At 43.8% G+C, this 72,089-nt stretch overlaps 2 long non-coding RNA genes across 2 annotated transcripts; one reads left to right on the plus strand and one right to left on the minus strand.

Annotated features, from left to right (window-relative positions):
• Positions 1–1,585: 1,585 nt before the first annotated feature.
• On the minus strand, positions 1,586–6,513 carry LOC139598933 (uncharacterized). The gene is made up of 4 exons (XR_011682083.1): positions 6,315–6,513; positions 5,941–6,019; positions 4,950–5,786; positions 1,586–1,711 (listed from the first exon to the last, which is right to left on the minus strand). It is a non-coding gene; the product is annotated as an uncharacterized lncRNA (long non-coding RNA).
• On the plus strand, positions 3,674–34,066 carry LOC139598934 (uncharacterized). The gene is made up of 3 exons (XR_011682084.1): positions 3,674–4,188; positions 30,266–30,394; positions 33,403–34,066. It is a non-coding gene; the product is annotated as an uncharacterized lncRNA (long non-coding RNA).
• Positions 34,067–72,089: the final 38,023 nt, after the last annotated feature.

Below are 72,089 nucleotides of genomic sequence, written 5' to 3' on the forward strand. Positions count from 1 at the left end.
CTCACCCCTTGTCAGGTTCCCTGGGAATTCGATATATATGTATGTGTAAATGTGTGTGCTTGTAGAGTTAGAATATATATTAGTTTTGGAAGTAAGGTGACAATATGGGGATAAGGTATGGAATATCCTAGAGCAACTTTATGGTTCTTGTATCCCCAGTCATCTGTTCTGTTTATGCTGGATATTAAGATCTGCACCTTTAAGACTGGTTTGGAGAGTGAAGGAGGGGAGAGAAGAAGCATGCATTTTGTTTTCAGAAACTGCACTTGCTCCCCTGCACCCTTCTCCTGGACAGTGTTGTCTGCAGCACAGACAGTGGGAGAGAGCTCTCCTTTGCTTTTTAGTTAGTTTTTTTAGCTAGCTGAGGCAGAGAAGTTCCCTGGACCCTGTCTTTTCTTTTTCTGGGAACTGATCAGCCCTGCTCTGGAATGAAAACCCAGAAAAACACTGGGAGCTCACACCTGTTGCCCACCAGGGCCCGGGACGTGACATTTTCCAGTGTAGGAGGGACTGATGAGAGACTGAGTGAGCCAAACTACACCCCATGAAAAGGACTTTCTGAATTTGCCATCTCTTCAGAACAGCAAGAGGTTTTATTGTTTAATATTATTCATTTTTAATGCTTGTGAATACTTTGCTTGTTAAATAAACCTGTTTTTTCTACTTTTCTCTAAGGAAATCTTTTCCCAAATCAGTTGGGGGAGGGGCCGCTTGAATCTGCTTTCTAGAGGGACCCCTTTGAAGTTTCCTCCCAAATTTGCCCTAAACCAGGACAGTTATCCTGGCAGCATTGGAAGTTACCTGAAGTGTCTGGAAGAGATGAAGTCCCTGTAATTCACAGAAAAACTAATTTCATTTGTAGACCCCCTCTTTTTTGATCAGATAATAGGCTACTTTGGTTGAATTAAATGTGCAGTGGAAGTACACTGGTTCTGTTCTTTAATTACTTACTTGTTTTTATCAGCCAAGGGTGTTTTAAGTGCTTGATCCAGGGAGAAGGTATAAAATGTCTAATTGCTTCAGTGAGGCAGTCCATCCTGCCGGTTTCATAATGTTTCTAGAAACCTGATCTACACTGTGACTTACTGATAAATTCAGCTATGATAGAAAAGATACAGGAACCTACTTGTGGTGGGTTGATCACAGTCAGCACCTAAATATCCATCATCTTCTTTCTCACTGTCCCCACAAAAATATGGGGGAAAGAATCAAAAAACATAAATGAGAAAAACTCATGGGTTGAGATAAAGGCAGGTTAATAAGTGAAGAAAAAAAAAAAGTTATACAAAGGCAGTCAGTTACCACCTCCCACAGGCAGACTAATGCCCAGCCAGTCTTGGAGCAACAGCTACCCTGGAAAAACTTCCCCCCTCCCTCCTTCAGTTGCATTGCAGAGCATGACATTATATGCCATGGAATATCTCTTTTTATCTCAATTGAGGTCAGCTCTCTCAGCTGTGTCCCCTCTCAACCTCCTGTTGACCCCTAGTTTACTCATTAACAGTGGCAGAGTGAGAAAGAGCAAAGGTCTTGACACTATGCAAGCACTGTTCAGCAATAACTAAAACATTCATGTGTTATCAATATTGGTTTAGTTAAATCCAAACCAGTTACCATATGGGATGCTATGAAGAAAGGTGACTCCATCCCAGCCAGATCCAGTACACTACTTGTTCCAGTGAGTGGGAAGTTCTGCATATTTATGGCATCTCTGAAAAAAAAAAGGCAGAAGATTTTAACATTCTAGAGCACTCTACGAGATCAGTGATTAGATAAATCATTGCACTGGAGGGAAAAATACTTTATTTACAGTTTTAAAGTGCTTGTTTTTCTTTGATGGATTGTTTTTTCCACTCCCTTGAAAAATGCAAGTTACAATCTTTGCTTTGTGTTTTGCCATTCTAATAAAATGGGTATAGGTATGTATTAATTTGTGTAGGTAACACTGAAAGTAGTTAAAGATATGTTGTGATCCAGTTTAAACCCAGTGGAGCAAAGAAACTGAGTCTTTGTGTATAAAATGGAAAGAAATTTGAAAGTTCAAAATATACCCAAAAATGAGATTAAAACCAAACGAGGTTAGATGTGGGTGCCAAAAAATTGATAATTTTTATTTAACAGTAAAAGAGGCAAAGAGAAAGAAAGAGAAGTGTTATAGATGAGCAATGTGATAGTTGGCTCTCACAATTAAGAGATAGATATTATGTGTATGTGAAGAGAAGAGTTGTGGATATATAGGGATGTTATTGTAATATGGCCTCCCATAGTCCTTATTCCCTTCCCCCTTGTAATAGCCTTGGTAGTCAGGGCATTTGGGGAGGGCTGGCTTACTACTAGGACGTGCAACATGATGACACCTGACTTCAAATCAAGATGTGTCTTGGGTTGATAAGGAAGTGTGTTTTTTGGGAAGTTGTGGTCTAAACCTATCAGTGGTCAGATTTGAATATTGGCACCTGGTGTGGCCACTGAAGACATGGATCGCCTCTGAGAACACAGGGGGTTAAAAAGCAGAGAGCTCCCAGGGGAACTTTCTCTTTGTTCTGGTTGGTGAAAGAAGTCAGACCTTCCCCTGCCCAGCCGCGGGCTGGGCGGGGGAGGGGAAGTCATGTGGCCTGGGGTGAGGTAGGCAGGACGGAGGGGTGGAGGAACACTGAGAGGCATCGGGCAGCCCCGCCCCCCCCCCCTCCAGTCCCGGGAGAGAGAGCCTGTGCCACCTTGAAACTTGATATCGTGTGCCGGCAGCACTGCTGAAGGAGTGAAGGAGAAGGAAGGGGGGGGGGAGGGGGGGGGGTGCGGCGAGAAGGTGCCCAGCCATGGGAGTTCTGGGCGGGCAGAGCCTGAGATTTTAACCCTTTTCTTGGACAATGAAAACTTTGCAGAACATTAAACCCTCCTAGAAGAGAGACAGACATGAAATAGAAGGAAATGGGCAAGTGTGGTGAAGGTCTGAGCAAGTGAAAGATGTCAGAAGAAGTTGAGAAGAATCCTAGGTGGGAGGATATGATGGAGTGGCCTTTGGCTGGACTCTTTTCGTGTATAGCCATGGACGGAACCATTTTTTCCTCTAACAACACAGAGACTGCATTTAAGGGGAGGCAATGGCTTGGAGCCAAGAGAGTGCGGTGATGTTATGTGACAGAGTGGCGTGAACAGAGGCAGGTGGGGAGGGTGTGGTGGTGCCCTCTGTCTTCAGTGAACATCTCTGTTCTCGAGACTCCTCGGCCTCAGGGGGTGAATTTGAGGAGGACAGGTGTCCCAAAAGTGAGAGACTGTTGCTTTTTTGGAACTGGGCAAAGCATCCTTAAAAGGGGAACCCTAGAAGCAGTTCTGGTCGATGTGCAGTGGTGAGAGCACTGGACATGGAAGGAAGAGGTCATGAGAGCAAATTTTCTCCAGGTGGTGCCACGTGTGACATGGAAACACAAGAGGTTTCAACTGTGTTTCCTGAGGAAGTCTATGGTACAAGAGGGACTCTCTCCTTGATGAACTGAGAGTTGATTATCTGAGGAGTGGTAACTGGATTGAGAATCTAAGGTTTTATCTCATTGTGCTGTGGTGGAAATTGGCGGGAGGAGGGAGGAGGAGGAATGTTTTGGAAGGTTTTTATTCTGAGTTCTGTGAGTGTTTCTTTTTACATATTGTAAGTTAATAAGGTTTTTCCTTTATTCCTAAGCTGGAGCCTGCTTTGCTCTATTTCTGATCACATCTCACAGCAGCCACTGGGGAGAATATATTTTCATGGGGGCACTGGCATTGTACCAGCATCAAACCATGACAAGATATAAGAAAGTAATCTCCACCAATGGATGGCAAAGAAGGAGTTGACTGACAAAACTTTGGGAGTGGCTAAGGGTATAAAAGGCAGAGCATCCATTTTGTAGATGAGCACGTGGCTGCTGGTCACAGAGGCTCCCAGTGCTGTAATTTTTCCTTATTCAGTCCTTTGTTGTATTTTTATTAAGGTTTAATAAACCTTTGAAATTTTAAAAGTGAGCATCGTTTCTCACAAATGGGAACTCGTCCAGGATAAAAACCTTGTCTCTCTGACCCTGGAATATTTCAAGAGGGAGGCACACCCCGCCAAGTTCGGCCACTTGATTGACTTCTTTTCGGGTCACCAGGGATTAGCAGGTTAACACCCTGAAGACAGCAAAAGACTGAATAACGAAAAAGAAGAGGGGGAAGGTAAGTACCATCCTCATGATTGTTTTGGCCAGATTGATCGTCCATAATCTGGGTGTACAAACATCAGCTTCAGGAAAGTAGTACATGGGACCCATCATGGTCTGTTGGAGCTTCTGGATATTGGACGGTCGGACATATAAGGTGGGATGCATGGAAGAGGAAAGCGGGGACCCTGTGGCTGGCAGGACGCGTGTGATAGAGGGATATTAGATTTAAGGGGACCCAAGAGCACCTGGAAACGCCAGATTAAGGGTCACCAGATTTAGAGGGTGTTGGAATGATGGCGAGAATCGCTGATTGGTGGGGACTGCATTCATATCAGGGCGAGGAGTTGTGGCAGCTTTCCCAACCCACCAGCACAAAAGAAGCTAGGGAACCACTCCACGTGGTGTGGCTGTGCGCACAGCTCTCAGCACAGTGGGCTTCTGGTGCACACTCGGCATGATAATTTCCAGAGCTTGCCAACCCCAAGCTAAGAGGGGATGCTGCTGCTGGTAGTGGAGACTGAAAGATGCCGAGTGCAGAAGCATCCAGTGCTGGCCTAGTGGTGTGGGATTTCCCAGGCAGGGGGGGCCGTGAACAAAGGGCTGTACGGGGTCTCCTGGGCGAGGGAGGTGGGAGACCCGTGGCCAGCAGGACATGAATGAAAGAGGGGTAGGAAAATACTGTGGGTGGGGTCGTTGACAGCGGGAACCACAAGTGGAGGCAGATTTATGTAAACAGTGTTCAGTAGCGCTAAGTGCAGTAAAGCTCGGACTCACCTGCCTGCGATGATTCAGGGATGCCGAGCAGTAGAGCCCAGCGGGGCTGACCTGGTGGCGGGAAAGCCATTGCTCAGAGGGTGCCGCAGTTATGGTGTTTCCTGAGCGGAGAAATGCCAGCGGGACCTGGTCTGTTTGAGTGGCGGCCAGTGGGGATCCAGCACAGTAACTTTCAGTTTTCGCCGACCCAGTCTGAGGGTCGGGAACTTCTGGTTGTGCGAGGGTCTTATAAACCGCAGGGTTCACTACCTCAGTGGCGGCAGCACGGCTGCTGGGCTTGGGAGCTGACTTGGTTGTACCGGGGTCTTGGAGTCTTGGAAACCGTGGAAGTTGCTAGTCCGGCGGTGGTGTGAGATGCAGTCTGTGTAAAAAGCTGCTGAAGGTCAGGAACTCCTGGTTGTGCGGGGGCTTGTCTGCGACCCACCAGCATAAAGCCGAGTGGATGCGGCAAGGGGGGGGGGGGGGGGGGCACCGGGCCATACCGGCTTCCTTGTGGCATATCGCAGCATAAAGCACCAGGGCTCCACGTGGCCCCACACTAGCAAGCCAAAAGGCACCGGGAAGAGGGGGTGTTGGAACCCAGGGCACGGGGAATATTTCTCTGCCTGTCCTAAGATGTCCTGATCCTCAAGAGAACACTGTTTTTAACCTTCGTCCATGGAGAACGCTTCCAAGACTTTGGGATGAATTGGAATCTACGAGTATGTGAATTAGATAGTAGTATAGTTTATCACAGGGTGAAAAACTTAAAGTTTTGGGGTTTTAGTATGGAGGTGGATAGGAGACAAGATGGAGGATTTTGGGTGTGATCTTCTTGTTCTTCATCTACTCCATTTTCTGCAGTGTTGGGAGCACAGGGTGATTGGTTAGAAAGAACCACAATGCAGATGTTGCGTGGACAGAAAAATAATTAGTTCTTGGTAGAAAGGTAGAAATAAAGTATGTTCTAAGAGTTAATTGGACAAAACAGCTTAAAACAGCTTTAAAATACCTTGAATCTGTATGTCTTGTGACTGTTGGTGCCTTCTCTTTGTTTGCTAAGTCTGGCATGAAGACGGCGTGCAGAACTTCTGATAAGAGAAAAATAAACAATAACCTTAAGACCCAAAAACCAAGAGTCCCGTCCATCTCTCATTCCTGGCACAGAACTTTTTAGGGGTCTACCCATCAGGGGGACCCACGAAGGAGGGTTTGGGGGGGGGGGGGGGGGGGGCACACGAAAACGCGGCACCTCCCCTGTAACACCTGCCGGCATAAAGCCGTGGGATCAGGGCGCCAAAGCCCGGCGCTGTTGTCCCCAGTGCCTCCAGTTCGGCAGGGACGGGGTGGCGGCTTGGGGGCACAGGGCACGGTTGCAATCGGTACCTCTTAGCGGTGGTTCCTGGCGCCGTAGGCTCGCCTATACAGGGCTGCCCACGGCGACTTGGGGGTGCCAGGAGCAGTGGCACCCAGCAGGGCTGGCCTGGGAGTGCCGGGCTGTGGAGACTTCTCTGCAGTGTCCGCTGGCGTGGAGCCGTGCGAACACGGGGGACCACATGGCAGCTCAGCAGTTGCTTGAGCTAGTATGCCGGGAAGGGGGGGCCCAAAACGCTGAGGCACGGAAGCTTCCTCGCATTCTCATTAGCATAAAGCCGCATGAGCGTGGGACCACGTGAGTGGCTCGGCGGCTGCTTGCGCAGGCGTGCCGAGGGTGCCGGGGCACCAAGCCAAGGCAGGAGAGGAGTGGCAGAAAGGACCCAGTGGTACAGGGGTCCCCGGACCATAAGCAGGTTGTTTCTTTGCTTTTGTTTTCCAAGAAGGTAAAGCTCCTTCCTTCCTTCCTTCCTTCCGTCCTTCCTTCCTTCCGTGAAAAACGCCAATCACTTGTTTTTAAAACGTTAAAAGTTTAATAGTAATAAAATGGTTATAAAAATAGTAATACAATTAGAGTAATAATAATTTGGACAAACTGAATTAGGACAATATGAGACAATAAAGACAAAGAGTTACGGACGTCCGGGTACCTTTTTCTGGGCAGCACGAGCCCGAAAAAGGACACCCGTTAACAGAGGATTAACCCTTAAAAGCAATAGCCTGTTGCATAGTCATACACTTCATACATGATGCATAAATTCTATTCAAACACAGGATTCTGTCTGGTCATCGTCAACTTCTTCCTCCATATCCTAACAGTGCCTTCGAGGCGGGAAGAAGTTCGTTTCTTCTGATAAGAGGGCTGTCGCAGACATCTTTCATGAAAAATCCTTTCTTAGGATTTTTCCTTGTGAGAAGCTGCAGTTTCAGCAACCAAAGTAAACAATGGTTATCTGCTGCTGTGGAATGCAACAGGTAGACCCATGATTGGTCTCCTGTGGGTGTTTGGATTTCTTGACCGCTCATGGCAGAGCTGGTTCTTGCTCTGAGACACAGATCTTTGTTATTCATTCTTTTCTATTCTTAGCTTAGCTAGCTGCTGAAGAAACCTTTTCCTTGCTATTGCTTTTTAGTATAGTCCTAATGTAACATATATCATAAAATAATAAATCAAGCCTTCTGATCATGGAGTCAACATTCTCGTCTCTTCTTCATCCTGAAAACCCTTGTGACCGCAGTCACAGAGGGCCATAAATTCTTCTCGTCTGAAAGATTTAGGTGTCCTTGTGGCTGCTATCTCGCTGCGAGTCCTTTCTTTTAAAAAAAGTATCTTACATAGCATCGTTTCTAATTTAACAATTTTTATAACCTAAAACTATATTTAACATAGTACTTAAGAGAATTAATACTTTCGCATTACTTTCAAACACAACACATATAATATTCATTTTAATATTTGCAAAAAGCCAATCATAAAATACATGCGTTTTTCACAATCCCCACTCTTATTCTTTGTAAATCATTTGGCTTGAGCAATATTTCTTATCTACTTGCATCTTCTGGACTATGCTGGCAAAATAAAACGGGATTACACAAGGAGGAAATATAAAAACAGTTGTAACACTTAAAATGAAAGATCTTAATTTCTTCTAATACATTACCCCACCAGCTAGATTTTAACATTGTTTTCTAATTTTTGGACTGGTACTTGGGTTATTGTATGCACATATATATTTTTCTTCTTGGATTTCTTTTGCTTTTGCTAGAATGACTTTTCTATGGTCATCAATCTTCGACAATCTGATATATTAAACTTTCCACAAACACCCCCTTCTTTTGCCAATAAATAGTCTAAAGCCAACCTATTCTGATACACTACAGGTTTTGTTTGGCTTAGCTGAATTGATATTAACTCTAATGCCTGGGCGGCTTTATTTGCTATCATTTCTATAACTGCTTGGAGTCTTGTAATACGACTCAATAGATAATTTGTGGTCAATACAGAGTTAAATTGCTGTGCTGGTTTTACCTTTTCATTTACTAGTTGTTTTTTTACTAAATCTTGAACCGTATCTTCAAGATTAAATGTAAAAAAAATCCATCTCTCTCCTTTTGGACATTCAATTCCAAATCTATTACCACTTTTTCCTAAGTTTCTTGTAATCCATTAATTTTCTTCCTTTTGCCTACAGGTTCTTAATTTGGATGGGTTATAACAGTGGCTGTTGACATAGGTGTGTGTAATAAAAGAGGAACTTTGGTTTCTTTCCATATGGTGCTTTCTGTAGCATTTGTGACACAATCTTGCTGGTATCCCGAAAGGGAAAAGACAACGAGTGCCAGAAACAGGAATAACGGAGGTCCAGTATGGCTTATACTCCTATCTCCCATGCCTGTGAGGTTGCAACCCACAGCAGGTATATTTGATCTTCTTGGTGGCAAAATACAGAGGCCAATCTGGTCTTGCCCTCTATTTCCTTGTCACTTTCTCTTAACTAATTTCCAGGCAAATTGGTTTTGACACCCTTTAACTGTGGTCTCTTACCATTCCTCAGGTATCTCTCATTCAACAGGCACTAATAATTCCCATCCACAAAACAAAGTTATTACTTTAACACTTTTTGCAATAAGAGCATAAATTTTGTGAACCACAATACTAATTATTCTCACAATTCAAGCATTTACTTATAACCCAGCTAGCATGTCCAGTATTGGAATGAATCAAATAAAGTTTACTGATGGAAATGGTAATTCCCCTTCTCCCCTGTACAATTCACAGGCTAAGGTCAGAATACAAAAACAGTCTTGATCTTTGTATCTGAAGTATTCCTCCCCAAAGGAGATGTTTTATTCAGGCAGTGCTTGAAACCAGTGATATAAGCGTTGTCTTACTTCTTAATTCAGTGTTATTCTTTGTACATTTTTTGGATCATTTGGGTTTTTCCAAACTATTACCACTCAGTCCCCATTGGAAAGTCAGTTTGCTATCACCCGGTTTAAATGTGATAGTCTATTCTTCAGGTTTCTTCACAAGTCCTTTGATTCTGCTGGCATTAATTCACCCTCTTTCCGTGATTCTGATTGTTGCTTCAGTAGTACCTGGAAAGGACTTCTTAATTGCATAGTAATAAAAGAAAGATAATACTGCATTAACTTCTATCATTCACTTTTCTTCCAAACTTTCTGGGTTTAGCTAAAAGCTTTCTCCACAGCAGCCTCTTCTTCTTCTATCCAGCTGTGCTAATAGCTGCAGAGGCAAATTCTTCTTTCTGTGAGTTGCAAGTTAGTTAAATAAGAAAAGCTAGACCAATTTCAACACGAGATGTATCACATCTATTGCTTTTTACTTTTTTTTGGGCAGCATTTAATTGTTTTAGCCTTACAAACCCATTCTTCAGTAAAAAAAAACTTTTTTTTAACAGCAAACAAAACACACAAAAGAAAAAACCAAAAAAAAACTTAAGAAAAACAAACCACTTTGTGAGTTTTGGAGAGTCATCAATCTCTGCTTTGATTTTATCTTTTAGTGCTAGCCCCCTCCCCCTCTCTTCACAGCCTTGCTGTCAATGCCGTTCTTCACCCTTCCCTCGGTGCTGCTACTTCTGCTACTTCGCTGCAGGGCCGGAGCAGGGGAGAACAGCCATGGGCATGGGGACCCTGGGGGCATGCCTTGAGTCTCTTTTGGCCCCTCTCTGTCTTCTTCTCTCTCTTTCTCTTTCCTTCTCTCTCTCGGCCCACTTGCCGGGGCCGACGCTGCCATCCTGGACTCAGGACCCTGACAGTCTGGGAGCCACCCCGGCAGTTCTGCCACGGAGCCAGCCCGCTCCTGCCCAGCAAACCTGTGTCCTCTGCTGCCAGCACTGCCGCCAGGTCACCTACATGGATCGGTCCCTGCCACAGCCCCCAAAACCCTGCCGTTTGTAGGGAGCTGTCAGACACCTCCCAACCTTGACAACCCCAAACTTGGCGTCCCCAGGTGCTCCTGACATTCTTTTTCTTTCTCTAGTCAACTTATCCTCTTTTCAAGGAGGGCCCGTTCTGCTAAACCCTTTCTGGACCCCAGTTTGGCATTGAATAACCTCCTAACAACCACGTGTTAAGACACTTCCCTGACTTTCATGCCAAAAAACCCGCATTCACACTTCTGCTCTCTTCTAGCACCAAGACTCCACATTCTAACATCTCAGAGTTTGCTAACCACCCCCCTACTTCAACTTCTCTCTTTCTTTTCTTCTTACCTTTTTTTTTTTTTTTTTTTTGATTCAACACACCTCAGACGGTATGAGGCGAACCTAACTAATTTACTTCCAAAAGTAAGCTTACAACTTTCTTTTACTAGGATTGCAGTAGCTGTTATAACTTAAATACATACTGGCTAGCTGTGGCTTACTGGGTCTAACATCTTTGATATATAAGCTACTAGATATTTTTTTACTCTTCCTTACTCCTGAATTAAAATTTTATGAGCCACTCCATTTTCTGTATTTATGTATAAATGATAAAGGATTTTTCAAACAAGGGTAAGCTTAAAGCTAGTACTTAGGCTAGTTTTAACTCTTTTAATTTACCAATATCTTCCTTGGTCTGTTTTATATCATCTCCTTCTGTCAATTTTTTTCATACACAAATTTTGCTACCTGTGTCTACCCCTCAATCTATAATCTATAATATTTCAATAATCTACGTAATTTTCTGATCTCCCTCTTTGAAGAGGGAGGGAGAAGGAATAAAATTCTTGCAATTTTCTCATGGTTGGGTTTCTAGCTACTTTTATTTATTAAGTGTCTAAGATATTTTACCACTGGGTAGTGAGTCTGAGTTCTTTTATTAACCTCCCTTAAATCTTTTACTATTCTATAACTCCTATCAGACTTTACTGAGGGAATAGGGATATTATGAGGAGACATACAAGGTTCTAATGCCCCATCCTTTATTAGTCCTTCTATTACTGGCTTCAAACCTTCCTGTCCTTCTAAAGATACAGGATACTGATGTACACGTATGGGACAATCTTCTCTCTCACTTGTAACTCTTATGGGGTTGATATTTAATCTTCCCCTATTTCCTTCTCCAGCCCAAACTTCTTTGTTGATTTTTTTTTCCTTCATCTTCTTGGCCCCATTTTAAAACTCTAGCTGTCATTTCCCCATTTTCTGATATAACTCCTAGTCTTAATTGCACTTGTAAGACTCTTCCCAATTAATTGCTACCTGCCTCTGGGACCAATAAGTCATCTCCCATCCAAATTCTAGTTTCTTCTCTCAATTACCACATCTTTAATGACCAGAAATGTAAAACTTTCTCTTTTTGCCTCTGTTACTTTCACTATATGTTTGCTCACACTATAACGTTTTGGAACATATAACAGGCAGGTTCTCTCTGCCCCTGTGTCTATTACAAATTCTAATTCTTCTTCTTGGGGACCCACTTTTAAAGTTATCACAGGTTCCAGATGGTATTTGTCCCCCCCAAAAAAATTAGAGCTTATGACGTCCCTATTCCTCCTATGTGCCCATCTCTTTAAAGATTTTCAGATCTTCCACTTACTGAGGACCATTTTCTTATTTCTCTTAAGTTTGTTTATCTATTTAGTTGGAGTTTCTTCTTTCTCCTCTAAAAGCTGTCCCTCAAAAACCTTTTGTTTTTGCATTTCACCTTTGATATGCTCATTTATTCCCTTGGTTATGTAATTACAAGAATTATTCATGTGTTTACTCCCCTCCTCGTTATTTTAACCCCACTCAGGAGGTACAGTTGGCATTTTGTCTTCTCTGGGGGTCCCCGTGGATTATCTTTTTCCTAAGCTTTTATTTCAGTTGCTCTGATTAATTACCTTTCTTCCTGAGAAAAATATTATTTTCATTACAGACCACATCTCTTCTCAAGTATAAATGTTTGGACTTAAAAATTGGTCTAATTGTTCAGCTATGCCTGTGGAATCCTCCAAATATCCCTTTTATTTATTTCTTAAAATTTCAGACTTCAGACGAAGTCAAAGGAGCATTTACAAACTCTGGTCCGTCCCCTCCTATGAAAACCTCTCTTAATGGAAATAGACCAATCTCTTTATCTCATTCTTTTTGGATTTTTATCTTCTATAGTCTTTCTCCCGTATTTTTAGGAAGAATCAGGAGAGGGCTTTGTTTTAACTGAACTTTTAGTGTTTCGATAAGGTGATTCCTTTAGAGAGTTCCCCTGACCAGCCGGAGCTGTGGTTACCAAGGGAACGGAGCTCAGGACAGGACAGGGGACTCGGCACAGCTCAGGGTCTCGGTCCTCCAAAGGCGGGGTCTGCAGCCGGGATCGCCCGAGGGGGTGTTTCGGTGCAGACCGAGCTGGAGCGTGGATAGCCCCCACATGGCTGATCCGGCAGAGACAAAGCAGGCGACTGACCCCGGCTGCAGCGGCGGGAGCCGACCAGAGTCAGGGCAGCCGGGGATGGGACACACGGGACCCCCCCTCGGTGCGGTCAGCGCGGTAACCACGGTCCACACGGCAGGACAGACCCCCACCCCCCCGGCACGGCCAGCGGAGCGGTCGCAGGCCAGGCGGCCGGACTGGGACAGACGGACTGGAACAGACGGACTGTGCCGGAGTCGGCACAGGGGCTGGGGGGGTGGTGCAGCTGCGAACGAGTGGGGGAACAGACGGGAATGGATGAGGTAATATTTTGTTCCCAGCTTTATACTTTCCCTGTTTTTCTTTTACTGCTTTTCAAAAATGTTACTTTCTTACAACCTCCCCCCTCCCCAGCATGTGGTATACTCTTTTTCTTCTGGATTAAACGGTTTTTACAAATAAATCCAGAGTTTAACAAATTCAAACTTCTGCTTGGTTACTTTGAAATGATCGACGAGCTAACTCACGACCTTCTCATGTTGTTTTTCTCATCACCCTTTTATTTATCCTTTGGCAAATTATACATCTTTCAGTTACTTGTTTTTCTACTCCAAAAATCCCAATGCATCCATAGTTCCTTAAAAAAATGATCACACAAAGCCTGAGTATCCCACTGGGCTTTTTGATATATGTCCTCTGCTATTCCCTAGTAAGCATTTTATTATCTAATTGTCTTCCATCAAGATGTTTCTATTTCCCCAATTTATATCTTGTTCGCCACCTATCTTGTTTTAATTCTCCTTTTTTTTGCTTCCCTAAACTTTGGAATTTCCAATTTTTCCTCATTTGGAGTTAATATTAACTCTTTCAGCTCTATTTTCTGCTGCATCTTTAGCTTCTTGATCCGCCAAATTATTTCCCCTTATTTCTGGGGTCTTTACCTTTTGGTGTCCCTTAATATGTACTATAGCTATCTCTCTTAGATAATTTTAATGCCTCTAAAACCTCTAAGATAAGTTTCTCATGTACTAATCCTTCTCCTCTTGAATTAAGTAATCTCCCTTTTAAAATTTTTCTTAAGGTTTGTGCTACTCTAAAGGCATACCTTGAATCAATATATAACTCCTTTCTGTTGTGGTAAATATTCTAATGCTCTTTTTAGAGTATGTAATTCACAAGTTTGCATGTCTTTTCTCATCAACATCTACATACCCTGTATTTTGCAAGGAGTTGTATTTCTGTTTGCTAACATAACTCCCAAAGGGCTATCTTGGGGTATTTCTGTTGGTAATTTTTTTCCCGTTTCTCTTCCCTGTATCCACCTTACTGGATTTCTGCCCCATTTCTCAATATTCTATTTATTTGTCCCCGGCTTCTGTTTTTCACTTTTTACTAACAACTTAAATACCACTTTTCTTTCAACTACTTATACTCAAAAAAAAACCCCACCTTTTTCTCACGCTGCTTTTCAATACAATACACCTCCCTTCAAGGAGATATGGTAAGGCTTAAAATGCACAATCCACATTACCTATACTTTCATTCGTCTACATTCACTCATTTCTATTTCTCATTCACTTTCACACATTCCTTCACACCTTCAAGACACAAAGTGGATCCGTGTCGCCAGAAAATCACGGGTCCCTGTGGTCCCCCCCTCGCCTTGGGGTTGGCCTCTAGGTCTCAGTATCTCCGGGCCTCCTGGAAGGGCCCCGACTCTGGTTGCCTCCGGTGCCCGTTCACCTGTGAGTCTGTCTGCGTGTCACTCACACTCTTCAGCTACGGCCCCCTCCCACGCCCGGGGAACACTAGCTTGGTTTGCAGGTCACTCACTCTCTTCGGCCCAAAAGTCCTCACCTACCCAGGAACAACAGCCTGGTGTGCGGGTCACTCACTCCTCTTTCCACTGCCTCCCCCTTCCCACCCGCCCAGGAAGTTGAGGCTGACTTTGTGTGTGTCTCACTCTCACACACCACAAAACAACGATAAGGTACCTTTTACTTTCACATCACCTATTACAAGTTTAGGTGTTACTGGCCAGTCCCGGTGCTATTGGATATCCCTCAACCCAGCTGTGTTGTCCAACCCCAGATGCTTTTGGGTATTTTTCCCTCAATCCAGCTGTGATGTTCAACCCCAGATGCTCTTGGTCATTTTCTGTCCCTCAACCCAGCAGTGTGATAGAACTATAGATGCTCTTGGGCATTTAATTTGTTTTGCTGTGTTGTCCAACCCTGGATATTCTTGGGCATTTTTTATCCCTCAATCTGGCTGTATTGTCCAACCCCGGATACTGTTGGGCAAAATTTTCATCCCTCAATCTAGCTGTGTTGTTCTACCCTGAGTGTTCTCGGGCATATCCTCACTCTGACAGAATTCTGCTCAACCCTGCTCTTGGATGCTCTTGGAATATAAATCCCTCAACCCAGCAGGTTTTTAGGGGCCCCTCCTGTCCCGTTTCCTAGTGGATTGGGCTAGGAAACCTTGCTCCCTACCTCCGAGGGGTCCAACCCCTCCCTGAGACCCAGTCCCAGTTACCCCGGGGGATTCTTTCACTCTCTTATCACTCGCTTCATCTCTTTACTGGCCGCTTTTCTCGCGAAAAGACAGAAATGCAGCATGGGAGATTCCAGCACTCACTTGGCAGGTCTGGGACAACCAGCCCGCCTCTCATTCACACACATTCATCCCCCCGTACCTGCCCCCCGAGAAATACTTACCAATCCTTTTTCTTTCCCGGGTTCTTCCTGCGCACTACTAGTCTTAGGGGGCCAATTACCGCGGTTGTAGGGAGCCTTTTCCCCTTCTCTTTGTTTTATTGCCTCCTTTTGTCCACAGATCGTAACCTGTGTCTGTCGGACACCCCAGGGGAGACAGAGCGAGGCTGCCAAATAGGGGAGGGTGCGTCTTCCTCACCCTAACTCCTAAAGCACCAGCAGCGAGGTGTAAACCATCCTCTGCTACCAAATTGTGAAAAACGCCAATCACTTGTTTTTAAAACGTTAAAAGTTTAATAGTAATAAAATGGTTATAAAAATAGTAATACAATTAGAGTAATAATAATTTGGACAAACTGAATTAGGACAATATGAGACAATAAAGACAAAGAGTTACGGACGTCCGGGTACCTTTTTCTGGGCAGCACGAGCCCGAAAAAGGACACCCATTAACAGAGGATTAACCCTTAAAAGCAATAGCCTGTTGCATAGTCATACACTTCATACATGATGCATAAATTCTATTCAAACACAGGATTCTGTCTGGTCATCGTCAACTTCTTCCTCTGAATCCTAACAGTGCCTTCAAGGCGGGAAGAAGTTAGTTGCTTCTGATAAGAGGGCCATAAATTCTTCTTCTCTGAAAGATTTAGGTGTCCTGTGGCTGCTATCTCGCTGCGAGTCCTTTCTTTTAAAAAAAGTATCTTACATAGCATCCTTTCTATTTAACAATTTTTATAACCTAAAACTATATTGAACACAATACTTAAGAGAATTAATACTTTCACATTACTTTCGAACACAACACATATAATATTCATTTTAATATTTGTGAAAAGCCAATCATAAAATACATGCATTTTTCACCCTTCCTTCCTTCCTTCCTTCCTTCCTTCCTTCCTTCCTTCCTTCCTTCCTTCCTTCCTTCCTTCCTTCCTTCCTTCCTTCCTTTCTTTCTTTCTTTCTTTCTTTCTTTCTTTCTTTTCTTTCTTTCTTTCATTGTTTCTTTCTCCTCCTGGCTAATTGGGCAGGCAGGGTCTGTCTGGAGAGCCTGTGGTTAGACTGATTAGGATAGGACTGGGAGCAAGTAGGAAGTCGCCAAGGAGAGAAGGAGGAAATAAAGAGATGTCAACAGGTATACTCCCCCATAACCCACTGAGAAGAAAACAAACCTGGTAAAGATGTGACCCCAACACCAAAAGTATGCAATATTATGTAATAGAATAGGCTAAGAAGGAGATTGAATATATGTACTAGCCATGGTGTGAGTCAAAAGAAGAGTATCTAGAGTATCTAGTTTTAACTTCTCTGCACCCCACTCTGTCCAAACAAAATCCTGGACTCGAGAAAAACACTAGCTTAGTGTGTGCTTTGTTTTCCTCATCCCTTTTATCACCTCCTGCCTTCTTGCCTCTTTATCTGTGGCTGCTAATTTTCGATCAAGTGTAGCACCGAACAGTTGTTTTCCACTCAAAATTAATACTAACAGGTGCTACTTCTCTCTCAAGGTGAAAGAAGAGCGTGAGTGTCAAAAGCTTAGATATTTTTCCATGTATAACACAGATACCTTTCCCTCTTTCAGTCCAAGATGAAATCTTGATGAAAAACTTTGAAACAAAGTCACTTTCACCCTTGCAGAGAGGCCTGGAGCTTTCCTTACTGTATCCCCAGGGGGCTGTGAGGTACCCTCCACAGTAATAGAGGCCACAAGTACCCCCCTCAGTTAAGAAGTAAAAGGTGCCCCTTGACAAAACACAGGCTTCTAGGGAAGTGGGGTAAGGCTGTTGTTAGTTCCTACCCCAACAGCCCATGATAATGTAAGGGCAGAGAAATGCCATGTGTGCTATGCACTAGCAGTGATTTCAATAAATCCTTCTAATCCTCTGCTTCATGCTGGTCAGGCTCCTGGGGAAGATAGGACAGCAAAAAGTGCTCAGTTTTGCCCTTGCAGAGTGAAAGGCAAAAAGCAAGAATCCAACGCAGTGTCTCCTTGACCTTTCCTTTAAGACAGACCTGTCTGTTCCCACCCTAAAGGCACAGAGGGTGCTCTTTAAAACTGTGCCACAATGTCCCCATCCCCACCATGTGATGATCCCATGAAGAGAGACCCACAGGGGCGTCAGGGCTAGAAGACCTCTGGGAGAGTGCTGTACATGTGTGCCGGTGTGCATGGGTCTCTATGCACGTTTTCTAGTGTGCCCAGATGTGAGTGTACACATCCTGCTTTGCACAGTGTACATCTGTGCTGGTGTGCACAGCACTGTACACGTGGATGTGCTGACATGTGCATGTGATGTGTGCACTGCTGTTTATATGTGTGTTAAATTGCACACTCAGGTGTGAGTGGGTCTGTGCACAGCTCTGTGCTTGTGAGTGTGCACAAGTTTTGCAAGTATGAGCATGGCTCTGTGTGGGACATGCGTGTGTTAATGTATATGACACTGCACACATTGGTGTGCACAAACTCTACATGCAAGTAGGTCTTATGCTTGTGGGCACATGTGCATTGGTAGAGACTGTACATAGGTGAGTGTCTGTGTAGTGCATGTGTGCTGGTGTGGCAGGTTGGGTGTACACAAGTGTGCTGCTAGCAAGTACTGTGGTGCACAGGAGCTCTGTGCAGGTGAGCAGGTACCTGTGTGTATGTGCACTAGTTCTGCACATGTCCCTGTGTGCACACACAGGTTGGGCACGCCCAGGGACATGGCTCTGGATACACAGCTCTGTGCATCCGGCTGCTGTCTCACCTGGAAAAAGAGACGTGTGTGTATATGTGTGTTTATGTGTGTGTCACTACCTAGCTCTGCTGGCTGGAGTGGCCCCTGGCTCTCTGTGTACACTGTGTTCTTGTAGGGAGAGGAATTTGCCTCTACATATAAGTTTGCCAAAAGGTTTATGCAAAGTTATGTACAGTGATTTCCATCAAATTTGATAGTGTTTAAGTGTTTAAGTTTCTATTAAATCCCTATAAACAGGGGTATCTGCAATCACTGTGATCCACTGCTGTTCTAACCCACGTTCCTTAGAAACTGCTGCCATCAAAACAGGATGCTAGGCCAAGTGCTAAGCCTCTCTGTGATTGTAATGGTTCCTAAGCTGCACAGTTCCCTTGTGTCAGTAGTGGTGGGTAACTACTTTAAGACTCAATTGCCGTTTCAAATAACGAAACATATGAGGCTGTGCTATGTGTATTGTTTTCAGTTTAATCTGCCAGTGGGGAGGTCCCTTTGAGGTACTGCTAACCACTGAATTTGCTGTGTGAACTGCAGAGTGAGAGTGGACTCATGTCAACAGAATTAAAGGCCCGGTGAAAGAACCCAAAGAATAGACTACAACATCCAGACCAGGTGAGAGATAACCAAAGAAGCTCAAAGATGTCTGTAGAGTCGAGCTTACACCAGCCAGTTCAAGGACTGTTTTAACTAACAATTTGGGTGGAGAGTTTGAACCATATTGGTTATTGATGTAATTGTCCTGTTTTAATAGATGGGAATTACAAGCAGCTGTTGAGGGGAAGTACACAGGGAACCAGAAGAGGTATTGGGGCAATTTCCTTAGGAACCAACAAGTGGAGTAAGACAAGAAATAGAGGGCAAGACCAGGTTGACCCCTGTGTTTGCCACCGAGATTATAGCCCTGCTGCGGACAGCAACCCTGTAGGCGTGGGTAAGGTGGGGGCAAGAAGGCCATACCAGACCTCTATTATTCCTCAATTGTCTTTTAATACAACAGGGACCAGAGGGCATGACCAAGTTGGCCTCTGTACTCGCCACTAAGATACACCTGCTATGGGTAGCAACCCCATAGGCACGGTAGATGGGGGTAAAAAAGAGAAAAAGCCATACCAGACCTCTGTGATCCCATTTTGTCCATTCCAAATAAGCGTGTATAAAGAAAGCCTGGGATTTTTTTTCTTCTGTTCCCACTGTCCTTGCCTACATCAACAGATGCTAGTATGACTCATTAATTTTTTTTTTTTTTTTGAGAAGTAAGAGTAGATTATTGGAATAAAAAATGAGAGTGAATTGTTTGAGCCAAATGACTTATGGAAAAGGAAAAGGGTAGTTTGTTATAGATGAGCAATGTGATAGTTGGCTCTCACAATTAAGAGATAGATATTATATGTATGTTAAGAGAAGTTTTGTAGATGTATAGTGATGTTATTGTAATATGTCCTCCCATAGTCCTCTTTCGTCTCCCCCTTGTAATAGCCTTAGTAGTCAGGGCATTTGGGGAGGGCCAGCTTACTATTAGGACGTGCGACATGACAACACCTGACTTCCAGTCAAGATGTAAGAAAGTAATCTCCACCAATGGATGGCAGAGAAGGAGTTGACTGACAAAACTTTGGGAGGGGCTAAGGGTATAAAAGGCAGAGCATCCATATTGTTAAGGTTTAACAAACCTTTAAAATTTTAAAAGTGAGCATCGTTTCTCACAGAAGGAAAGAAAGAAAGAGATAGAGAAAGAAGTGTGTGTTGGGGGTAGAGGGACAGACAGAGGGTGACAGGTTAGGTGGAAGCATATCACCCATCTGAGGGTCCCAACGATGTCCCGTTGCTCCCCTCCATCTGGTCTTCTTGGTGGTGAGGGTCCCCCATTGCTGCCACCACACTGCACCACCACACATCAAAGAGTATAGAGTCCAGTGGATTAATATATGCTTTGGGCCAGGTGGTGTGAGAAACGACTGCTCACTTTTTAAAATTTTAAAGGTTTATTAAACTTTAACAAAAAATACAACAAAAGTACTAAATAAGGAAAAATTACAGTGCTGGGAGCCCCAGTGACTATCAGCCATGTGCTCCTCTTCAAAATGGATGCTCCGCCTTTTATATCTCTAATGCCTCCTAAAGTCTTGTCAGTCAACTCCTTCCTTGCTGTCTAGTGGTGGAGATCACTTTCTTACATCTTGATTGGAGGTCAGGTATTACTATAGTAACAAGCCAACCCTCCCCAAATGCCCTGACTACTGAGGCCATCCTGTGATAACAATGCAGGGGGGAGGGCATGTTACAGTAACATAACTATACATATACAAAACTTCTCTTAACATACATATAATGTTCACCCCTTAATTGTGAGAGCCAGTTATCTCATTACTCATCTATAACAAGCCCTCCTTTTTCTTTTTATAAGTCATTTGGCTTGAACAATTAACTCTTATTTTTGATTCTGATAATTTACTCTTTCTTTTCAAAATAAAATTTTTTGAATGAGTCATGCTTGCATCTGTTGATGTGGGTGAGGACAGAGGGAACAGAAAAAATCTCAGGTTTTCCTTAGGCCCACTTATTGATGAATTTGTTGGACAGACAAAAAGGAATCGTAGAGGTCTGGTATGGCTTTTTACCCTCATCTACCGTGCCTTTGGGGTTACTACCCATAGCAGGTGTATCTTAGTGGCGAGTAGAGAGGCCAACTCAGTATTGACCTCTAGTCACTGTTAATTGCACCTGTATGGGGTGTTGAAGGGAAAAGACACCTGAGGAATGACAGAGGTCTGGTATGGCCTTCTTGCCCCCACCTTACCATGCCTAGGGGATTGCTGCCTGCAGCAGAGATATGGAATCTTCTCGTTGGCGAACACAGCGGCCAACCCGGTCTTGCCCTCTATTGCTTGTCTTCTTAAGTAAACTACCCCAGCACCTCTTAAGGTTCTCTGTGTACCTCCCCTCAACAGATGTTGGCAATCTCCATCTATTAAAACAGGACAATTACATCAATAACAGGTACCGTTCAAACTCCCTGCCCAAAATATTACTTAAAACAGTCCTCGAGCTGGCTGGTGGGAGCTTGACTTTATTTTTTTTCTTCTTCAGACTTATTGGTGCTTTTTTGGTTATCTCTCCGTCTCTGCTTGAGAGTTGCACAGCCGATTCAGTGGTTAGCAGTACTTGAAAGGGACCTCCCCACTGAGGGGTTGGAAGCTGGTCTTTCTATTATTTGATCAGTACTTAATCTCTAGGGTTAATATTATGAATTAATGCTTTAAACCCTTCTCCTTTTGCAGCCACTACTTACATGGTATTTTAACTCTTCCCATATCCCCTTTCAATTCTATAAACATAAGTTGTTTGTTTTTTAATGCCTATGCTCACCAAAAAATTTAAATTCTTCTTCTTGGGGACTTATTTTATTAAGGGCTCTTGATGATATTCTGACGCCAGGAGGTAGAGCTCTTGATATCTCTTGTCTTCTACCTCCCCTCTTTGCTTGTTCTTAAAAACCTTCAGATCCCCTTCGCTCTGGGGGCAATTTCTCTTGAAATGTCCATTTTTCTTACAATAAAAACAAATTTGTCCTTCTCTAATGGCAGTTAACATTACTCTGGCCTTTTCCTTTGCTTTCTCTTCATTCCTCCTGACATATACTTTCTGTGCTTCTCTTAAGAGATCCTACAATCCCCTTTCTTGCTAACTGTCTAATTTCTTTAGTTTTCTCCGTATATTTAGCCACACATGGGTGACAAAATATGGTTTTAGCAAGAATTGTCCAGCTGCTGTTTCAGGGTTGATACCTGAATATTGCCTCATATTTTTCCTCAGTCTTTCTAGCCACTCTGTTGGAGTTTCTTCCCTCTTTTGTTGTTCATCAAATCCTTAATGAGCATTTTGGCTTTGTGGGGCCACTTCTTTAATACCCCTTATAATTAATGTTCTATACTCCTCCCTGTTTTGCCTTCCCCTGGGGTCGTTGTGGTCCCAATTAGGGTGTACTGTGGGCATTTTCAGACCCCCAGGAGGTCCTTGCATATGTTCCCTTCCCCATATTCGCATCCCAGCAGCCTGGATCATCTGTCTTTCTTCTGCTGTAAATAATATGGCCATTATTGAATGTATTTTTTCCTATGTATAAATACTGAGGCTTAAAAATTGGTCTAAGTGTTCTGCTAATCCGATGGGGTTTTGTAGTAATTTCTAAAATTCTTTCTTGAACGTCTTCACATCAGAGTAATTGAGTGGTACAGTTACAAACCCAATTCCCCCTTGCGTCCTACTGAGTGGTACTTCTTTCAGAGGACACAATCCTATTGTTTGGTTCTTATCCCTTGATTTGTTTTCCTTTTGCTGTGCTATTCTGTTACTAGTATTTTGACTAGGCCCATCAGAGGGCAAGGGACATGTGGTCGGTGCCAGTGGAGGAGGAGGCAAATAGTCTTAACAGGTCCCATTTTTTACTCTTTGTTACTTTAAACTCGCTCACCCCTGAAGGTAGACATTCTGTTTCTCAACAGCATAATCACTCTCTTCTTGATTAAATGGTTTCTTAGTCTTTACATAAATATTTAAAGCTCCACATATCCACCCTTCATCTGACCCATACTTTGACTAAAGTACATTATCAGGCCTAATTTCTTCTTTAATCCACTCTATCATACCATACTGTGGCAGTGGGGTTTTGAAGGTTATATGTTTAGTGTCTCCCTAAAGTTGTTTACCACCTGTCTTCCTGCCTTTTCCCTGTGGCTGTTATGATAATTCCAGATCCTTCTCTGTCTATCCTCCAAAATCCTGCCCCTGCAGCCTGTCTGTCATAATTTGCTACACCCATTTATCCAGAAGCTTTGTTGTCAGTTAGGATATTTCCCTTCACTCATTGGTATGCCCCTTTCCCTTCCCCTTCTTTATTTGTTTTATGTTTGCATTTATCCCCCCATACCCCTCCTATCTAGTCCTTGATTTGTTAGATGGTCTGCTCCCGGGAAACTACCCCCCCCCCCCTTTAAAAGCTGCCATTTTTCTTTGTTTCTCACTTTTTTGCCGCTGCTCCCCATTGAGCCACGGCGCTGCAGCACCCGCGCTGCTCCCGTCACGGGAAAGAATAAAGACGGCTCGGAGACGCAAGCAAAGAGTCCTTCCTTCTTCCTTTACCTTGGTCCTTAGACGTGGGTCCACATTTATCGGCCGCATCTGTCGGTACGGGACCCCAATCAGTGGCCGAACCACGATCCTGCCTGCCAGCGGCTGAGGCAGGATGCATCCACTCCTGATGCGCATCAAGAGCGAAAGGGGATCGTAGCGCGTGGGCGACCGGCGCCACGGCCCCTCCCACGATCGGGGCGCAACATCGCCATACTGTATCATCTTGAACTTATTTTTATCTCTGGTGTTGGAGTCATATCTCCACTGGGCTAATTTTCTTCCCAGTGGGCTATCTGGGGGTATACCTGCTTATATCTCCTCAATTTCTCCCCTTTCCCCTTGGGGATTCCCTACTTGTCCATAGTCCCATCCCGACCATCCAATCACAGGCCTTCCCCTTACAGAGCACTCCCTTAACAACTACAGGCTCTCCCGACAAAGCCTGCCCCCCTGATTGGTTAGAAAGAAAAAGAAAGTAGAAAAAGAGAATAGAAAAGACAAAGAAGGAAAATACTTTCTCCCTGGAAAGCTGGAACAAATAAAAACCCCGGTTTCAGTCCAGGAACTCCCATGTGATTGGGTTGGCCCTTCCACTCTTTCGCCACCGTGGTCTCGCACGCCGGTGCTTTTTGGCGTGCTGAGGCAGCTGCCAAAAGCTCCCACACATGTGGGCTCCCCCGGCCCCGTGGCTTTTATGCCGGCAGATACTACAGAGAAGTCGCAGTCTGGCGCTCCTGGGTCAGTCCCGCCGGACGCCACCGCCCCTGGCAACCCCGAGTTCCCACAGCCTGCCCAGCGCTGGGGCTTCCCCAAGAAGCACGATTGCTGGCTGTGCTGGGTGTGTATTGCACATGTTTGCTGCTGAGGACCCAGCTGGCTCAGTGGCGGAGCTACTGGGGGTGGCTCCCAGCCTGCCAGGGTCCCGTGTCCAGGATGGTAGCCTCAGCCCCAGTAGATGGGTCGAGGGAGAGAGAGAGAAAGAGGGTGTGATGGATGAGTAATGCGATGATAGACCCTCACAATTAAAAGGCAAATGTAATGTATATATGTTAAGAAAAGTTTTATAGATTTATAGTTATGTTTTATCCCCTTGCATTGTTATCAGGGGACTGCCTGGGTTTGGAAAATTTGGGAGGGTCGGCTTGTCACTATAGTGATATCTGACCTCCAATCAAGATTTAAGGAAGTAAACTCCACCACTGGACAGCGAAGAAGGAGTCAATGAACAGAACTTTGGGAGGGGCAAAAGGGTTAAAAGGCGAAACCTCCACTGTGTAGATGAGCACATGGTAGGAAAAATCCTTTGCTTCAGGCGCCATAATATTTTCTCTCTTCAGTCTTCTGTTGTATTTTTGATAAGGTTTAATAAACCTTTCTGGATTTTTGGAAGTGAGTACCATCTCTCACGAGGGTGAGAAGGAGGACAGGCACTCCCCCAGTCCCCATGCAGATGGCTGTCTGTGAGTTCCTCGCCCCCGCTCCCAGAGCGAACTGCTAGGAGGGGGGTCTGCCCTTGCCGGGGCTGCTTCGGTGCAGAGGGGGAAGGGGGAGGGATAGCGTTGAAAGTGCTGCCCTGAGTAAAGAGAGGGGGCCAGTGGGAGCAATAGGCGATAAGATCGAGGCTGAGATAGCCTTAATCTCTTGCTAATTCTCCAAACTTCACAAAGGTGCTTATTCTGAAAGCAAGATTCCTTTCTTTTTTCTTTCCTTTTTTTCCTCCTCTGTTAGGAGAGGGGAGCTTTTTGTTCTTGGAAACTGTTAAATGAATGCATCTGTCATGCTAAAAGAGTTAAATATTGCCCAGAGGGTAAAAAGCAATAGATGTGATTCATCTCATGTTAAAATCGGCCTGGCTCTTCTTGTTTAACTAATTGTGACTCACAGAAAGAAGAATTTGCCTCTGCAGCTGTTAGCACAGCTGGATACAAGATGAAGAGGTGGCTGTGGAAAAACTCTTTTTGTTCAACCCAGAAAGTTTTGAGGAATGCTGATGGCAAATCTTGATGTATTATTGTCTTCCTTTTGTGACTGTCCCTGTGCCATTAAGAAGTCATTTTCAGATAGTACTGAAGCAGCAATCTGAACCAGGGAAAGAGGGTGGATTCATGCTAGCAGAACCAAAGGATTTGTGAAGGAACCTGAGGAATGGACTATCACATCTAAACCAGGTGATACCAAACTGACTTTCAAATGGGGACTGGGTTTGGGAAGACCCAAGTGAAGCAAGGAATGCACAAAGAATCACACTGTCCTAGGTTGACTATATGATGTTTTTATCCCCAATCGTCTTGTTCTGTTTATGCTGAATAATAAGTATTGCACCTTTAAGACTTGTTCCAAAAAGTGAAGGGGGGAGAGAAGAAGCGCGCAATTTGTTTTCAGACACTGCACTCACTCCTCCACATTCCTGCTCCTGGATTGTGTTGTCTGCGGATGGACAGACAGCGGGACAGAGCTCTCCTTTGCTTTTAGCTAGTTTAGCTAGCTGAGGCAAAGATGTTCCCTGGACTGTGTTTTTTTCCTTTTTTTTTCCTTTTATTTGGACCTGTTTAAACCTGCTCTGGAATGAACACCCAGAAGAGCACCAGCAGCTCCCACCTGTGGCCCACCAGGCCGGGCCTGTGCGGTGGCATTTCCAGCACCTGAGGGACTGATAAGAGCCTGAATGAGCTGAACTGCAACCCGGGGAGGGGACTTTCTGAGTTTGTAATCTCTTTTGAAGCAGCAAGGGGTTTTATTGCTTAATAAACAGGTTTTTTCCACTTTTCTCCAAGGAGGTATTTTTCTCCTGGATCACTTGGGGGGAGGGGCTGATTGAATCTGCTTTCCTAGAGGAGCCCCTTTGAGGAGTCTCTCCAATATTTGCCCTGAACCAGGACACACACCTAATTGGGAAATAAGGCCAAGCTTACATCAGTGGTTTCAAGTCTGGACAAGTCCTGAGACACTTCCAATACCCTCCTTGGGGAGGAATGCTTCCATTTCAAACAGGAGGATCAGGACTGTTTAGGTCAGAGAGTTCTCATATTCTGGCCTTAGCCTGTGACTTGTACAAAGAAGAGGGGGATATACAATTTCCATCAGTGCTATACGGTATACTCTGTTTGATTCATCCCAATACTGGACACGCTAGCTGGGTTATATGCAGATGTTTAAATTGTGGGAATACTTGGTATTGTAGTTCACAAAATCAACACTCGTTGCAGCAAGTGTAGAGTACCAAATCTATCCCTTATCCAGATAGAACTCAAAACAACTGAAATAATAACTTTGCTTTGTGGATGGGAATTATTAGTGCCTGTTGAATGGGAGATACCTGAGGAATGGTGGGAAGCCACAGTTAAGGAATGTCAAAAACTATTTGCCTGGAAATTAGTAAAAAGTGTCAGGAGAATTAATCCATGAACATCAGAGGTTTATGTCCAAAAAGGAGACAGAGGAGTCCTGTTACTTTCTTCAATTAAAGGGAGAGAGTCCACCGGAGCATTCCCCTGGGGTCTCTCAAATTTTTGGAGGATGCATCCTCCTTTTTATCCTTATTTCCCGGCCGCATTTCCCTTCTCTCTATCCCCATTGGTTGAGGTACTTGAGAGGTACAGACTTCCCAGATCATCTGATACTGAAGATTTCCCTCTAATGTATAACCCTCCCTTTTAATTTTTAATTCTTATGGAATTTAGGGGTTTTCCCCATTGTTTCTTTCATCTTTCAATATCCAATTTCATTTATCAGCAAACCTACAGTTTGTTTGTAAGGGTAAATATCTTTTTCCATTCATCAATCAGTGGAATCCTTCTCATTGTTTCTTTTATCTCTCAATGCTAGGTTTATCTACGAGCAGACCCACAGTTTGTTTGTAAAGACAAATCCATCACTCCTCTCAAAAGGAAGTGACAAGGGAAAAAGAGGGCAAGCCTGGACTGGCTGCTGTACTCGCCACCGAGAAGATCACGTACACCTGCTATGGGTAGCAATCCCATAAGCAGGGAAGGTGGGGGTATAAGCCATACCAGACCTCTGTTATTCCTGTTTCTGTCACTCATTTGTTGTCTTTTCCCTTTCGGGATACTGGCAAGATCGTGTCACAAATGCTACCAAAAGCATTACATGGAAAGAAACCAAAGTTCCTCTTTTATTACACACACCCATGTCAACAGTCACTGTTATAACCCATCCAAATTAAGTACCTGCAGGCAAAACAGGGAAAAATATTGGATTGCAAGAAATTTAGGACAAAGTGGTAATAGACTAGGAATTGAATGTCCAAAAGGAGAGAGATGGATTTGTTTTACATTTGACCTTAGGGATAGAGTCCAAGATTCGGTAAAGGAACAATTAGTAAACAAAAAGGTAAAACCAGCACAGCAATCTAACTCTGTATTGGCCCCAAATCATGTGCTGAATTGTATTGTAAGACTCTAAACAGTTATAGAGATGATAACAAACAAAGCTGCTCAGGCATTGGAATTAATATTAAGTCAGCAAAGCCAAACAAAAACTGTAGTGTATCAGAATAGGTTGGCTTTAGACTATTTATTGGTTAAAGAAGAGGGTGTTTGTGGAAAGTTTAATATATCAGATTGTTGAAAATAGATGACAATGGGGATGTCATCCTGGACAAAGCAAAAGATATCAGAAAAATAGCCCGGTTACTGGCCCAAAATTGGGAAACAATGTTAAAAACTAGCTGGTGGGGCAATGTATTTGGGATAGGATGGTGGAAGAAATTAGGCTTCTTCCTTTTATGTGTTACAACTCTTTTGATATTTCTTCCTTGTTTAATCCCCTGTTTTATTTGATTAATTACCAGCATAGTCCAAAGAACGCAAATGGACAAGAAATATTGCTCAAGCCGAATGGTTTATAAAGAATAAGATGAGGTATTGTTACAGATACATATTATAATACTGGGTTTTTGAAAATATTAAAATGCATTCTATATGTGTGATGTTAAAGTAACTTTATAGTTTTTATTTCTGTTGTTAATTAAGCTTAGTGAAATAGCTGATGTGAGAAACGTCTGCTCACTTTAAAAATTCAAAAGTTTTATTAAACCTTAATAAAAATACAACAAAAAGACTAAATAAGGAAAAACAGGCCTGGAAGCTGCCCTCGTAGCTGTCTACCACATGGCTGGCTCATCTTCAAGAGTTGTGATTCTCCTTTTATACACCTGGGGGTTGCATCAGCCAACCCTGGCCCCTCCCAAAGTCTATCAGTCAACTCTTCTCTGCCGTTTATTGGTGCAGACTGCTTTCTTGCTACTTTATTGGAGGGTCAGGTGTTGTCATGCTGTGCCTCCCCCTGCAACAAGCTTTTCCATTCCCAACTGCTCCATGTAAGGGGTACATGCACATGCCTTCTTTCTACCTGACCTAGACAACTCAGGGTGTCTGATGGCAACAGTGGGGGGGGGGGGGAAGGGGAACTATGGGGAGAACAGAGGACATTTAAACAGTAACATTATACATCAATAAAGTTTATCTTAATATTCACACAATATTCATCCCTTAGTTGCGAGAGCAAATAATCTCATTATCCATCTATAACAAACCTCCCTTTTCTTTTTTATAAGTTATTTGGCTTGAGCAATGAACTAGTTTTTTGATTTTTGATGAACTACTCATGTTTTTCTTAAGTTAAGTTTGAATTTGGATTAGTTATAATAGTATCTATTGATGTGGGTGAGGACAGTGGAAAAGGGTTTTAAGCAAAATGATTGGTGGAATTTGTGAACAGAGGTCCCGTATGGCTTTTACCCCTACCTACCATGCCTACAGGGTTGCTGCCTGCAGCAGGGTTATAGTCATCTTGGTGGTGAGTACAGGGGCCAATCTGGTCTTGCCCTTGGTTCCCACCATACTTTAGTTTTAAGTGAATCCTTTTCACACATTATGCTGCTCCTCCCCTTAACAGATAATTGTAATTTTCATAGGACAATTATATTAATGGCTAATACAATTTAAATTCTCCGTTCAAAATGTTACTTAAACAGTTATCTAAAGTCTGTAGAGTGGTCCTGTGAGACTTTCACTTGTTTTTCACAAAGTATAGCAACAGGGGAATAATGTTAGTCTATCAATATACAAGAATGAATGTGTACATTTATAAGTTCTAACAAGTCTACAGCAAAATTAAGGCATGAGGTAAGAACATAAACTAAGTTGAACTCTAAATATTGTGACATAGTGTACACAGGGGGGAGTTAGGGGCTACTCTGGTCAGTAGAGCTCAGTAGCAATACGTACACATAGACACAAACAAACATACACGTTTTTTTCTCAGGTGGGACAACAGCCAGATACATGGAGCTGTGCATCCAGAGACATGTTTCTGAGCTTGCTCAGCCCATGTCTGCACGTACGGGTATGTGCAGACCTAGTTGACACACACAGGTACTTGCTTACCAGCATAGAACCTTGGCGTACAGTGGTACCTATCAGCAGCACACTCTTGCGCACACACGCACAGAGAGCTGTGTACTCTCTACCTGCACACGCCAGCACACGTGTGCCACAGAAACACTCATTTTTGTACAGTCTCTACTAATGCACACATGCTCACAAACATGAGCTTTGCTCATATGTAGAAATTGTGTACATTAACATGAGCATATAAATCTGTGCACACTAATATGTGTATGTGGCAGCAGCTCTCTAGACACAGAAACAACTTTCCCAGGCATTATCCTGGGGAAAAGTCTGTGAGAAGATCAGAGAAAAGAATGAGAAACAATTCTTATCTTCACTTGCTGCACCTGTTGTTGTGAACATGTGAAATGCCTTATGGAGATTTGTTTACCAAAGGGTGGTTTCCTAATTAGCCACTGGTGATGGTGTTTGGGTTGGAAGACCAATTAGGTCCAGATGTATCATAACTGTCTATAAAAGCAATGGGTTTCTTAATAATGATAGAATAATAAAGAGATTGATCAGCCTTCTGTGAATCATGGAGTCAATGCTAATTATTACATGGCCGGGGGGCCATCGCAACGACAATTGGTGACCACACCGTGTGTTACATTGATCACCCCTTCATGGAGTTGCAGGATGGGTGGAGATGCCTCGGGACCCCACTGGGACTCCACCGGGACTCCGTCAGACCCCCGCTAGGACCCCGCAGTGCCCCGCGCAGCCTGCTCCAACCAGACACCTTCTGTTCCTGCGGAGAGGTAAGTGACCTTTCCCCACATCTTCCTGGAGAAGATCTGTCCTTCGGGACCGTGCTTTTGCCCTCATAGCCTAGGAACTGGGGCGGGGAACAGATTTCCGAACACAGCACTGCCTGCAACCCTGGGAGGGTTTGCAGTTGGGAAAAGGTGCTTGCAAAACGGGCATCCGACTTTCTATGCCAGAACATATAACCCTTACAGCGTGGGGACATATGATTCGTCATAAGGGACTTCCTGTGTCAGAAGATGCTCTTTACAGGCTTTTAAGTTGGGCCAAAATTCATGGTTTCCCCGTGGATGTGCAAACCTTACTGGATCCACGGGCCTGGGCCTCACTGGGTTTCTGTCTGTGTGAGGAACTCACGAGGGGAGATGCAAGTGTGCCTCAACTACTACTGATTTGGGGAGCGCTTTACTGAGCAATTAGGGGCTGGACCCCAAGGAAAGCAAATCCACCTCCGTAGGCATGTCTCAATCGGACACGGAGGAGCGCCTCCCCCCATACGAGTGGCACATAGCAGCTGGCGAGCCTTTGCTGTGGTTGGCACTGCTCCGATGGCTGGGGCCGGAGTTCCCTGTTCCACAAACCATCTGGCCTTGCATGCCAACCCCGCCGTGGCCAGCCAGGGAACGATCCGTTTACGGACAGCCACCGCTGGTTCCTTATCCCCCGCGGCGCGGGGGTGAGAGGCATCGGCTCCAGTGCAGCCAGAGCAGCTCTCTCCTGGCTTCCTGGCGCATGCACAGGAAGGACTGACGCCTTCAACGGCTCCGTTTCCACGGTCAGCAGATACCCCGACCGGCGCCGCGGTCGGTCCTGCCCCTTCGCCTTCACCCACGCGAACGGAACAATCACCTCCTCCTCCTCCCCTCCAGGCGGCGTGTAGATTGGCCTCGCTGCTGGGTTTCCTCCCCCCCTGCACTGCAGGTGGGGGCGGAGCCGCATCCGCCACCATCAAGGGATGCAGCCGGTTCCGCGACAGCGGTTGGCCCCTCCACGCTGAAACTCACAAGCAGCCCCTCTGCCCCGCAGCCTGCAGCTGGTTCATTGGCAGCGGTGCCCACAGGGACGGCCGGGGATGTCCCCCCGCCAGCTCCAGCTCCTCCAGCTGGCCCGGCTCCCATCCGGGACGCGAGCTGTGGTGCAGAAGTTCCTGGCCCGCCCCCCGCTGCTTCCCTCAGGTTGCCAGGGAACACGGACAGGGACAGCAGCAAACACCAACAGCCTGTCCCTTTGCAGGGACGTGCCCTCGTAGCTGGGTGCCAGTCCGACCGCGCTGCGAAATCTGAAGATCAACATTCCTCTGGGACCAGCACCTTCCCTAGGACGGGGCCTCCTGCCTTGCTCTGTGGGGTCCCTGCCTTGCCTTGGAGCACCCCGTGTGTCCCTCTCCCATTCACGGGGAAGAAGGAGCGGGGTCCCGAGAGGTTGTGGCTTGGTCCATGCCCGGGAGGGGGAAGGGCGGAATGTCGGGGAGCTGGCCGAGACATTGGCTGCGTGGTGGGGCTGGGTGGTGAAGGAGAATGTGGGAGTGACTCGCTTGTCCTGGGACGGACACGGGCTGTCCCAGGGGCCCTAAATGACAGCAGTGCAAAGCTGGGGGAAGGGAACAAGCCAAATGAATCTGAGCTCAGCCCGCCCCGCCCGCCGGGGTTGGGTCCCTCGGCCCGCCAGCCGCTTTCCGTGGAAAAAAAAAAAAAAAAAAAAAAAAAAAAAAAGGCGGGGGGAAAAGAGCCACCATCTTCACTGACAGCTCAAAGTGCTGGAAGACCACGAGTCAGGCTCGGCCCAGTTGGTTGAATTTAAGGCTGTGGCCATGGCATTCCAGAGATTTTCTCAAGTGCCTCTGAATTTGATAGCAGTTCTACACAGAAAAGGCATTCCTGCAAACCCTCCAATTAGAGCTTGGGCTGTGGCCAGGCCCTGACTCAACCTGGATGGGATGATTGACAATCAACCCAGATGTTTTCTGCATCCAAAGGATTCAAGTCATTTTGGCTTGGCAATTTGACCACATATATATGACAGCTGAGCTTGCTTTCAAAGGCAGTTTGGAAAATCATGATCCAGACATGATTACAATTCTCTGCTGGCTTGAGATCTATCAGCTGTTGCAGACTCTGAGATGACAGTCAGTGCTATAGTGCCTGATAAGTATATAATGTCACGTGTTATTGATTATGTGCATTATCTGATTTATTCCTAATTGTTGCCAATTTCTCCTTCATTGCATGCATTGATTTTGCTCTGATGCTTCCTCATGCTTGTGAAAAGTGCATATTATATGGCTCTACGCAGATATTTACTATAGGTATTATGTTGTATTGATTAGTAGTTCTGTATTAACATTTTAATAGTATGGTAAATGTAGTTTTGTAGTTAAAATGTAACTTTCGTAGTTAAAATAGAAACTATGTATGTGGGATATTTTTAAAGAAAGAATGAGGTACTCGCACCAGATTGCAGACACAGGATACCTAAATCTTTCAGAGAAAAAGAATTTATTGCTCTCTTATCAGAAGAAACTAACTTCTTCCTGCCTCGCTCAGTTCTGAAGACGCCGTCAGGATTGAGAGGAAGAAGTTGACACTGACCAGACAGAATCCTTTGTTTGAATGGAATTTATGCATCATGTATGAGATGTATGAATATGCAACGGGCTATTGCTTTTAAGGGTTAATCCTCTGTTAACGTGTGTCCTTTTTCGGGCATATTTTGCCCAGAAAGAGGTACCCAGACTGTCCGTAACTCTTTGTTTTTATTGTCTCGTATTGTCCTAAATCCAAATTGTCCAAATTTTTATTACTCTAGTTATATTACTATTTTTATAACCATTTTATTACTATTAAACTTTTAAAATTTTAAAAACCAGTAATTGGCGTTTTTCACATGCTCATAACCAAGACACACCTGCGTCTGGAAACATATAGAAGCAATCCATCAAGGAAGCTGTGTCATCATCATAGTATGATGTCCCTATTAACCTTCTTCAGCTGTTCTCTTTCAGGACCAAGAAGGACATTCATGGATGCCAAAGATCAACATCTCCAGCAAATGGACCTTCTCCTGAAACTCAGCTGTTTGGACTTTAAAACAATGATTATTCATTGCATTCTCCTAAGAGATATTAGACATTGTTTGGTTCACTCATACTGTAAACCCTGTCTCAATGATATGATAGAGATAGATATTCTACAGGTAGAGAATCTCCCTGACCATTCAAAGTCAGCATCTGATTGAGGTTCTGATTGACGATCAGCAAATTACTAAAGGAACCTCTTAAGCTGTTTGTTCTCCTTCCTGCAGAAGGATCCTGCAGAGGATTACAAATGCCTCCTTCCTTTTTAAACACAAAAGGGTGAGCTGTGGCAGCAGCTCTCTGGTCATAGAGAAACAACTTTCCCAGGCATTATCCTGGGGAAAAGTCTGTGAGAAGATCAGAGAAAAGAATGAGAAAAAATTCTTATCTTCACTTGCTGCACCTGTTGTTGTGAACATGTGGAATGTCTTATGGAGATCTGTTTACCAAAGGGTGGTTTCTTAATTAGCCAATGGTGATGGTGTTTGGATTGGAAGACCAATTAGGTCCAGATGTATCATAACTGTCTATAAAAGCAATGGGTTTCTTAATAATGATAGAATAATAAAGAGATTGATCAGCCTTCTGTGAATCATGGAGTCAATGCTAATTATTACCTGGCTAAGGGCCCGTCGCGACAACATGTGTAATGCCATCAACACTCATATCTTACACAGGGCTATGTTCACACTTGTAGAGCCTGTGTACACTCACAAACACAGGGCTGTACACAAACTTAGTCACACTTGAGAGGGGGTAATTTAACACACATGTATATAGTAATGCACACAACACGTGTACACCTTGGTACTTGTGTATGTGCACCCAGAGCTGTGCACACCAGCACACACAGGTACTGTATGTGCAGACTCACACACTCTGGCACACGTGCACATAGACACACACTGGTGCATACATGTAAAGCACTCCCAAGAGCTCTTCTTGAAAGAGAGTAGTAGGACATCTACTGCCTGCTACCACCCCACCACTTCCTGGCAGTATTTTACCCTCTGTGTCTTTGGGGTGGGAACAGACAGTGTTGTTTTAAAAAAAAGGTTAAAGAAAGACTGTGTTATATTCTTGCCTCCTGCCTCTTACCCTACAATGGCAGGAGGGCACAAAACTCAGCACTTTTTGTTGTTCCGTCTTTCCTAGAGTCTTGATCGGCACAAAGGAGAGGTTATTTATTTAGATTGTAGAGATTTGGACAAGTACTTCTCTTACAAAGAACAATTTCAGCACAACAAGTATAAAAAGATTTGGCCTATCTCCTTTATGAAGAAAAGAGGTTTCTCCTTTGAAATGAATACAAACTAGAACTAGAGAGAAAGGCACAGAAAAGAGCGAAAACAAGGCATAGCACTGGTTGTCACCTGTTCTCAGAATGATGAAAATACTGAGGCACTTTCTAGCAGATGAGACTGAAGGCTTTGAAATGACGAGGTGCCAAATTTTCAAATTCTCTCAGAGTTCCCATGGCATACATTAATGTCTCATCCTGTACCTCTATTCCTTTAAGGCCAAGTATAGATTTGTTGTGTCTTCTCTGAAGAGGGCAATACAAAAACCAAACTCAAGTCCCCTTCCCCCAGCTGCTTAAATAAGAAGCTATCTTTTGTCTCTTATTAGGCAAAATTCAAGAGGATTTCTGATATAATGAACAGTATTTAGAAATACAATAAAAAAATTCTTATTAAACTAGTTTCTGAATTGCCCAAATTATTCAATACAATCAGGCAGTGCATCAAACCCCCCACACAGAAAGAACAGCTCAGCTCTTTCTGATATCATTAAGATATCACGTATAAATAAAATCCAAAATTGTTAACAGCATTTTTGTGCAAAGTTTCCACAAGGTATTTGGAAATTGCTTTCTCTGGAAGGCTTTGCAAGTTTGCAAATTAAGTAATTTTAAATGCACTAATGAAAGCAGAATCTTAGCAGAGGTTTCCTAACTTATCTGATAATGTCAATTACAATTGGATCTGCATACAAAACCTATCAGTGATGTACAACATCCAAATATATGATAGTGATTAAGTAATCCCCATAAGTGTACTGTTCAAAGAGTAAATAAATAGATTATGGTATTCCTCACCCTTTACACAGCTACACTGTTGTGTTTTGTCAAGGGTTACTTCTTACCTTTTAACTAAAGGGGGGGGTACTTGAGGTCCCTATCATTGTGGAGGTTTGCTCACAGTTCATTCTAACTACAAGCTCTCTCGACAGAACCCATCTTCCTGATTAGTTAGTAGGAGAGAGAAAGAAAGAAAAGAGAGGAAAAAAAAAAAAGATAAAGAAATAAGAAGCTTGGCTTTCTTCTTGGAAAATAAAAGCAAATCATTAGCTTATACTCTTGGAACACCAGTGGAAGCGGTTGCTGAGCCACTCACGTGGTGTTCTCATGTTTGTGCAGTTCCACGCTGGAGAACATCGCAGGGGAGTCTCCACAGCCTGGTGCCCCCGGGCCAGCCCCGCTAGGCACAGTTGCCCCCCCAGCATTCTTGAGTCGCCATGGGCAGCTCCATACAGGCAAGCCCATGGCGCTGGGGTCACCCTCTAAGAGGTACCTACTGCTTGTTGTGCCACATGCGACTGTATCCTCCACACTAAGCTGCTAGTCCCTCCCTGCTGATCTGGCACTGCACCTTCGTATGCCCCCGCTCTGCGTCTGCTCAGCTCCACACTGGTGGGTTGCGAAGACCCTGCACAACCAGGAGTTTTTGATTCTCAGGGGTCTCCAAGCAGAATGCATCCTGCAGCACCACCGTTGGGCTAGTGACCTCTGTGGTCCACAAGGTCCTCGCACAACCAAGCCTGCCCCCAACCCTGGCCTACGCCTGTGTGCCTCCAAATCTCTTGGTCCACGAGAGTGTGGCCCCCACTGCTGGCAGCCCGCACCGATGGACTGGCAGCTTCGGGCTCCATCGCCCCAGTCCCTGGCAGCACTGAGCCCAAAGGCACTCAGCGCCAGCGGCAAGAGCCGCGGGCGGCCCCGCGCCTCCAAACTCCCCCAGTCCACAAGCGCAGCCTTTGTCACTGGCAGCCCCACACCAGCGGCTCCTGGCTCCAGTGCGTCTGATGGCTGTGGTCACCCTCAGTTGGGTTGGAACTGCTGAAAGTCACCACACTGGACGCCCCTGGCCCACTACCGCCCATGTGGGCCCGTGGGGTCCCTGGCTTGGAAACCCTGTGCATTCGGCAAAAGTCATCCCAGTCTGAAGAGTGTGGACCAAGGCCCAAAAATTGGAGATAAGAATGGACTAAAAACTACAACCAAGGAATCCGCATGCTCTAAAAAGGCGGATCCAAGGAGGAGCCATGCTAAACAGTTCTTGGAATATGTAAACTAGTTTGGGAAGAAAATTTACTATGCATAAGGGTCTATGAATATGCAACAGACTGATGTAATAGAAATGGTATATAAAGGATGTTTCCAAAATAGCAGGGGTGGTCTTGGCTGAATGCCAAGATGCACCTGGCTATAATAACCTTTGCTCTATGGTCCTTGTCTCCTATTGTCCTTTATTAAACTTCTTAGAAATGAGAAGCTTGACTCAGCCAATATATCAAGCAGTAATTCAATTTATTAATTAATATGGTAATGTATGAGCAAAAATAGCACTGGGTACAGTAGTGGGGGTTTTCCCCTCCAACTGCACACTGATTGTTGGGCTTTCTGGTATTTATTGATCATATTCATGCATATTCATAAGCTTTCTCAGCAGTTTCTATTCTATACTTCATGATTGTAAATCTATGATGATGATGCTAGGTTCCTTTCAAATTTCTATATTTATGTCACAATTTTATACTTTATTTACCTTTTATTACCTTTATTTACCTGACACGAAACACAACTTTGTATTTCACAAACTTTTTAAATTTTCACAGGAGAGTGAACGTGTTTTTCACAGGGGCCTTTGACGGGCCGTGTCACCCCCTTCTGCTGTGAATAAGCTTCCCCGCAGGTGAAGGGCCCCTCAGCTGGGCTCCTCTGGACATCAGAGGACAGGCCTTCACTGCCTCTTTTAAAGAAAATCCACAAACGCCCGAGGTTTATGTCCAAAAAGGAGACAGAGGAGTCCTTCAATCTTATTCGAATAAAGGGAGAGAGTCCACCAGGGCACACACCCGTGGGGTTTTCTTTCTCCAGGTTTCAGGGGATGCAGCCTCCGTTTTATCCTAACTCCGGGCCACATGTTGCCCTCTTCCTTTCCCCATTGGCTGAGGTACTAGGAAGGTACAGCCTCCCCGAACCGCCTACCCCGTATTCCCCCTTGAACCTGTCACTTAACCCCAAAGTTCAGAAAATCTGGCTTGTGCAGATCCTTGTCAGTTTCAGGCGCCAAGCTGTCTGGCTCCATAAGGAACCCGAACCTGCTTTCCAAAGTCAGCAGGAACATTAAGGCCCATTTCAAAGACGGTAACACCCAGCAAATTGTTTGTAAGGACACCAGCACACATCTTCCCTCTCATTCTGACCAGAGGCCTTCCAACACACACCCAAAGCCTCTCTCCCCCCACTCTTTAGGTCGAGGGTCTGTGTGAGCCTGGCTGCTGATAGCCCTGGGGCTGTGGTCTCCTCCCGGAAGGTATTAGGCTTGTGCTTTGTGAATGTCCCCAGCCCTGAGTTGCTACTTTATCTTATCTTCATCAATGAGCAGTGTAGGGCCTCTCAGAACCCCATTCAGGGTGTGATGGTCTTCTCTGCAGCTTTTGTAATACAGTTTAAAAGTCCTTCATGAAAATGTTTAAGTCATAAACCATAATATTTCAGTCTCTGACAGGATACCAGAGTGAAACAGAACTAAATGTACAGTATTTCAAAACTAGGTGGCAACCATTGATATGGGAAACATGTATGTTTATGAAAACTCAGAATTTTAGAAGCATATAATGTACTTAGGTGGGTGGAAGAAAACAGAAATATAAATAGCTTATTTAGCAAGTTTGCAAAAGTACAGAACACAGTTTGTAACAGGAATGTAACTTGCTAGGTAGAGACAACTTATAACAGAACACATAAGAATTTAGTTGCTAGGTAAAGGCCATAAAGATAAGAAAACCCAGTAAGGCAATACTCCGGTATTGCTGAAACCCATAAAGCAGAACCTTTTGCTTAAGGAGCCAGCAAGAACCAGGCTCCTAGCTTTGGCCAGGACAAACTGACCTAGGAGAAAGCCAAACCTCCACAGCACCTGCCCAGAAGCAGAGGTCAAACAGCAAACACCCAGGAAGATGATGTTACTTCACCGAAGACCCCTGCCCATGACCACCAGGAGGCGTGGCACCACCAAAGATAAATTATAATATGAAACGCAAGAAGGTGAAGTATGGGTAGGGAATGGGCGGGCAGGGAGGTGTGGGCTTCTGGGATCAATGTGTACTTAAACCTAGAACCTGTCTCACCAGGTATGCATGTATGGTGGTGTGGTGGTTTTGCATGGGAGGCATTTAGGAAAGTGATGCAAAAGCTTCTGTGTAACTGACAGTCTGTGGAACCACTGGGAAGCTGTACACGCCTCTGAAAAACACACTAAAAAGACAAAAAATCCTGGGAAAGCTCTCCTCCTCTTCCGACTGGCTGAGACAGAGTAGAAATTCTCCAGAGTAGAAAGCCATTTTGATTTATGTGAAATGTACATTTTTGAGTTGAGTCTGTGGTTAGAGAACATAGCTATTTAGCCTGACTGCAAAGCCTAGGCTCAGAGAAACTGCTTCAGTGAAGGACAGAGATAAGGGGCGGGGAGACAGAGGGTGATAGAGACAGAGAGACTGCTATGAGAGCAGGTCAGCCTGACCTAGGAATTCTTTCTGATAAAGAAGACCTAGCGGCAAATGTCAGGTGAAATTCGTAAAAACGAATATGTATGAACCTATTGTGAAATTGTATGCATATGTATTTGAGAGGGAGATAAAAAGGGACCTGAAGTTCCCAGAGGATGCATGTCTTTTAAGGAGAGTAATCTCCACGTTTGTCCAGCGCTGTAATAAACTTACCAGCTTTACAACTTTGACAAAGTTGTGGAGTTTTTGGTTATCTCCGCAAAACACAGCAGAGGTAACACACCCTGGCCCCCTGTCTCAGCCAGGCCAGGCCGCCCCCGCCGTGGGGCTGGGCCCCTTCCCCCCAGGGCACCCACCAGCCCCTCATTGGCCACTGGGCAGAGGAGGGAGTGCTGGAGGTTGGGCTCGGCCAGGCCAGGCTATGGCTGTGATTTCTAACATTCTGCTCTTAGCCTCGGGCCAAGCTAAGTCCACTGGCCCCCAGAAGCAGCCCTAGGCCCAGCCAGTTCAGCCAAGATTTTGCCTCCCATTCTTTTTTATACATTATTCTGATACAGGTGAACCTGATTGGTCCTTTAATCAACACACCGTCACCACTGGCTAATTAAGAAAGTGCCCTTGGGTAAACACCTTATGAGAAACAACTGTTCAAAACACCAGGTGCAAAGCCTTAAGATAAGAATTGTTTTAATTCTTTTCTTTGAGCTTCTCACAGCTTTTCCCAGAAAGATGCCTGGGAAACTATCTGTTTCTCTCTCTGACCAGGCTGTCGAAACCACAGCTACCGGCCAGGGTCAGGTGACAATATGCAGGTCTGGGGCGAGATGTTAACTCTTTTCAGTGCTTCAATCCTCCTTCAAGTGAGAGAAAGGAACAAGATGCAAGCATGTAAAGGAGCAACATGAAGACATCGAGGTCAGTGAAGAAGAAGTCAAGTCCCAGATGGGAGGGATAAGGAGATGCCTTAATCTTAGGGCTGAAATCCTCTTGTAAAGCTATGGAGAAAGGTGTAATTGATACATCAGACTCTGTTTCCCTGTAACACATGAGAGCATGGGGAGATGATGTGTTCAAATTGATATCGAGCAAAGACCTCTATGCCAAAGTAAGCAGATGTTAAGGTAGTTGTGATCCTATGAGAAGTTTGAACAGAGAGAGGAGTGGTCCTATGCCCCCAGAGAGTGATCTCTGTTCTCAGAGATGAAGATGATTCCAGAGATAGATGAAGAGAACCTTTGTCTTTGAACAGCTCATACTTAAAATAATACCCCATAAGTTGACATGGCCCATAAACACAGCTGTGGGAAAAGCATGTGGAAAATGGGAGGGACTTCACGATTACAGATTTCCCCGGGTAGCTGCTATTCATGAGAGCTATGAGAGAACTGTTTTATTGTGGAGAAGTCTCCATAACATTAACAACAGGGACTTCTCTCCCTAAGTGAACTGAAGAAAGACTATTCTAGAGGTGGTAGACTGACTGAAATTTTAGGTTTTGTTTCTTTACATTGTCAGTGGGAAAAAAAAAGTTGTAGGGGGAGAAGTGTTATGAAGGTTTTGTTCTGATTCTTATTACTCTTTCTTTTAGTCACTGTTAACAATTTTTTCTTTATATAATTTTAAAGTTTTGAGCCTGCTTTGCCTTTCTCCTAATACTACCTCACAGCAGGAAGTAAATGCACTGGTGATTGGCCAGCACTGAAACCCACCACACTCATTGGTGCGCCACCCAGGAAATCTCAGAATTGGCAAAATCTCATATTGGCAAACCAAAACCACTACACAAAATTGGTGTTTCTGCATGGTTTCGAACTGAAATTGCCACAGGTGGAAATATCCCCCATGCATCCCAGCTGGAATAAAACATACCCGCTTTACCATTTTAATTGTAAAGTCCTTATTCACCAACTCATCATTGAGCATGTCAGTTCTTAATGGCAGAATGTAATGGTTGGAGGAAAACGAGAAATAGGGTAATTTGGTCATTACATGAATGATACAGTGCTTAAGAAAATAAATAAAAGTGCTTTCTAAAAATACTTTGGTATTCACTTTTTATGACATTAAAAGCAGTCACAAAAATATTTTAATTGATGAAATTCAGATTGAGAAGTCTAGAAACAGTATTAAGGCAAATGGAACTGTTAGGAAGTTGTCTATAAAGTCACGAATGAAATCTTGATGCTACTGGAGCATATGGAAAATTTAACCTTTAGTTCAATGGGTACCGTTCAGTGTAATTTCATAGAATTATTTTTACTTCAGACGATATGATTTCCAACACTTCCAGAAAGTGAAAAATTTCTTTAAACACACCTAATAAAACCACATATTGAGACCAAGGTGTAGGTGTTATAAATGACAATATAATATTGTCTTTCGCACACGTGTGCTAGCTTTTGCATGTTGTTATTAATCACAAGTATATTTGATATGGTACAATTTATACTTACTTTTTAACTGCTTTTGGATATAGTATAATCTGTTCATTTATGTATGCACCATATAGTGTATATAAATAGTAGTGTGATAAAAATAATATGTTGTAGACGTTAGCAAAATGTTAAAATAGACACTATGTAATGTTAAAAATGCTTTTATGTAACTAACTCAGAGAATGGTGTAAAAAAAGTATGCCGTTTCTCACATCTGTAGATCGCCCTCTCCAAGAGATAACAGGTACAGAAACCAGAACACCAGAGAGGATTTATTAACTACTAGTTATCAGGGAGTGTGAAACAACAGGACGGAACCTCTGGAAGAAATAAAGTATATTGACCTAATCTACAGAATGTTATGCAGAAAAGTCAGAGGTTGAAAACAAACAAAAGAGTTCCTGGAACATCAGAAAACTCAAAGGAATGTTTGATGTATAAACTAATGAATATGCATGTAACCCCAGCAATGTAACTGTATATAGAGAACATGGTTTTAAGCTACGTGCCGTTTGCCAAAAGCACCCCAGTGCTGGATATTTGTCCTTTTTTTTTTTATCCTTTATTAAACTTTTAAAAATTCTAAAGAGTGAATTCTGTTTTTCACATAGGGAATTTTTGCTTCTAGTTGTCTTAAAATTAAAATGGACTTCTAATGAATAAGTTTCTCCAGTACTTTTCCAGTTCTCTGTAATAAATAATTTTTTTCACCAGAGAGTATCATATTGGCTATTTTGTCCACCCTGTAAATTGTCTTAAACCAAGACAAATTTGGTGTCACACCAAAGGGTCTAGAGAAAGTGAAAAAATAAAAATTTTGACCTAAATACTTGTATATTGGATACAGAGTGCATTGGTCATCATGTTTCTCAGTCTAGTCATGGAGGTGTAGCACTTAACCTTGTATACTTGTCCATATATGTGGAAACATTTGTCCATAATGGTGTTCTTTTTCAGATCAGAGAAAGGAACCAAGATTGCTTTGTTGATACACTCTTCTCCTGGTTTAGGTCAAATTTCGGAGAAAACCTCCAAAGGGGTTCCTCTAGAAAGCAAATTCAAGTGGCCCCTCCCCCAACTGGTTCAGGAAAAGATTTCCTTGGAGAAAAGTGGAAAAAACCTATTTATTAAACAGGCAAAGCATTCACTAGCACAAAAATTGAACAATATTAAACAATAAAACCTCTTGCCAATCTGAAGAGATGACAAACTCTGAAAGTCCTTTTTGTGGGTTGCAGCTCAGCTCAGCCAGTCTGTTATCAGTCCCTCCGGTGCTGGAAATGTCGCAGCCTAGGCCCGGCCCGGTGGGCCACAGGTGTGAGCTCCCCGTGTTCTTCTGGGTGTTCAACACAGAGCAGGTTTAAACAGTTCCAAGAAAAAGAAAAAAAAAATCACAGAGTCCAGGGATCTTCTCTGCCTCAGCTAGCTAAAAACTAACTAAAAAGCCATCTGTCCGTGCTGCAGACAACACAGCCCAGGAGAAGGATGCGGTGGAGCAAGTGCAGTTTTCTGATAACAAACTCCACACTTCTTCTCTCCCCCCCATCACTCTTGGAACCAGTTTTAAAGGTGCAAAATTTAATATCCAGCATAAACAGAACAGCCGATTTGGGATACAAGCATCATAAAGTCACCCTAGGACATTCCACCCCTTATCCCCATATCACCAGCTTATTACCAGAACTAATATATATTAACTCTACAAACACATACATTATACATACATATAAATATATATATACACACACAGTATACAGCCTTATACAGATAATGACAGTGACATTCAGCAGTGATATGTACATATGAGTCTCACCCAACAATCAGATCTCCCTGAGGTACACATTGTGTTGTTCCATCTTTATGCATTATCCACCATGTGCAACCTGGTCCCTGAGCAAGGACAATGCCATGGATGAGTTTGTCTGTACTCAAGGCAGAATTGATCCACACTGTCTTCCCTAACAAACCTCTGACATACATCACTGGGGCTTTGTTTCTGTCTACTGTATGCAGGGGGTCAGACTGGGCAGGGCCTGCTCGGTTGGTAGAGCCTTGGGTGTTAACCAACCAGGTGGGCTTTGCTAAATGCTGCTCCCAATTTTTGTAAAATCCTCCACCCAATGCTTTCAAGGTGGTTTTTAACAGTCTACTGTACCTCTCCACTTTGCCTGCAGCTGGTGCATGGTAGGGGATATGGTACACCCACTCAATGCCATGTTCCCTAGCCCAGGTGTTGATAAGGCTGTTCTTGAAAAGAGTCCCATTGTCTGACTTAATCGTCTCAAGGGTACCATGCCTCCAAAGGACTAGCTTTTCCAGGCCTAGGATGGTGTTATGATGTCACAGCATGGGTCCCCCCCAGCCAGGTAATAATTAGCATTGACTCCATGATTCCAGAAGGCTGATCAATCGCTTTATTATACTATACTATACTATACTATACTATACTATACTATACTATACTATACTATACTTATTAAGAAACTAATCACCTTTGCAGACAGTCTGATACAGACAGACCAGATTGGTCAATTGAAGCCAAACACTATCAACAGTGGCCAATTAAGATATCACCCTTTGGTAAATAAATTTTCATAAGATATTCCACATGTTCACAACAACATGTGCAGCAAGTGAAGATAAGAATTGTTTATCATTATTTTCTCTGATCTTCTCACAGACTTTTCCCCAGGACAATGCCGGGGAAAGTTGTGCCTGCTGCTCTCTGTGACCAGAGAGCTGCAGCCACATTATGGGCCATAACGTGCGGCACAGGGTAGGTCTCCAACCATCCAGTGGTGGCTTCCACCATGGTCAGGACGTAGCACTTGCCTTGGCGTGTCTGGGCCAGTGTGATGTAGTCAATCTGCCAGGCCTCCCCATACTTGTACTTGGACCAACGCCCACCATACCATAGGAGTTTCAACAGCTTGGCCTGCTTGATGGCAGCACACTTCTCACAGTCATGGATAACCTGAGAAATACTGCCCATGGTTAAATCCACCCCTCAGTCTCGTGCTACTTATAGGTGGCATCACTGCCCGGATGGCCTGAGGCATCATGGGCCCATTGAGCTAGGAACAATTCTCCCTTGTGTTGCCAATCTAAGTCTATCTTTGACACCTCTATCTTTGCAGCCTGATCTACCTGCTGATTGTTTTGGTGCTCCTCATTAGCTCTACTGTTGGGGACATGGGCATCTACATGGTGGACTTTCACAGATGGTTCCTCTACCCTGGTAGCAATACCTTTCCACTCTTCAGCAGCCCAATTAGGTTTTCCTCTAGGCTGACAATTAGCCATTTTCCACTTCTCCAGCCATCCCCACAGAGCATTGTCTACCATCCACAAATCGGTATAAAGGTATAGCTTTGGCCACTTGTGTCTTTCTGCAATGTCCAGGGCCAGTTGAATGGCTTTGAGTTCAGCAAGTTGACTTGATCCACCTTCTCCTTCAGTGGCCTCTGCGACCTGTTCTGTGGGGTTCCATACAGCTGCTTTCCACTTCCAATTCATTCCTACAATGTGACAAGAACCATCATTAAAAAGACTGCAATGTGTTTCTTCTGCTGGCAGTTGATTGTATTCTTCAGCATGTGTAACTTGCTCTTGTTCCTCTTCATCCTTGAGACCAAAGATTTTACCTTCAGGCCAATTTGTAATTATCTCCAAAATCCAAGGGCAATTCAGTTTTCCAATATGGGCATGCTGTGTGATGAGAGCAATCCACTTACTCCATGTAGCACTGGTGGCATGGTGGGTAGAGGGAACCTTTCCTCTGAACATCCACCCCAGCACCGGTAGTTGGGGTGCCAGGAGGAGTTATGCTTCAGTGCTGATTACCTCTGAGGCGGCTTGGACTCCTTCATAGGCTGTTAAAATTTCCTTCTCTTTTGGGGTGTAATTGGCTTCACACACTCTGTAATGTGGACTCCAAAATCCTGGTGGTGGACCTTGAGTCTCACCAGGCACCTTCTGCCAAAGGCTCCAGGACAAACCATGGCTCCTGGCTGTAGAGTAGACCACGTTCTTCACATCTGGTCCTGTCCTGACTGAGCCAAAGGCTAACGCACAAGCGATCTCCTGCTTAATCTGGGCAAAGGCTTGTTGCTGCTCAGGGCCCCAGTGGACAGTGTTCTTCTTGCGGGTGACCAGGTAGAGAGGGCTCATGATCTGACTCTACTCAGGAATATGCAGTCTCCAAAAGCCTGTGGCACCTAGGAAAGCTTGCGTTTCTTTTTGTTGGTTGATGGAGACATAGCTGTGATCTTGTTGATGACATCGGTGGGAATCTGATGCCGTCCATCTTGCCAATTTGCTCCCAGGAACTGGATCTCTTGAGCAGGTCCCTTTACTTTGCTCTTCTTGATGGTGAAACCAGGTTTCAGGAGAATCTGGATGATTTTGTCTCCTTTCTCAAACACCTCTGCTGCTGTGTTCCCCCACACAATGATGTCATCAATATACTGCCGATGTTCTGGAGCCTCACTCTTCTTCAGTGCAGTCTGGATCAGTCCATGGCAGATGGTAGGACTGTGCTTCCACCCCTGGGGCAATCGGTTCCAGGTGTACTGCACTCCCCTCCACATGAAGGCAAACTGAGGCTGGCATTCTGCTGCCAAAGGAATGGAGAAAAATGTATTGGCAATGTCAATAGTGGCATACCACTTCGCTCCCTTGGGGTCCAGCTTGTACTGGGGCTCCAGATGTCCGGCACAGCAGCACTCAATGGTAGGATCCCTTCATTTAAGGTCTGATAGTCCACAGTCAATCTCCATTCTCCTTCAGATTTGCACACAGGCCAGATAGGGCTGTTGAAGGATGAGTGGGTTTTTCTAACCACCCCATGGCCCTCCAGCTCACAGATCATCTTGTAGATGGGAAGCACAGCATCTTGAGTTGTTCTATACTGTCGGCAATGCACTCTGGAAGTGACAATTGGTACCTGTTGCTCTTCTACACACAGGAGTCCTACTGCAGATGGGTCCTCTGATAGTCCAGGCAAGGTGTTCAATTGCTGGACACCCTCTGTCACTACAGCCGCTATCCCAAATGCCCACCTGAGTCCTTTTGGGTCTCTGAAATACCTGTTTTGTAGGAAGTCTATGCCCAAAATACATGGGGCCTCTGGGCCAGTCACAATAGGGTGTTTCTTCCATTCTTTTCCAGCCAGGCTCACATCAGTTCCCGCCAAAGTAAAATCTTGTGATCGCCCTCTCACGCCAGCAATAGAAACCGATTCTGCCCTCACATGTTTCAATGGGATTAGTGTGCGCTGCACACCAGTATTGACCAAGGCCATATATTTTTGTGGTTCTGATGTGCTAGGCCAACAAATCCACACAGTCCAACAAACACATTTTTCCCTAACCTCTACCTGGCTAGATGCAGGGCCCCTCTAAGCCTGGTTATCCTTCTTTCCCTGGGCATATGTCTTGAAGGTTACTTGAAGGGGATCAGACACGTCATCATCACTGCACCTGTCAGTTCAGCTACGGGCAACTGGAGCTGCTTCCTTTTTAGAGGAACTTCCGCCCTGAGTGTTGCCTTCCTTCAATTCATGCACCCGTTGTTCCAGAGTGTCCTAGGGTGATGTAATGATGCTTGTATCCGCAGTCATCTGTTCTGTTTATGCTCAATATTATGTTCTGTGCCTTCAAGACTGGCTCTGAAGAGCGGAGTTTTGTTTTGTTAGCAGCCTGCTCCCCCACAGTCCTCAGGACACAGAGACGGGGCAGTACATAGTGTGGCTTTTGCTTTTTGCTTTGCTCTTGCTTTTGCTTTGCTCTTGCTTCTGCTTTGCTCCTGCTTTGCTCCTGCTTTTTGCTTTTGCTCATTAGTTAGTTTATATAAGCAGTCCGAATTTTTCCCGGGACTGTTTTTCCTTTCCCTTTTTTGGAACCACTTGAACCTGCTCTGGACTGGGACCTGGGAAACACCGAGAGTTTGCACTTTGTGGCCTGCAGCAGCTATCCCCAGCGCCGGAGGGACTGGTAACAGAGCTATCACTCCCAAGTGAGACTTTCTGAATTTTTCATTTTTTCAGAGCGGTGAAAGAGTGGTGTCATCTGGTATTGTCCATTTTGTGTGTTGGGAGGTGTTTTACCTGTTAAATAAACAGGTTCTTTCCACATCTCTCTGAGGAATCCTTCCCAAACCGGTTGGGGGGAGGGATTGTGTGGGTTTGCTTTCTGGAGGGGCCCCCTTTGGAGGTTTTCCCCCAAATTTGCCCTAAACCAGGACACAGAGCAGCAGTAGATTTTCCATCCCATCTCCTCATGTTTTCTCTGCAATCACGCAGGAAGAACCACAGCTCAGCTCATGGGGTGTACCTTCTCTCCCTGTCTGGGGGACGTCTATGTTTGGTACCAGAAACTCTGCTCTGTACTGCCAAGACTTGGAGAAAGTCCTCTTTAATCTCCTTTTTGAGTTTCTTGTGATTCTTGTCCATCTTATTTTCTAATTTCTGCAGACGTGTCTTTAGAGTCACAATTCTTGCATCTGTTGGGCAATGCACAGCATCTGTATATGCTCGGAGCTTTTTTGCCATATCAAGCACGGTCTCATCCCTGTCATCCCACTTCATTATGGCTAAAGCGGAAGAGTACTCTTGTGGCCCAAGTCTTACAAGTTTTCACCACATCACCGATGTACATGGTACCAAGTCTGGATTTATAGTGTTTAGGTCATCTGAGAAGACAATAATTTCTCTCAAGCATTGAATCCGGTGTTCTTTGGTCTTCCACTGGGTTTGCTGCATATAGAGATTGTCTGCACACACACAGATATCTTTGTGCCACACTTCCCAGGACCCATGCCCAGAGGCTTTGAGGGTTAGCCCCCTTCATCATTCTTTGGTCGATAACCAGATCATGTGACAGGGATCCCAAATGCCTCGCTTCAGTGCCGTCCAGAATTGTAGCCTTGTCTGCAGCATCCAAAAGACTGCCTAACCAACTAATTATAGATTCATCAGGTAGTCGAGTGTAATCCTTTCTTAGGACATGAAGGTCCTTCAGGGAAAAGGACTCAACAGTGACTTCTGATTTTGTGTCAGTAGTTGTCTTTGAGGGTCCTTCCTCTGGATTATCATCGTTGACTGGCCAGTCAGTTTTGGTTGTGTTTTCCGCCTCTCATGGTAAGAGCAACAGCCATTGGTTGAGGCTCACTGTCTGGTTTAGCTACAACCTGAGTATCTGAGGTGTTGGTTGCAGCCTGAGTGACTGGGGTAGCTGCTGATTTGTCTCTTTGCCCCTGCCTCTATCTGCTGCCCTACAGTATCTAGCAGCATGTGATAAGCATAGGCCAGGGCCTAGCTTATTGCAGTGATCTTTTTCTCCTTAGAGTCATCATGGCAGTTCTCTTCCAGATATTTCCCTACCTTGTCTGGGTTCTGAATTTGTTCATGTGAAAATTCCCAGGCTGGGGGATCAGAAAATTCCTTCAGGGTTCAACCCATTATATCCCATTCTCCACACCACTCAAAATTTTTCTTCGCCCGTGTCTACTCTTGGGTCCGGGATCTCATCAGCTCCTCTGGACATCTCAGCCCTGATTCTAGAGAAGTTGTAGACCATATAGAGGAACCTTTCCAGATTAAATACCAGGAAAGTGGTCTCTTTAACATTCAGGGGAAACCGAACATTTTCAAAAAGTGACCTAACAGATTCAAAGGAGAAGAAGGAAAAGAAAGGCTGAAAAGCCTCATTGCCTGCTCCTCCTCTAACAATCTGGATGCAATTACTAATAATCCCCCAAAACATGCTACTGGAACTGGGACGCTGGGTCAGACAAAGAAACCATTAACCATACATATCTTGAACAGACTCCAGTACCTTTGTACACTCCTTATAAATCATTATCACCAAGCCCAGTACAATAGCTCTTCTAATCTGTGCCCCTCTACTGTAAAAACTACATGTTAGGGACAGTACTGGAGCTATGTCTGGATAAGAAAATAAGCCTAGGGACCAGAAAGGTATTAAAACCTCAAAAAAGGCTAGGGACCAGAAACACATGAAGGCCTCCACCCAGAGAGACATAATGAATTCATGCAACACGGCTACTGACTTCTTTATCCCAATATAGGGAAAGTACAACTATTTGCAATGAAGACAGATGGGGACAACTGACTGGTGGTCAGAATACAAATTTATTGTGGACTACGTAGGCTTATATACAATTCTAGGAAGGCTAGTAATTTTTTACTACAGTGATTGGGTTAATAATCACATAAACAAACATACATTTTGCAACATCTCTTGCTTCCAGAAGTTGATTCCATTTTTTTTCCTGTCAGCCAGTCTTCATTCAGTCTTCAAAGCTCTATTTTTTCTTGCCAAGGCATCTTGATTATCAAATCTCTTATGCTAATCAGATCCAAAGTACATCATCTCCCCCTTCTCTTTTCAACCAAAACTACTCCTTTAATGGCTTAATAATTAATCTCTGCACACATTGAAGCAAGCAAGGTATCATGATTAATACAATTATTATGAAAATCATCACATACATACCCATCCTAAAAAAATCTTTTAGCTAGGGTGCCAAACCCCAGTTACTAAAACCTCAGGCCTGATCTCAACAAACCAAAATCATTCCTGATGGCAGCTGCAGGGGGGGGATTACTAGATTTAGAAATACTGCCAGAAGTGCAATTGTACCAAAAGGTTTGATTCTTATATACAGTGTGATAGGGAGAAACATCTTAAGTTTTAGACTGATTCTTTCCCATGTATTTAAAATTAACACAAAAATAGATTTTCACTGAACCCAGGAGCTCTAACTCTTGGGGCTCCAAGGGTGCTTCAGGAAGGTAAGGGACAAAATTTGATCTGATTTGCTTTCAAAATTTTTAGTGTAAATATTAGTGTAAAGTCCTTGAGGAGCTATACTCCCCCTTTTTTGTTTTTTAATAGCATGTGTGTTTCTCGTTATGAACATGAAGGCAACATAAAAGCAAAACAATATGTGACAAAACAATAAATTTATACTAAGTAAAAATTAATCAGATAATATGTAAAATTACTAGTACATGAAAAATAGAGTGGTAATTTAAAGTCATGCATTATAAATTTCTTAAATATTGTACTATTTCTCAGAGCCTGCAGTAATTGGCAAGCTTCATTTTAAAGTGAGGGCTTGGAGAACTATTCCTGGGTAATATTTCCAGGTTCACTTTAAAAGGAAGTTTGGCTATTATAGGTCTAAATTTGGCAAGTCAGAATGACTTGAGTATAGTTTTGGTGTAGAAAATACTTGGGTTTATTGGTGTATTTCTCCACTAGTTAAGGCTAGGACTTGACCAAGGTCCAGGCCTTAACTGGAAGAGTCTCTTTAATATATCCTAAAAACCTCTTAATAATAGTAGTCATGAAAGTTCTTTAAAATAACATGTCTTATGAATAGCTACACAACAATATGTGAAGGTTTTTAAAGCAGCTGGTTTCGTCATTTATCTTTAACTAAAAAGTAGTTTAAAAGGCATTAAATAGCTTACAACTGATAGCAGTCATAATATGAAAGTGTTACTCATTCTTTAGTACTACTTATAAAAAATAAAATAGCAAAATTGTTCTTATTTCTATAACAAAATAGGTGTATCTCGTAATTCAAATGAGCAAATTTTGACAAAAATTAATTTAGGCTTTTGTCATCCGTTTGTATAGCAAAAGAATTATAATTTAAGCAAGTATATTTCAATGTGGTGGTGTTTGCAGGGGTCCCAGGATGAGGGAAGAGATGAGAATCTTGACTCCATGTTTCAGAAGGCTGATTTATTATTTTATTTTATATATTATATTAAAAGAAAATTATATACTAAAACTACACTAAAAGAATAGACAAAGGATTTCATCAGAAGGCTAGCAAGGAATAGAAAGGAATGGAATTATAATAATATCTTGTGACTGCTCACAGCCTCGACACAGGTGGCTGTCATTGGTCATCAAGTAAAAACAATTTCATATGCTGGGTAAACAATTCTCCAAATCACATTCCAAAGCAGCAAAACATGGAGAAGCTGAAGCTTCTCAGCTTCTCAGGAGAAAAGATCCTAACGAAAGGATTTTTCAGAAAATATGTCCGTGACATTTCAACAAGACTTAAAGTCACTAAAACTTAACTTCAGTAAAGCATAACAAAAAATATACCTAAAAGAACTTAAAATTATCATTACTGAGACTAAACAAAACTTTATCTTAACAAGAATTAACTTATTTAAACTCTATTATTGCAAATAAGTTACTGAAAATTTGTCATATTACAGTTAAACATCAAGGTAATTATGCAAGTAAACAACTGTATTGAGATAGCACCATGAATTTACTGTAGGAATTAAACTGTTGTAGCTTTTAAAGATTGCTTGTAAGATAGATTTAAGTTTGGCTTAATAAAAATAATGGGATATAACATTGAAGGCTAAAACAATAAAAAATTAGTTATATAAAACTGTTAAAAATGACCAGATAATATTGGCTTTCACATTTATGTATTAGCTTTTACATGTTGTTGATTATAAGTATTTAAATATAGTACAAATCATAATTCTTTTCAGCTGTTTGATATAACATAATCAGCTTAAGTATGCCCTGCATTGCTCATAGAAATAATAGTATAATGAATATAATATCTATGTATCACTTATAGAAATAGTATTGTGATGAATGTATTGTACTATAGGCCTTAGCACAACCTAAGATGTGAAAAGGGCTTTTTGTATCTAAGAACAGTGTAAAGCCATCCACTGACTGACTTGTCCAAGTGATAAGATAACCGAGACACAAACCAGAGCACCCAAGAATGTTGGAAAGGATGAAAGTTTGACAAGAAAGTCTCACAGATATGTATGCTTAGCAGAAAGATTTTTGAATGTAGAACCTGAGAATGAAATAGAGATGGAAGCAAGTTTTGATATAGAAGAAAAGAATTGCTGAGCCAGTCTTACTGGATAACCAAGGAGGCAAAGGTATGTTAGTTAGAAGGGGGTTTTTATGACTTAGAGCAAAGGATAAACCCACCTCAAACAGAAGATGTTTTTACCAAGCAGAAAGATACCACAGGCAAACAAGTCAGCAGATGCTGCAAGTAGAAAAAAGGTCTCAGAATTTTCTACTGCAAGAAAACTGAAAAACATCTTCTAGCTTAAACTGTAATGTACTAACTTTTCGTGATTGGAGAATAGTAACATGAATATGGTAATTACAGTAATTATGATAGGCTATAGATAAAAGTTAAGGTAAAGATTGGCTCTACTGTATTAATATCCTCAGCAAAGAAAAGTATATAATGCATTTGTAACCTAAACTAAGGGTCTCCAGGCCTGCCTGCAGCTGGAGCTGACAGCTGTAGGCACAGGCTCTGTTGCCCACGACCCTGGACTGCTGTAACATCTTGGATGTAATAAACTGAATTTTGAAGAGCTGCCAGGAGTCCGCATCCCTCATTACGGCTCTTACACAAGAACAATTGGAGAATGCCATGTTAAATTTAAGGAGGACATACTAAATCCTTATCAGAGGATGTGAAACAGCAGGATGGAGACACAAGAATGTGAGAAATGATACTCACTTCCAAAAATTTAAAAAGATTTATTAAAACCTTCTCAAAAATACAACATAAGACTGAATAAAGTAAATAATATGGTGCCAGAAGCAATATTTCCCACCATGTGCTCACCCAAACAATGGAGGTTTCGCCTTTTAACCTTTTAGCTCCTCCCAAAGTTCTGTCCATCGACTCCTTCTTCACTGTCCAGTGGTGGAGTTTACTTCCTTAAATCTTGATTGGAAATCAGATGTTGCCATAATAGCAAGCCGACTCTCCCAAATGTCCCAAACTCAGGCCATCCCCTGAAACCAATGCAAGGGGGGGTAAAACATAACTATAAATCTATAAAACTTCTCTTAACATATATACATGATATTTGCCTTTTAATTATAAGAGTCAATCATCTCATTAATCATCTATCACACTTATCAAAAAATACAACATAAGACTGAATAGACAAAATAATACAGCGCCGGGAGCAAAGGATTTTTTCCCACCATGTGCTCATCCACACAATGGATGTTTTGCCTTTTAACCCTTTAGCCGCTCCCAAAGTTCTGTCAGTCGACTTCTTCTTCACTGTCCAGTGGTAGAGATCACTTTCTTACATCTTGATTGGAGGTCAGGTGTTGCCATAGTAATGAGCTGACCCTCCCAAATGTCCCAACTACCCAGGCCATCCTGTGATAACAATGCAAGGGGGGGTAAAACATAACTATAAATCTATAAAGCTTATCTTAACATATACATAAAATTTGCCTTTTAATTGTGAGAAGTCAGCTATTGCATTACTCATCTATCACAATAAGAAATAAAATATATTGACTTGACTAACAGGATGTCATGCAGATAAAGCTGGAGTGTGAAGAAGCCAAACAAAGGAGTTCCCAAAACATCAAAAAGTTTGCAAGAATGTTTGAATAATGTATGAAAAACATGAATATGCATGTACCTCAGCTAATGGTGTAAAGATAACACTCTTTATATGTACTGGTGTTCTTTGGCTGTTGGCCAGGAGCACCCCAGCACTGGAAATATTTTCTTTCTATCCTATTATTATTATTAAACTTTAAAAAAAATTAATTAGTGAACTCTCTTTTTCACAATACTAAATAGCTGTATAGAAAGGTTCACAATAAAATTACTTTGTTAAAAAGGCAGGAAACTGGCAATACAAACGGTTTGACTAAGGCAAGGTGTCCCTCAGGCCCTTTGATGTGTATCAGGAGTTGGCTTTTGATAGCTGGGCTGCTCCCCCCCAATGCCTGAAAGTGCCTGATGCACTTCAGCAAGGGACTATTGTGGGGGTGTCCCAATGACTCCCATACAAAATTTGAATGCATAAAAATTCCCCACTGTGTCAATATATCCCTCCCCCACAAAACCAGGGGGACTGACAGCATAAAAGGCTTAACCCTGGCGATTGTCCCTCGGGTCCTGGAATTTGCACCGTGTTGGCTTTGCAGGCTCTGGCTGTTCCCACCCACGCCTGAGAGCACCTGAGGCACAGTCGTTAATGGACAATGACTAGGCCATTGGCTTTTTGAGATAAGTCAGGTCGGCACCAGAATCAATGAGTCCTGTTAAGACTGTGTCTTTGCCTTCCACAGTCACTGCATTGGCATGTGGGATGCTGAGATGTGAAACTTTTTGTCCAAAAAATCTGTGGGATCCCTGTGGAACCAAAGCCCCCTCCCCTCTGTCCAGCTATCAGGGGTGCAGATAAGGGTGCTGCCAGGAAAAGTATGAGTTGGGCTGTATGGCGTCTGGCCGGGACCACACAGGGCGTCTGGGGGGTCCAAGCCATAATCTTTATTTCCCCAATCGAGTCAGAATCAATGACTCCTGGCAGCACAAACAACCCTGTTATTGAGGTAGATGATCTACCAATAAGCACAGCGTGGTTACCGGGTTTTAAGGGTCCATAGATTCCTGTAGGGAGACAAAAAACTAAGCAATTAGACAACGTTACTGTGTTATTGGTTGATATGTCCAGTCCTGCACTGCCTGGGGTAGCTGCATGCAGGTCAGTGATGGTCCAACGAAGACTGCTTGTGGTCCAGCGACGGCTGCTTGGGGTGGCGGCTGGACTGAGGCTTTTGGTGGTCCTCTCTGAGGCATTGGCTGGGGCATTTGTGTCTTCGCATGGTGCTTCTCCGCGCTTTGGCCCTGGTTTCCCAATATCAGACACCTTTCAAAATCATACTTGGACTGACATAGATTAGCATAATGCCTTCCCTTATGGCACCAAGGGCAAATGCCAGGAGCTTTGGGTCTGGCCTCCCCCTTTTCGAAACAGTCCTTTTTCAAATGCTCAGATTTCCCGCACCTGAAGTATGTTTGGGGGTCCTCCTCCTTAAGACCTTTTTTCTTTAATTGCATCCACTTATCATGAGGGTCAGGAGGGAATGGATCAGTCTCATAATCTGAATCGATCGGTCCTGGATCAAAGGGTTCCCCCTCCTCCTCACTGCTAGAACCGTGGTCAGTGAATGACCATGAGAAAGGATGCCTTCCCCTCCTTTGTCTGGGCAGGGGCGAGGTTGATGGCTGAAGCCCCTCTTCACTGTCAGAGATGCCAGTTTCAAGTGGCCAGGGAGAGTAGCAATGAGGAGAGACAGATCAGGGTAAGGGGCCAGTGGTATCTGCAGAGGATACAGCCTGAGACTGCTCTTGCTTTTTAAATGTCTCAAAAATTATTCTACAGGAGGGGATCATACACATTGCTGACTCATGTCCCATAGTAGCTAAATCATAGAGCATAACCCCCACATTATCCCAAACAGCAGCTGTAAAAATAGAGGAGTCCAGATTTGGCAAAAATTTGCCATGTTTTGCAAGCAAAGGAAGAATTAGTTCAAAAACACCTCTCTCTTCTTTAGACACACCTTGTCCTATGTTCCTCCTGGCTTACCTCCTTCCTCCATGGAGGGATTGTTTTAGGCCTACTCCTGCTTCTCACAGCCTCACTTCCAGTTCCGGGGGGCTTGTCAATTGCAGCCAGATTGGCAGTTTCTTGCTCTTCACACCCATTATTGGCGATGAAGAGAGATGGGGACAACTGATTGCTAGTCAGAATCCGAATTTATTGTGGACTATATATACTTATATACTATTCTAGGAAGGCTAGTAATTTTTTGCTACAATGATTTGGTTAATCGTCACATAAACACATGTACACATTCTGCAACATCTATTGATTGCAGAAGTTAATTCAATCTTCTTTTCTGTCAGCCAGTCTTGATTCAATCTTCAAAGCTGTGAAAAATGCGTATTATATCATTGGCTCTTTGCAAATATTATTATTATTATTATACTATATGTGTTATGTTAGAAAGTTATGCTGTAATAATCTTTTTAAAGTACTGTGGTAAATATAGTTTTTAGGCTATAGCATAATAAAATAGAAACTATGTGATGTAAGATACTTTTTGTAACTAGTTCAAGGAAATTCTTTGCATAGAGATAACAGCAACAAGATGCCAAGAGAAGAATTACTGCCTCCTTATCAGGAAAAGCCAGACTTCGTGGGGACCAAGGCGATTGATTTAGAAGATGGGGGGGGGGGAGTTGACAATAAACAGAAAAATCCCTAGTTTGAAAGGGATGTTTGAATCATGTATGAGATATATGAATATGCAAGAGGCGATTGTTTTTAAAGATTAATCCTTTGTTAGCGAGCCATGCTTTTTGGGGCCTAGTGTCCAGAAGCAACTGGACGTCTGTAATTCTTTGCTTTTTATTGTCCTTTATTGTCCTAACTTTGATTGTCCAAATTCTTATTGCTCTAATTTTTTATTACTATTTTTATAACTATTTTAGTACTATTAAACTTCTAAAATTTTAAAACAAGTGATTGGCATTTTTCGCAAAAGCTCTGCTTGTTCTTGCCAAGGCATCCTGATTATCAAATCTCATATGCTAATTAGGTCCAAGGTACATCATACAACCAAAATGCAATCGGTACAGGTTTTTTCCACTATCTCAAGCCGTGCCTTGGGCGCCAAAAATTGTATTCATCCTGGTTTTGGGCAAATTTTGGATTAAACCTCCAAAGGGTTCATCTAGAAAGTAAATTCAAGTGGCCCTTCCCCCAGCTGGTTTGGCAAGAGATTTCCCTGGAGAAAAGTGGAAAAAACCTATTTATTAAACAAGCAAAACATTAATCAGCACAAAAAATGAACAATATTAAACAATAAAACCTCTTGCCAATCTGAAGAGATGACAAACTCTGAAAGTCCTTTTTGTGGGTTGCAGCTCAGCTCACCTAGTCTGGTATCAGTCCCTCCGGTGCTGGAAATGTCGTGGCCCAGGCCCAGCCTGGTGGGCCTCAGGTGTAAGCTCCCCGTGCTCTTCTGGGTGTTCAATACAGAGCAGGTTTAAACAGTTCCAAGAAAAAGGAAAAAAAACAGAGTCCAGGGAACTTCTCTGCCTCAGCTAGCTAAAAACTAACTAAAAGCAAAGGAAAACTCGCTCCTGCCGTCTGTCTGTGCTGCAGACAACACAGTCCAGGAGAAGGATACAGGAGAGCAAGTGCAGTTTTCTGATAACAAAGTCCACTCTTCTTCTCTCCCCCCCTTCACTCTCGGAATCATTCTTAAAGGTGCAAAACTTAATATCTGGCAAAAACAGAACAGATGATTGGGGATACAAGCATCATAAAGTCACCCCAGGACAACTCTGCTGTATCAGCTTATGTAAAGATAACATCAGAGACAACAAAGATCATTTGGGATGTATATTCATTATTGTTTGCCTGTCCTGGTCTTGGTAGCTACTTCTGGAGGTTTATTAATCATTGCACCCAGCCTGTTGAGGGAGCAGCAGGGGATGATTTTTTCTAGACTTTCACCTCCTTCTCCCCCAGCAGCTCTTATACATTACTTTTTTAGTATGTTCATTTCCCTCTGGATGTTAAAGACACCATATTTTTGTTGCTAATTCTGCTATGTCTCCTCTGTACAATCTCCAAGATCTTTGGAGTCAGGGCACAGATTTCCAGGGAGGTTGTCCAGAGACCTGCCCCAGGGATGGAAAATCCTGAGTGGCATGGAATGGGAGAGGAAATAGGCCAGATTTTGAAGAAGTATTCTGTGGAGTGCCCCCTGGCCCCAGGAGGCAGGGATTCTACTCAGACAGACAACATCGGGCGAGGGGCATGATTTAAAGAAGATTCCACCCCGCCATCCCCTGGGGCGTGCCCCTGCAAGCCTGGGAAAAGACACTCCACCCCATCTGGTCAAATAAGGAATGGCCCCAGAATGTTCTTCCTTTTCTGTACCCTCATTGGTTTAAATTCTATTGCAATGTCCCCGCCTTAGTTTTTTTCAATAGTCGTCCTCCCTTTGCAGTCCCCTGCTCCTCCTGCTATTTGACCTTGACCCTAAATTCCACCCCTACCCTGTCATATAAAACCCATAACCCTACCCCCTCGTTTCTTGTCTTGGTCCCTAGCACAAAAAAGGATCCCGGATTTTGCTAAACCAAGACCCATCCTGTTGCCTTTCTTTGCTGTTGGTCATCGGCAACTGCCTGAGGTCCGAGATTCTGGGGCCCGGGGGAGTTGTTGCACCCCTCGCTGTGGCCGAACGCAACAAGTGGTGCCCAATGTGAAGCCTCGACAAAGAGGTCCCTGAAGAAGTGTCTCCTGCAGCCTCCCACTGCGGGACAAAAGTGGCTGTTGGCACAGCCACTTCCCTGAGGAGAATGCCTCATGTTTTAGTGGGGGCTATCCAAAGGGCGACCGGGACCCTCCAAAGACTGAAGAGGCCGAAGAATTGCCAGAGTATCAGAGGCCGGTCGAGGGGCTGACCACCTGCCCAGCAGATTTCTGTTGACCCAATGGCCATAGGCCCAAAGAGCAACTGTAAGTTATATATATATTAGGGTCTTCTGCTTTTTCGTTTTCCTTTTTCTGCTGGGTGTGGGAACGAAGTTTGAGGATGGTCAACAATCTTAGTCACCCTAAGATGAACCCTCCTCAAAGAGACATCTATTTCCAAGTTGTAGATGCCCTTGTTGCTCAGGGAATTAATTTTTCTAAGAGAAATTTGAAATCTTTTGTTCATTTTCTTTTCAAATACTTTACGAATGCTATGAGGGAATCAGTTTTATTGCTTGAGTTTTGGATATGGTTGGGATCAAGTTATTTGTTTTACAAACGGAGGGAAATTTCAAAGTGAGCAAGTTTTATCCTCTTTTCCATTTATCCTTATTTTTGTTCTGTTTATGATTCAATTAAAAAATCGGGGGAAAATTTGGGAAAAGTTTTGGGGCCCCAGTTCAAAAGCCCTTCCCCTTCTTCCTCTCCCTGTGTGCCCAAACCCTCCTCCCCACCTGAGGGGCGACAGGCAGGCAGTTGTTGCTGTGGTAGTGGGGATTTGGGGATCTCTCCCTACCTGTGGCAGTTTTGAGATGTTTGGTCTGAGTCTGGGGTTGTTTGTTCCATGTCTTGTCGTGGCAGTTAGAATAATTCCAGATTTTTCCCTGTTTGTCCCCAAAGTTCCTACCCCTCTGTCTGGAAAATTCCCTGTCAGTTATGAATTTTCCCCTTTTGCCATTGGTTTATGCCCAGGTTATAAGTTGCCGTTCTGGCTAGCCAGACCGTCTCGTCTCGGTTTCCCGCTCTCCTCCCATATAAAAGCCGCTGTTTTCTCAGTCTCCCTGCTCTTTTGCCCCTGTTCTCCCCTTTGAGTTTCACCTCCCCATGTCCCACCTGGTGCAGCACCGGGACCGGCAGCTCTGACCCGGCTCTCCGATGCGGGGGAGAGAAACCCCTGCATGGTGGGGCAACTGCTGTCTTGTTCCAGCAACGGAAAGGATCTGACGCAGCCCGGACTGCTGCCGCTGTTGTTCTGGCCACAGAAAGGTTCCACCGCTGCGAAGCAGCTGTTGTCCCAGCGACGGGAAATCCCGCTGCAGAGCGGGAAAAGAAATAAAGGCAACTCGGAGATAACAAGCAAAAAAGCCCTTTCTTCTTCCTTTGCTTCCCTCCTTAGACGTAGGATCCACGTTTATCGGCCGCTCCCAGCAGTTGGGATCCACGCCAGTGGCCGAACTGTGATTCCTGCTTGCCCACGACGGAGCAGGAACGCAGCCAATCCCTGGCGGGCACAGGCTGAAAGAGAAAGGAGTTCGGAGCGCGCGGGTGACCGGCGCCACCACTCGTCTCGTGACCGTGGCGCGATGTCACGTTGCCACTCAGCACAGGGTTGCTATCGATCCCCTTGTTATAGACACATATTATAATATTGGCTTTTTGCAAATATTAAAATGTATTTTATATGTGTAATGTTAAAGTAACTTTGTTATGAAGAAATAGTTTTCATTTCTGTTGTTAATAAAGGTTAGACATAGTAGTGAAATAGCTATGCTTGTGTTAAAATGACTGCTTGGATTGGATAAGATCCAATGAACATAGGATAAGGACACCTGCTGCAGATATGTCAACCATCAGCACTCACCATCTGAAGACAGTGTGGACCAAAAGCTGTAGGTAATAAGAATGGACTAAAACCACAACCAAGGAATCCGCATGCTCTAAAAAGGCGGACCCAAGGAGGAGCCATGCTAAACAGTTCTTGGAACATGTAAACTAGTTCGGGGAAAAATTACTATGAATAAGGGTCTATGAATATGCAACAGACTGATGTAAGGGAAAAGGTATTTAAGGGGATCCCCGATGGTAGTGGGGTGATCTTGGCTGAGTGCAAAGATGCACCTGTCCATAATAACCTTTGCTCTATGGTCCATGTCTCCTATTGTCCTTTATAAAACTTTTTACATTTTCACAGGAGAGTGAACCTCGTTTTTCACACCCTGATGCCTCCTGATCCCCTCTCTCCCTTTGAAATGGAGGTCTTGGGGGTTCGCTTAAGTTAGCAATATGAATTAAGCATTTAAATTTTAGCTTGTAGAATTGTGTGTTGAATTTTAACCTTTTACTTAAGAAACCTCTGCCATGGTACAAAGGGCATAGGAAAATGCAAATTTCTGAAGCTTCTTGCCATAAAGAACAATACCGGGAGAAGACCAAGAAATGCAAGAAACCCAGATAAAGGGGCTCCTCTGTTTCCAAGCTTTGACAGGGCGTTCTGCTGCTTCTCTGCCTCTGCTGCCCCGGTTGAGACCCCTAGGGTTGTGCCCAGCTGCTGCGGGACCATACCCAGTGGCTGCAAGATGTCTTGCCCCTGCGGGACGGTGTCTGGTCTCGGAGCAGGGTTTGCTGGCACTCCACCAAGCCTTGCTAAACCCGCTAGGGACACAACATACACCAGAGGTGACGCTCTTGCCACTTCTGTTGCTGAGCCACCACCTGTTGTATTGCACTAAATAGTTTATTTAGTATCTGTCTTTGTATTGGGTGATGGGAAAAAACGTTACTGGGTATGTCAGGTCACATGGATGGTGTATTCCCCTCCCTTTCACGTGGTTGCTCCCTCACACACTTCCCCCCCTTTCTGTATTCTCTGGTGGTCCGTCCCACAGGTGGCCCCTCCCCTCACCCCTCCCCAATGGCATCCCATTGGCCACGGTCCTCTTTCCCCGCCCCCTTTCCCTGGGGTATAAAACTCCACTGCAAGAGGGCCACACCCTCTTTCCTGCCTGGGTGGTCGCTGTCTCCAGAAGTGTCCTGGCCCAAGTCAATAAACAGCATACTTGCTCCCATGTGGGAAGAGTGCTTCTTGTCTTTTATCTTTCGCCTATGCAACTCCATGTGGGCTTGGGTTCCAGCTAGGCGGATTGGACCCATACAAAGCCCAGAGAGCCACGGATTACTGCAACCACCTTAGAAAGCTCCCAGACAGCAGCTGCTGCACTAAAACCTGGAAAGCCCGGTTGCAACACTGCTTGGTAGTTGCAGGGCTGCCATGCCGCCACCTCCCAGGGAAGAGGTGCCAAGATCAGGGACCAGCGTGGCCCCACACTGTGCTGCTTCCACTGTAGCCAAGCTTCTGGTTCACTGTCTGCCGCTGCTGATGAGCCGGTGCCACAGACGCGGCTCCCTGGGGCCGGGGGCCTCTCCAACAGTTAAACCCCGTTAAACGGAGCAGAGCCCCGCTCCCTATCAAAACTCAAACCTGCCAACACTACTTTCCAATTGTGGTGCCTAGCAACCCCGGCTGCGGTTTCTGTTGGCTGCAGTTTCTGTCCGCAGGATCCGAGCAGCTGAAGGAACAAGTCCAACAGATCCAAGTAGTAAAGATCACAGACAGAATCAATTAATTCCTTGGACAGTGGGGACTCAAGGGTTGGTGGCTTGCTGTAGTTAAAAATGTTTTGTGGATTTTTATTGTGATTTTTATTGTTTTGCTTATGTTTTCATGTTTTTACGTTGTTGTAAAAAGCCATGGTGAATCATGATTTTAGCAGGTTAAGTTTTAGCTGAGGGTTAGAACCAATTCATATTGAAGTTAGATAAACCAACGATAAGTTAATGATTATTAAATGCTTAAGCTAAAGCTAATTGTTATATTATGAGTTCATTTGTAGAAGGAAGTGGAGCAAGTGAACCATTATAGGAACATATTGAAACCAGTAGAACAATGCCCAGCACCTGGACTCTATGTCAATCCATCATGAAGCAAGGAGCCTTGGATTGTGCCAGAGGGTCAGAGAGACCTGATGATGACTTTCCTGACTTCATCCCTGGGACCACTGACCCAGTTCGAGACCACTGAACCAATTCAAGAGAAGAATTGTGCACGCGTGAAGGACTAATAAACTCATTTTAATACAAAGTGGGGATGGGAGGTGCTGGGGTTATGCACGTGTATTATTTTGGGAAATAAATAGAAGGCAAAAATCCTTGTGTGGTGCGGTCACACATTTTGGGGACAATCCCCACGGTGCCGCCCGCCGGTGTAATAAACATACCACTTTCTAACTTGGACTAGTTAGAGAGTCTTTGTCTGTGATTTTCAGTTTGAACGATTCAGTGGGAGAAGGCTTTTTAATGAATAAAGACGGGGCAGATGTAGAGGCTGGTGGGCCAACAGGGAAAAAGTTCACAACACTCCCCTGGAGGGAAAACTTCTCAAGCGATAACCACCCTTGTTAGGGTAAGGAAAAAGGCTTCTCCCAGCATGCCTTTCTGCGACATGCAGAATCATTGTATCACATTGGCCCTTCCCCCTCACTCCACCCCTGTGCCCTCATCCCATTGGCCCTGGTGTCCTGCCCCACCCCTCAAAATCCATATATAAACCCCTGCTTTCCCTGCCTGAGTGGCTCTTTGTCCCTGGATGCCTTTGAGGAAGAAGCTCAATAAAGGCTCTCCTTGGAACCCCACATGAAGACCCTGTCTCTCCTGCATTGCATGTATCACAGAAGAGCTGAAATCACTTGGCGTGAGCACAGAGGTGCCTGTGCCCCTGAGGTGTCTTTTTCAAGATGCTTCTTTGGGAAGGTTGTGGCCCTCTCGACAACACTCAAGGCAACTAGTGGCACCCAACGTACAGCAGCAATGTTAAGGGCCCTGAGGCTCCGATGATCTCCGGTCACCGAGGTACCAGACAGCCATCACTCTGTAGGAAAAGAGAAGAGCTGAGCTTCAGAGGCAGTGGAGAGCAGCTCAAGACCAACAGCCCCATAAATCACTTTTTGAAAAGTGCTGTCAAGAAAGGACAATTTTATAAAGAAGACCCAGGTCTCACCCCTAAGATCTTTCAGGCCGAGCTCATGGGAAACCCCAGTCCTAGTGTTGAGTGGGAGGAAGCTTACGGGGACAAGGATAAAGATGGGAACAATAATTACAAAGGAACAACAGGACGTTTATAAACGTTTAAAGTTACTTTTAGTATTATGGCTTGGGGTTTTCGTGGTCTGTCCAACCCCAGCTGCTGTAGGTGTCTGGATAGAGAAGTCTCGCTAAGCACAACCTGTCCAGGTCCCTCAGGCAGGCTCCCAGCCGCAGGCAATCTTAGCAAGCAGCTCAGCTCTTAAGTGAGATCAGCTTTTTGGTGATTTCAGCTCTTTGCTTGCTAAGTGCTTCAGCAGACGCGGGGAGAGAGAGGAGAAGGCTGTATGACGTTCTACAGAGGTGTCTTTATTGGCAGCTTCTGCGAAGGGTGACAGTGACAGCTCTTCTGCTGAACAGCGCAGAAGTAGGGGTTTATATAGGGTAGAGGGGTTTCGGGAAACAGTCCAATTGTAAGGGTCGAGGTGAATATGACCTATCGTCTTACAGAGAGATATTGAAGGTCCAAAGGCAGAAGAGGGGCTTCTTTAGTCCAGTCACCATGACTAGGCATTTCTTATCCTAGGCAACTGACCACCAGGGAGGCCTTTCTGGCCCTGTGGCTGCTGCATTTTAGTTTCTTATGGGCGAGAGTTTTCTAAAAGGGATCTGAAAAGGATCATTTGATGACTTTACAACACCTTTCCAGGTGTGTCTGCAGACTCCATATTTAGCATCAACTTTTGGGACCTAGTTTATGTGGAGGACACTATGACACCTCAATTGCTGCCCATTTCCTCTCCCATCCGAGAAACACTATACCATCATGCAACGCGTCGAGGCTTCCTGCTGTCTCTCACCTCTCCCATAAACCCCCTTCTAGATTCTGTGAAGCTCCCCTTATTCTCTTCCCCTCTGATTATCCCACACCCTCCCCAGTCCCTGGTCCAGGGTGGCGTTGGCCGCGCCACCCCAGACCCTCCTTTCCAAGATGGCGACAGTCGTGCCACTTGGAACCTGTTTTCCCCCTCTTCACCTTCTCTTCCTGCCCCCAGTCCCACCTCTGGCTCTGCCTCTTCCTCCAAATTTTCCACCTCTGGAGGTTGTGACCACTCCATCATAGGACACGCCTCTTCCGGGGAAGACAGAACCAGAAACCCTGCTCGGGAAACCGTCATTTTGTTTACTCCCCCCAAAATGGTGGCACCCATAATCCCCCTACCAGAGCCCCAGACAACTTGCTACAGTTACTCAGCACACAACATCAGTGCTTCCACTCCTTCTCCTGAGAGGGTCTCCCACTTCATTGCCTTCACTGGCACCATATGGCCCCTGTGAAGCCAGGCCAATCCATCAAACAGTTCAGGACCTGTGTTTCCATGTCGAGAGCCTCCTTTGAATATGGCCATTGCCATCTGGACTCCCCAAAGAAACTTCATGTTTAACCAAATTGTGCCTGCGCCAGGGACCACCATCACTGATTGCAGCGGCAGGCATCTCCAGCAAAGTCACCGAGAGCAAAAACACGTTCTGGCAAGCTGCATTCAACCAACTTTGACACCTGGAGTTCCCAAGTGCCACTGACAGAGAAGGAGAAAGAGAAATCATCACCAACCCCGCTCCAAACACCAAATTAGTGTAACTGTACAAGTTTTCTGTACAAGCCCTAACACTTCCCCTTTTATTACCCCTTCCTGGTAAATATATTTTCAGTTGTATTTAGATAATTTTAAGCATTAGCAAGTTCTATATCATGTTAAAGATATGTTTGTTTAATTAATCTTTTAACAGCCCCCCAGTCTTCATTAAAAAAGAGTAACTTGATTTAATAGTATTAAGTCTTATAAGTTATTAAGTACCAGTATTATTATTTAGTTTGTTAATGTTAATTTAATTTGTACAGATTATCTCTTTTCATTTTAATATATACATAAATGTAAATAGTTCTTAACTAAAGTTATAAGAAGTTAATGTAACACAAACAATCCTAACTCCCATTATTTGTTTTAAGTTTTAAAATCCCTCTATTTTAATTAATTTGAAAAATCAAGTTTCCAGAGTACACTCTTTATGCCCTGTTGTCCTTTCTGCAAGGGGCTTTGCAGAAGGACAATATCCATGGTTCTTATGATAAAGAGTATAAGTCTAATTTGATGTTAGATTGTTTCACTGGTTTAAAAAGTTTTTTACAAATGGTGAGTTGTGTTCTGTGTTTTTTATAAATTTTCGTTAGTGGAAAAGTAACAGAAGTTTTAATGAGAGTGAAAACCAAGTGAAAAGAAGGTGTGCGTAAGCTGATGGTAAGATGAGGGGTGACAGTATAGAATACTTGAAAGACTGTTAAAGGGAAGAGAAAGGGAAGAGAAAGAAGGAAACAGAAAAGAGAGACAGTGAGAGAGTGAGCAAAAAAGAAAAGGAGTGGTTTACTAAGAATAAGGGTATTAAGTTGAGAGCAGAGAGATGAAAGAGAAGGCTTTAATTACGTGTTGCATTAATTGTTATGTTAAACTTACTTTTACTTATACCTTCTACTCCTTACATATGTAAAAATTAATTTCTTATGTGCCTCCCTTTCATGTTTGATCTTCCCACTGAAGTTGTTTGTTGTCACAAGTTATGCTAAAATTATTAGTTCTATAATTGCGTTGTTATGTTAATTGTATTTTACTGTTCTCTCAGGATCTCTAGCTGGTCAGAGTGACCCCGAGATACGTTAGAAAGTCTCTTTTCCCAGCCTGGCGCTTGAAGAAGGAGTCAGAGCTCTTCAGTTCTTGGTCTCAAGGTTGTTTATTGCATCTTATCTATAAATTTTTTTTTTCTCCTGTCCAGCCGAGGTCTGCTCAGCAAGACAGTCAGAGGCACTCTGCCCGCCTCAGAGGCGGTGTTATCTTTTTATACTAAAAACTACATATACAATATTTACAATTACTTTCCAATACCTATCACCTATGTTAGACAGTGAGCTTCTACTCTAAACCAATCTAAAAGTGCCAACATCACAGCAGAAGATGGAGGCCAAGAAGAAGAAGGAGAAAGGCTGGACATGCCCAGATTCCTCCATCTTGCCCTCTGAACCCCCATTCTAAAAACCCCAAAAATCTATTTTTCACCCCGTGATAAATTCACTATCATTCTACTTAAACTGTCATGGCTTGCAGATCTTCATATAAGGTTGGTAATTTGCTCCATGGGTCATAATCAAAACCACAAGCATCTTGGGCTCTGTGCCAGGGTCTCTGAGCCCCCTGGCAGGGGTCTTGGCAGTCCAGGACAGCCAGAGGGATGTCCTGAGTTCCAGCATCTCCCCCTTCTGTTTGCACCAAAACCACCTCTTTTGCAGCTTTGTTCATGGCCCGCCGCATGCACTGAAAGATGCATGGCAAAATGAGCAGAAGAACTACAAGCCCTATCAAAATATAACAAACTATTTTTAGAAGTTCCCTCCACAATGGTGAAAGGTTAAAAAATCCAACCACATCATCCATCCAGGATCCAGTGACTTCCCCAAGCTTATTAATACTTTCTTGTAACTGTTTGATGTTTTCATGAATCAATTTTGAATGGTCTGACATGTTCGTGCAGCACATCCCTTCAAATTCTTCAACCCATGTCCATGTGCCAGCAACAGATAATCAATTGCTGCTCTGTTTTGGAGAGTTGCTCATCTCACACTGTTGACGTCTGTTAACATGTCACTCAGTGCAAGAGAAATGGCACAAGCATGCTTGCTCAGCCCACAACCCATGTGATCCAATTGAGTCAAGGCTACCCCTGATGCTGTCTGTGGTGAGAAAATTGCAACTGCAATTCTCCGAGCCTTGTCCCATGTGTGCACTTCATCATCACAATTTGGACTGTATTGTTCCACTGATCTCTCCCCCTCTATGTTTTTGCTCTTTCAAAATTTTCAAATAGGGTGTTAGCAATTAAATTCTCCCAATGCTGCATGGACCTCCTTTGACATTTGCAGGGATACCAGGCCAAATTCTGTCCCCACAAATGAAAAAGATTCCTTGTGGCAATTGCGCTGGTACCTGGAGTGATGGTTTGGTTATCACCTTGGTGTATTTGCACCAAGAAGATGCATTTCTATAAATTATATTATTTGGAGTGACATCAATTGTCTCATTCTCTGTTTGTGTCACCTCCAAAAGCCCAAATTTTATGCAGACATTCATTTTTGTTGACCCAAGAATTTCCAGTTCCTGAGGTTCAAAAGGAGCCACAGGAAGGAATTGTGTCCAAAGACACCATCCATCCACAGGATTCAAGATATCCTGTGAAACCTTTGGAGGGATGTTCTTTGGAATTGGCCATTCATTCACCGGCAAGCCCACCAAGCATGTTGAAAATGGTTTCCACGGCCTTGAATGTGTCAAGCAGATGCTGTCCAAACCCGCTGCATTGGCCAAAGCTTTCCAAACATTTTGTTTTGGCTGGACCATGGGCAAATCTGCCCCATTGCCTAAAGCAATAGGTGAAAAGATGAGGCACATGAGCAACACTTGATCGAATCTCAAGCTCATGGCTTCACTCTTTGTGAGAAGCTTTGCCATGCCGTGACACCCAAACCCCTGAAAGAAACCCCAAGTCCTTGAACTCTTTATGTGTTGTTTGAGGAGATGTCCACGATCTTGTTTTCTCCTTCCGTCTGTGTGCTTGCCTTTTCATTTCCAGGATCCGTGTCTTCTTGCGTCCGAGTCCAGTAGGGCTTCATGTGTCTTGCCGACACCCACTTTGGACCTCGCCCTGTGGAAACACAAGCGAAACCCTTGCCCCATGTAATTAGTTTGAAAGGACCTTCAATCTGTCCTGTTTCTGGATTTCTGATCAAAACTAAAGGATTCTCCCTTAGTTTTGCCTGGGTGCTATTAGAAAAATGTCTGATAATTGGTGAAGTAGGCTCTGAAAAGAAGCCGTTTAGAAAATTAAACACATACAGTGCCTTGTTCAACCTCATGTGAGGCATTGCCTCTGGCTCCCCCCTTTTTTGTTTATCCAAAAGGGATTTCAGGGTATGGTGTGTTCTTTCAATGATTGCTTGACCTGTGTGAGAGTGGGGAATACCGAATGTATGTCTGATACCCCACTTTTTCAGAAATTTGTCAAGCACCTTCCCTGTATATGTTGGACCACTGTCTGGTTTTATTTCCTGAGGCACCCCTAGTGATGCAAATGCTTGCAAAAAGTGTCGACAGGCATGTTGTGCGGTTTCTCCTGTGTGTAAAGATGTGAAAATTGCTCCCAAAAATGTATCAACTGAGACATGGATATTTTTGAGCTTCCCAAAAGATGAATATTTTGTGACATCATCTTGCCACAGTTGGAGACTCTGCAATCCTCTCGGATTGACTGCTCCTGTGGATGCAGGTAGCTGCACAAGCTGACAGTCTGGGCAAGCACTAATGATTTCCCTCACTTGGCTTTTTGAGATGTGAAAGGATTCCATCAGTGCCCGTGCATTTTGGTGAAAAAATGCATGGCTCAACCTTGCCTGCTCAAAAATATCTGGTAGAGTCTGTGAAATGGGCATAGTTACCTTCTCTGCCTGGGCATTCCCTTCCCCTAGAAATCCTGGAAGGGACAAATGTGCTCTAATGTGATCAACAAAATATTTGTGTTCCTTGTTTTCCAGCAGTGTTTTCATACATGATAAGTATGAATATAAGATGTCATTGCTTGTTTCTTTCAAAAGTGAACCTTCCAATCGCTTGACCACATTCGCAACATATGCTGAATCTGTGATCAGATTGAGAGGTTGGTGGAACAATTGAAGGACTCTGACCACTGCTGCCAATTCCTCAATTTGTGGTGAACCTTGTATTATTTTTATATCTGAGTCCCATTCCCCTGTGACTGAATTCTGCCATGTGATTACTGATTTATGAGTTTTCCCTGAACCATCAGTAAATACTGTCACTCCGTCCAATGGTTCCTCACTTATTCTTGGTTTTTCCCTGTAACATATTTTTGATTTCAGCAATCTGTGAGATGGAAAATGAATTGTACAAACACCTGGATATCCTAACAATGCAATTAACAAATCTTTTGATTTTTGCATTGCCCAATCAAAATAATCTTTTTTCAGTGGTAAGTGAATTGTTGAAAAATCTTTTCTTGACGTTGTCAGCAACCTTGTCCTCGCTTTTATGATAATTTGAGACCCCATCTCCAGGTCCGCGAGTGTGACAATGTTCACAGGGTTTCTTGGACAAGGGAAGAGACGAGAATGTTGACTCCATGTTCAGAAGGCTTGATTTATTATTTTATTATATATATATATATATACATATATATATATATATATATATATATATATATATTACATTGTAACTATACTAAAAAGAAATAGAAGGAAAGGTTTCCTCAGAAGGCTAGCTAAGAATAGAAAGGAATGAATAACAAAGATCTGTGGCTCGGACAGAGAGTCCAAGCTATCTGGGCTGTGGTTGGCCATTAATTGTAAACATTCAAGATGGCCCAATCACAGACACACCTGATGCATTCCACAGCAGCAGATAACCATTGTTTACATTTTGTTTCTGAAGCCTCAGCTTCTCAGAAGGGAAAAAAATCCTAAAGAAAAGGATTTTCACAAAAGATGTCTGCGACACATGAAGATCATCTTTGGAGACCTGTAAGATAAAAAAATCCACTCTATGATTAAAAGAGGGTCTCTTTGAGACAAATCCCACTGAAAAATCAGGCCATGAAACTGTATTTTTTCCCCCAACACTGCCAACTGGAAGGGCAGTGATTCTACAAAACGGTGTGCCTGTCTCTGCTGAATGACCTCTGTAACTTTCTCGAGTTCTTTCCGCACTTCAGGTGTGAGAGTTCTGGGAGATTTAATGTCATTGTCCCCTCTCAAAAGATCAAGCAATGATGGGATATCATCATTTGTGATCCCCAAGATTGGTCTCATCCAGTTGATTTCTCCTAGAAGCTGTTGCAGGTCATGCAAATTGCTGACTTTTGAGCTGACTTCCATTTTCTGTGGTCTTATTGTTCGTTCCAAGATCTTCCACCCTAGATATTTCCATGGTGTGATCTCCTGAATTTTTGAAACACTGATTTCCAGTCCTGCCTTCTGCACTTCTGCAATCACACAGTCACGAGCTTCTTGCAGCTCCTGTTGTGTTGGTGCTTCGATGAGCAAATCATCCATGTAATGAATTATTTTTGTCCCCGGATGTTTTTACCATGCTGGAGACAAAGCTCGTGCCACGTACCATTGGCAGATAGTTGGCAAGTTCTTGAGGCCCTGTGGAAGAACCACCCAATGGTACCTTTCCAGAGGCTCCTCCCTGTTGATGCTTGGGACGGAGAATGCAAGTCAAGGAGCATCATCTGGATGAAATGGAATACTGAAGAAACAGTCCTTGAGATCAATGATCACAAGTGGCCAATCTCTGGGAATCATTGAGAGCGAAGGAAGTCCCAGTTGAAGCAGTCCCATGTTCTCGATGACCTCATTGACTTTCCTGAGATCATGCAGCAGTGTCCATGAGCCTGAAGTTTTCTTCTGAATGATGAACACTGGAGAATTCCATGGGCTGTTCATTACCTCATTTAATAAGGATCCTTAGGTGCACAACCCATCAAGGTAAAAAATGCCGGAGAATGCACACCATGTGGAATGTGTATACAATTTTTAACCACTTCGTAAATTAGCATAGCTGACAAAAATTACCCAGTGAGAAGCTTAATAGATAAAGTAATATCCCCCTATTGTGGCAACTTCTAGAGTTTGCCCCTCCTCAGGTGAGGCTTGTATCCTGTTTACAAGAATATGTCCTAGAGAGCTGGTTTCAACCTTGGTTCCTATGGGGAACCAAGATAGCATAGGGCTTCAGGCCATCAACTGGGAGAATTTTAGAATATCTAGTCCTCCTGCCTAGGGAAATACTGGAACTAAGTTACAGTATCAGGCTACAAATATATAAAGAATACAAAGAGTATATAAAAGGTATATAAAAGAAATGGCAAAAAATCACCACAGCCTCACCATAATCACTCAGGCTACAGTTAAACCAGAAGGGCAGCCTAAGCCAATAGCAGTCACTCCTGTCCAAAGGAGGAAATCCAAGACCAAACGTGTTCACCTGGTGCATGACGATGGGGATGCCGGACCCTCACAGCCAGTGGAGGAATCAGAACCA

This window comes from Agelaius tricolor, unplaced genomic scaffold (genome assembly GCF_023055355.1).
Source record: "Agelaius tricolor isolate 1412-34295 unplaced genomic scaffold, bAgeTri1.0.p SCAF_21, whole genome shotgun sequence".
Classification (NCBI taxonomy): Eukaryota; Metazoa; Chordata; class Aves; order Passeriformes; family Icteridae; genus Agelaius; species Agelaius tricolor.